This window comes from Scyliorhinus canicula, unplaced genomic scaffold (assembly GCF_902713615.1).
Source record: "Scyliorhinus canicula unplaced genomic scaffold, sScyCan1.1, whole genome shotgun sequence".
NCBI classification, from domain to species: domain Eukaryota; kingdom Metazoa; phylum Chordata; class Chondrichthyes; order Carcharhiniformes; family Scyliorhinidae; genus Scyliorhinus; species Scyliorhinus canicula.
The window spans coordinates 2,963-75,051 of NW_024055987.1; the positions used below are offsets into that span (position 1 = coordinate 2,963).

The 72,089-nt window shown below is 47.2% G+C and overlaps 1 protein-coding gene across 1 annotated transcript; it reads left to right on the plus strand.

Moving 5' to 3' along the window:
- The first annotated feature begins 2,821 nt into the window (after positions 1–2,821).
- On the plus strand, positions 2,822–34,643 carry LOC119961407 (carboxypeptidase inhibitor SmCI-like). The gene is made up of 5 exons (XM_038788796.1): positions 2,822–2,957; positions 7,490–7,666; positions 23,024–23,197; positions 28,257–28,430; positions 34,498–34,643. Exons 1-5 carry the CDS (start codon positions 2,822–2,824, stop codon positions 34,641–34,643), a joined length of 807 nt encoding a protein of 268 aa, XP_038644724.1.
- Positions 34,644–72,089: the final 37,446 nt, after the last annotated feature.

Sequence of the window (72,089 nt, forward strand, 5' to 3'; positions counted from 1 at the left end):
CTTGCACTGGCTATGCTCCCGAACTCTGACTGTCTCAGAGACTGGGTCCCGAGAGAGCGGGAAAACTGGTGCCCTCTGGCTTTATAGTGGTAGTGTCCTGTCTGGTGATTGGCTGCTCTGTTCTGGGTGCTTACTGGTCATCCTGTGTGTCAATCACTGCCTGTCTGCACTCCATGATATACATAGATGTCTATTATGACATCTCACCCCTTTTTTTACATTGTTGTGTTCAGATAATAAATATTAAGGTGCATGTGCGTGTGGATGTGCATATGTGCGTGACTATATACAGAATGTGCTAAAATGAACTTATATCCATAGGAAGGTGTCGCTAGTGCAGATATAGGGCAGGTGAAATTGTAAAAACGATATTTACAGAGGTCAAAACGATGCGGTAACAAAATTATGCAAAGGTTCAGTCTATAAATTTAGTCTTTGTGGCGGGCGACAAATTCTGGTTGACCTCCTCAAGGGTGGATCAGGGCCGCCTGCACTTGAATAGGCAGGACTGCCTCCAATGCGGTGGTCACAGAGGTCAGCAGGATTGCTGGAGATCGGTGGAAGAATGCTTGGTCTGACGCGGATGGTGTCGAGATCGGATTTCGAGAAAAGGTTTGCCTATGCGCCAGTGTCCAATTTGAACCGGATGCGAGTCTTGTTGACTTTGAGGACAGCACACCACTCGTCGTCGGGATCCACGCTGAGGATCGAGAGGTGTTTCACTAGCTTGGAGAAAGGCATTCCATGCTTCAAAATGATGCCCACCCGGTACGGGGATTTGAGGCTCTCAGCGTCAGGATCTGTTGGCTGTCGGGGTCGGAGTCTGGCATGGCCTGCTGTATTGAACAGACACTTCTGCGCCATGGCTGTGATCACTGGATGCTGGGCAGTGGAGCAGATCTGGAAAGGGCTGCGTAGTGGCCAAGCTTACCACACTGTAGACACTGTCGTGATTTTGCCGGACATTGCCGCTTTAAATCGGCGGAGCTACAATTCGGACACGTCATGACGCCACGTCAGCGCGTTCCGTGCGCCAATGCGCATGCGCAGTGCGGCCGAACGATGTACGCACCTGCGCAGGCTGGTCTTCTGCCTTGCCGTCCCCTCGGTCGTGGCGCGCATGCGCAGAGGCCCGGGGAAAGTGTGCAAAATGGCCACTCTTGTCAATACTTAGGCCCTGCATTTGTGCCATGGCCTGCACCCGTTTCGCTTCGTGGGAGGTTAGCTTTGCCATTTCTGCGGCCCTGATATGGGAGTACCGATTGTTAGCATGTTCGTGGAGAACGCACGTTTCGATGGCGATGGTGAGGGTGAGCTGCTTGACTTTCAGGAACTGCTGGCGAAGGGAATCGGAGTGGACCTCGAAAACGATCTGATTCCGGATCATGGATTCTGTTGTCGAGTCATAATTACATGACTGCGCGAGGATGCGGAGATGGGTCAAAAAGGATTGAAGAGGTTCATCCTCACTGAAGCCTCTGCTGGAAAACGTACCGTTCAAAGCTCTCATTCACCTCAATGTCGCAGTGGCTGTCAAACTTCAGCAAGACTGTTTTAAATTTCGTCTTGTCTTCGCCTTCAGCGAATGTAAGGGAGTTGTATGTGTGGATGGCATCCTCCCCGGCTGTGGGGAGGAATAGTGCGATCTTCCTGGCGTCTGATGCGGCCTCGAGGTCGATGGCTTCGAGATAGAGTTGGAACTTTTGTTTGAAGATCTTCCAATTTGCACCGAGGTTGCCGGCGATGCGGAGCTGCGGAGGAGGGCGGACGTTGCCATGTCACCAGATGGCTGTTTGCTGGTCAACCTACCTGATTCATTCAAGGTAGGTCTGTCAATTTTCAGCATCACTACCTGGTACCATGATGTGTTGGGCAGGCTGGGTCGATGTGGACTGCAACACTGATGAGATGCAACACAATTTTATTTAACATCGAAACTATTATACATGTTCAACTGTGGGTTGACACTGTGCTGACTTGACTGGAGACCTGATGCTAGCCTGACCAGACTTACTAGCTACCACATGGTGTGTGCACTGGCTTGCTTACGAACTCTGACTGTCTCAGAGGCTGGGTCACGAGAGAGCGGGAAAACTGGTGCCCTTGACTTTATAGTGGTCGTGTTCTGTCTGGTGATTGGCTGCTCTGTTCTGTGTGCTCACTGGTCATCCTGTGTGTCAATCACTGCCTGTCTGCACTCCATTAATACAGAGATGTATATTATGACAGCACCCAGGTGCCATTAGCAGGGTTCCAGGCTGGAAGTGCCAAGATGCCAAGATAGTCACCTGCAGTTCTAGGATGCGACCCTTCCCAAATGTCAACCACCTGAGGGCCTGCTATTCCTTTGGGAGATCCCACAAGTGCCGTTCCATCTGCTCTACATTTGTGTGGACCAGCATTGAACGGAGCTCGCCCGAGATCTCCGAGGCAAAGCGGTTAGATTCCAGGCCCTCAGGAGATCTGCTAAGTGCATAATAGAGAGACTAGTTGTCTCACTCTGATGTGCAGATTTGCCAGAAAGCAATGGGTGGGATTTAGATTGCGATGCTTCATAAGGTCCTGTTATATCTCGCGGGATGTGGCGAACTGGGTAGACCCAAGAGCCCAGAATAGAGATCTCCCGGCTTCTAGCGACCATGCCTTGCCATCTTGCAGGCACAACACGGCCAATAGATCATGCCCTTCATGTTATTATTTTTGTAATAATGAAGATATCAGTTCATTAAATCAATTATTATGTAATTCTACAGATGTTACATGGGACACTTTGTATTTATCTAGACGATCACGTCTGCTCTCTGCCACGTGAAGTGGGAAGATGTCGGGGAAGTTTTATCCGTTTTATTACAATCAAAACACCCAGGCCTGTGAGCAATTTACATACGGAGGCTGTGGGGGGAATGCAAACAACTTTGTATCTATGTCGGAGTGCCAAACGAATTGCCAACCTGCAGGTAAGTTTCTGTTCCAACATAATTTCCTGGTCAGTAATGTACAGCTTTTTCAACAGGGCATGTTCATTTGAGAAAAAGAACTTGTAACAGGAAGGGTAAGTGTTTCTGCTAAGAGAACAAAATATAAAATTGCCTTTATTCTCGTGCAAAATGGATTTCTGCCAATATGATCTTTTCAGCTTTTAAAAATAATCTTCAAAATATTTTGCCAGATCATTCTGTCGACAAGTTTATATCTAACGATACTGCTTTAATATTTTGTTAAAGCTAACTTTAGATTTTTATTTCTGAATTCACATACCCAAGAGGTTTTAAATTTGTCAAATTCCATCCTTTCATTGGGATTTATTCTAAATGGGAACCTGCTTCCAGCTCCACCTGTATTGATGATGTCCAGATTTTAAAGAGAATATTACATTTGCACAATGGGTGAATGACGTGCTTTTGCTGATAACATTAAGTCTCATGAACCACTCCAGCCCCGACCTGTTTAGTGTCCATGTGAACCATCCTCATTGTACCACACGAATGGGGCCCCAGTCCATAATCTGCAGTCTGGGTGTAGCCCCTTCCAGGAAGACATGATCCTGTACTTGCAAGCATCTCTCCTTGAACCATGAGTTATCATCCCTCTCATTGACTTTGAACTATTTTAAGGTCAACAAATTAAACTAAATCATCAAACTGAGGACAAATTAAAAGTGGCCATTCCTTGAAGGAGCATTGCCCTAAACAAAAACAAGGGCAAATGAAATTTTAAAAAAATTAAATCAAATGGTGATTAAATGGATCAATAAAGCACGGCAGACACTACGGTGCCCATGGAGCATGGAGAGTTTGATTGTTGCTGTGGATACCACAGGTTGTATTCCAGGGGTACCCAGCCACGGCTGAAGCTGCTTAAGAGGGGCAGACAGTCGGGTTCGACGGCCCCCTTAGTCACCCACTGCCTGGACCTGTTCATGACAGGTTTCTCCAGGCCCAGGAGCAGGTTTCACCTTGATCGTGATCTCTTCCGGATTCCAACTAATTAAATCAAATTAAACAAACTGAGGGACAAAATAAAAGGGACTGCCCCTTAAAGGGGTACTTCCCTAAACAAAACAAAGAGCCACTGAAACTTGAAACATCAGGGCGATTCTCCCAAAAGGAAACAAAGTCCCCCTCATGAGCGCTTTAGTGACATGCTTCCCGGCACTCACAGTGCTGAGAAAAACATAGCTATTCATTGTGACTCGCGTTGTACAAGGGGCCTGAAGGGGGAATGAATGTCTAAGGCTGCACAAAGCCCTGTTTTGCACAGTGGGGAGATCTGCTCACCCGAACTCCCAGTGTAACGAGAGCTCAAGACTTCATTTAAAAATCCGCCTGATCTCTGAGGCCCCAAAGCGATCCCCAATCTCTCCTAGCCTGAACACAGTATGGGAAAGTCTCTTTGCCGGGGACCCACCCTCCAGAGCCCCCCAAAACCTACGCTGGAAGTCCCCGGTCCAATCACACGCGCTCAACAAACTAAAGGGTGGCACCTAGGCAGTGCCAACCTGGCACCATTGCAGTGCCAATGCTAACTTGCAGTGCCACCTGGGCATTTTTGCACTGCCAGAGTGCCAGGATGGCAGTGTCCAAGGTGGTACTGTCAGGCTTCCATGCTTGCACCAGCAGTGTCAGGGCAGCACCCCCCAAAGGGTAATGCAGCTGGGACCTCCTTGTAGACCCCCACGAGTGCCGTTCCATCTGGTCCTCATTTGTGGTGACCAATGCTGAACTGCGCTTGCCGAAGGTTGCTGATTCCCAAAGCCTCAGGTACTTTGGCAATCTGCACATTAGAGTGAGGCTGACTGCCTTGCTAATAAAATGCAGATTTGCCAAAAAAGTGACCCCGCCCACAATGATGTGGTTCATAAGAACATAAGAACTAGGAGCAGGAGTAGGCCATCTGGCCCTCGAGCCTGCTCCTCCATTCAATAAGATCATGGCTGATCCTTTGTGGACTCAGCTCCACTTTCCCGCCCGAACACCATAATCCTTTTTTTCTTTTATTCCTCAAAAAACTAGCTATCTTTATCTTGAAAACATTTAATGAAGGAGCCTTAACTGCTTCACTGGGCAGGGAATTCCATAGGTTCACAACACTTTGGGTGAGAAGTTCATCCTAAACTTAGTCCTAAATCTACTTCCCCTTATTTTGAGGCTATGCCCCTAGAGCTGCTTTCGCCTGCCAGTTGAAACAACCTCCCCGTGTATATCCTAGCTATTCCCTTCATAATTTTAGATGTTTCTATAAGATTCCCCCTGCATCCTTCAAAATTCCAACAAGTACAATCCCAGTCTTCTTAACCTCTCCTGGTAATCCAACACCCTCAACTCTGGGATTAACTGAGGTAAATCTCCTCTTGTCATGTGAGAGCACCTTTCAGAATGGTGTTTATCAGTGATGTCAGACTGTGGGTGGAGCTGGACGGTCTGCTTTTACTTTCCCTTTGGGCCATCTGCTACAGGATGTGTTTAGTTTTGTTTTAGATTTGGAGAAGCTGCAGTCACAGCAAGATGTGTATGAATCTCTGCAAGCTAAGAATGTTCATTTAGTGATTTCAAAGTGGTAACTGCTCTCAGTAGCGAAGTTAACCTGATGTCTTTCTGTATAAAAGGTTTTTTTTTCTGTCTTATGGTTGTTGCAACAAACTTATAGAGTACTGTATTCTTTGGAGGATTTATTGATGTTCATAGTTGTGAAGATGTTTACTGTGGGTTTATAAAGTGTTAACTCGTTTCATAAATAAACATTGTTTTAATTTAAAATTACTGTACATCTCTGTTGAATCTCACCCAGAAAGTAGACCCGCTGTGCTCCCCATAACCACAATCTATTAAAAGTTGCGCATCAGGTGAACTCCATGATACACTTTGGGGCTCTCTAAAACCTGGCCCATAACAAATTGGGGGCTCGTCTGAGATAAAAGTCTATTTATTGGATTGGCTTAATGAATGTAAGACAGTTAGGGGTGAGCATATTGGGGTATTCCAGTTTAAATAGGGAGTGTGTTGTGGACAATGGCTCATTCAGAGGCACTGAAGTTTTGGGGGTGGAGATGGTCACGCGCAGTACCTTGCGGACAAGAGACTAAAAACAGGCTTTTAGTTTAGGCAAAAACATTGCAGTTAAACATTACCTGACAGAATGTGAAAAGATGAGGTACTTACGGAGCTCACTGAACATTTAAAATTGCCCGAGATAAAATCTGACTCATTGGAAATGGCAAAGATCCAGTTGCAGATTAAGCAACTTGAACATGAAAAATAATTAAAACAGCTTGAATACACAATGAGAGAAAAAGGAAAGAGAAAGGGAGATACAGATTGGGGAAAAAGAAAAGGAGAGAGAATAAAGAGAAAAAGAAAGAATAGCTCGAGAAGAACAAAAAGAAGAAAATGGAGATAGAGGTCAGGGAAAAGAAAAGGAGAGAGAAGAAAGAGAAAAAGAAAGAATAGGCCGAGCAGAACAAAAAGAAAGAGAAAGGGTAAAAAGAGAGTGAGGAAAGAGAAAAAAAGAGAGCGGAAAGGGAAAAAGAGAGAGAGTTTGAGCTTCAGGCTGGGTCGATGTGGACTGCACTTGATGCAGTGTAACGAGAGACAGACTTCTAACACTTGATGAGATGCAACACAATTTTATTTAACATCGAAACTATTATACATGTTCAACTATGGGTTGACACTATGCTGACTTGTCTGGAGACCTGACACTAGCCTGAGCAGACTTACTGGCTACCACATGGTGTTTGCACTGGCTAGCTTACGGACTCTGACTGTCTCAGAGGCTGGGTCACGAGAGAGCGGGAAAACTGGTGCCCTTGACTTTATAGTAGTCGTGTTCTGTCTGGTGATTGGCTGCTCTGTTCTGTGTGCTCACTGGACATCCTGTGTGTCAATCACTGCCTTTCTGCACTCCATTATATACAGAGATGTATATTATGACAGCACCCAGGTGCCATTAGCAGGGTTCCAGGCTGGAAGTGCCAAGATGCCAAGATTGCACCTGCAGTTCTAGGATGCGACCCTTCCCAAATGTCAACCACCTGAGGGCCTGCTATTCCTTGTGGGAGATCCCAACAAGTGCCGTTCCATCTGCTCTACATTTGTGGGGACCAGCATTGAACGGAGCTCGCCCGAGATCTCCGAGGCAAAGGGGTTAGATTCCAGGCCCTCAGTAGATCTGCTAAGTGCATAATAGAGTGAGACTAGTTGTCTCACTCTGATGTGCAGATTTGCCAGAAAGCAATGGGTGGGATTTAGATTGCGATGCTTCATAAGATCCTGTTATATCTCGCGGGATGTGGCGAACTGGGTAGATCCAAGATCCCAGAATAGCGATCTCCCGGCTTCTACCGACCATGCCGTGCCATCTTGCAGGCACAACACGGCCAATAGATCATGCCCTTCATGTTATTATTTTTGTAATAATGAAGATATCAGTTCATTAAATCAATTATTATGTAATTCTACAGATGTTACATGGACACTTTGTATTTATCTAGACGATCAAGCCTGCTCTCTGCCACGTGTAGTGGGAAGATGTCGGGGAAGTTTTATTATCCGGTTTTATTACAATCAAAACACCCAGGCCTGTGAGCAATTTACATACGGAGGCTGTGGGGGGAATGCAAACAACTTTGAAACTATGACAGCGTGCCAAACGAATTGCCAACCTGCATGTAAGTTTCTGTTCCAACATAATTTCCTGGTCAGTAATGTACAGCTTTTTCAACAGGGCATGTTCATTTGAGAAAAAGAACTTGTAACAGGAAGGGTAAGAGTTCGAGCTGAGAGAACAAAATATAAATTGCCTTTATTCTCGTGCTAAATGGATTTCTGCCAATATGAACTTTTCAGCTTTTAAAAATATCTTCAAATATTTTGCCAGATCATTCTGTCAACAAGTTTATATCTAACGATACTGCTTTAATATTTTGTTAAAGCTAACTTTAGATTTTTATTTCTGAATTCACATACCCAAGAGCTTTTAAATTTGTCAAATTCCATCCTTTCATTGGGATTTATTCTCAATGGGAACCTGCTTCCAGCTCCACCTGTATTGATGATGTCCATATTTTAAAGAGAGAATATTACATTTGCACAATGGGTGAATGATGTTCTATTGCTGCCATACAATTAGGCCTGGCACCATTGAGACAATCTCCAATGTCATCACACTCTACTCAAATATTACAAAAGAGGAGCTGGGCTAAAAGTAGCAGGTGTGTCTGTCTTCAGTATAGGCCTATTATGTATTATAATACTTTGGGCTTGGCCCTGGGTCACTGTCCATGTGGAGTTTGCACATTCTCCACATGTCTGCTTGGGTTTCACCCCCACAACACAAAGGTGTGCAGGTTAGGTGGATTGGCCACGCTAAATTGCCCCTTAATTGGAAAAAAAGTAATTGGGTACTCCAAATTTATTTAAAAAATAATACTTTAGGCTTAATTACTGAACAAGACATAAGACACCAATCTCTCATAAGGGATGTGGTAAACATGTTGTAGATTCAGTTCTTGTGGCTTTGCAATCATGCAGCTATCTCTGAAAGGTGCTTTACAACATTATGAAATAATTGTTGCAATTCAATTGCAAATCCCCATGATTTCTCGCTGTCTGTATGATTTGTGGTCACACAGTCTTCACAAAGGCCAAGATCAAAGAACAATACAGCACAGGAACAGGCCCTTCGGCCCTTCAAGCCTGCGCCGATCACGTGCCCTGTCTAGACAAACCGCCTGTATCCTTCTATCCGTCTTTTCATGTGCCTATCCAGATAAATCTTAAAGGTCACTAACGTATCTGCCTCAACCACTTCACTTGGCAGTGCATTGCTGGCCACCACCACCCTCTGTGTAAAACACTTTCCCCACACATCTCCGCTGAACCTGTCCCCCCTCACCTTGAACTTGTAATTTTCAATTCCGCCCTGGAAAAAAGCCTCCAACTGTTCACCCTATCCATATCCTTAATAATTTATAAACTTCTGTCAGGTTGCCCCTCAGGCCTCGGTCTCTCTACGGAGAACAATCCCAGTTTATTCAATCTCTCCTCATAGCTAATATCCTCCATACCAGGCAACATCCTGGTAAACCTCTTCTGTACTCTCTCCAAAGCCTCCACGTCCTTCTGGCAGTGTGGTGACCAGAATTGGACACAGTATTCCAATGAGGCCGAACTACTTTCTATATAACTGCGACATAATTTTCAAGCTTAATGCTTGACACCCCCGCCCTCTGAAGGCAAAATACCATATGCTTTCTTTACCACTATTTCCAACTGTGCTGCCACTTTTAAGGATCTGTGGACCCAGATGCTTCTCTGTCTCTCTATGCCACTTATTTATAGCTCCCACCTGAATTGGATCTACCAAATGATCACTCACATTTGTCTGGATAAAATTCCCGCTGCCATTTCTCTGCCCAATTTTGCAGCCTATCAAAATCCTGTTGTATTCTGACAATCTTCATCCCTATCCGCAATTCCTGCAATCATAGTATCATCCGCAAATTTGCTAATCAGACCCGCCATGTTTTCTTCCAAGTCGTTTATATGAGCAGAGGTCCCAGTACTGACCCCTGTGTACACCACTAGTTAAAGACCTCCATTCGGTAAAACACCCTTCTACTGCTACCCTCTGTCTTCTATGGCCAAGCCAGTTCTGAATCCATCCAGCTAGTTCATCCCCTGACCCTATGTGATTAAATCTTTTGCACCAGCCTTCCATGAGGTACCTGATCAAATGCTTTACTAAAGTCCATGTCGACAACATCCACAGCCCTTCCCTTGTCAATCATTTTTGTCAACTCCTCAAAAAACTCAATTAAATTAGTGAGACATGACCTCCTCGTACAAACTATGCTGTCTGTCGCTAATAAGACCACTCAGTTCCGAATGTGTATAGATCTGGGCCGGATTTTCTGGTCAGCAAACAGTTAAATTGGGTTCGGCAATCGGCCGGAGAATCAAGTTTCCAACCAAATTGGTGGCGGCGCCACTTTCGCAATGCTCTGTCCCCTCTAATACAGCGTACTCCAGGTAAGTACTTGGCCCCACATCTCGATGACCTCATGACATTGCCTGAGGCCCGCTCTCTGATGCCCCGCCACCGACATTCCGAGTTCCCGATGGCATGAGTCACTCTTGGTCTCACCAACTGGGAACTCGGTTGTGGCGGCTGCGGGCTCAGTCCAGCATCGCCACAGTCATGGGAGGGACAATTGGCAGGCAGGGTGGGACTGTATAAGGGCTGGGGGCACTGTGGGGGGTGGTCCGGGCGCACAAGCAGACTCCACAATGTATCACGCTGCAGCTGCTGCAGGCCGCTGCCATGCTCCATGCGCAGCCATGGATCTGGCAATTCTCTGAAGCGTATCGGCAGCTAAAGCCAGGTGCTCTACGCTGCCAGCATGCTGGCCCCCAGCAAAACGGGGAATCGGTGGCCGTTTGTACCATTTTCTATGCCGTTAAAACACCACTGTTCTCACGCCGGCGTGGGGACGTAGCCCCAGAATCGGAGAATCCAGCCCCCTATCTCTGAGAGTCTTTTCCAACAATTTCACTATCACTGCTGTCAAGCTAACTGGCCTATAATTACTTGGGTTATCCTTGCAACCCTTCTTCAATAATGGTGCGACATTCGCAATCCTCCAATCCTCTGGGATCTCACTAGTGGCCAACAAGGACACAAAGATTTCTGTCATAAGCCCATCAATTTTGTCTCTTGTCTCCCTCAGGAATCTAGGATAGATGCCATCAGGCCCTGGGGATTTGTCTACCTTAATGCTTTTTAACACACCTAATACTTACTTCCTTGTAATAAGGACTGTTCTAAAGTGTTTACACATCCCTCTGATTCACCACCAATCAACGTGTCCTTCTCCTTTGTGAATACCGATGCAAAATACTCATTCAGGTTATCACCTACATCCTTTGGTTCTACCCATAATTTCGCTCCTCTATCCTTGTGTGGACCAACTCTTTCTCAAGCTACCCTCTTGTTCCTAATATATGCATAAAATGCCGTGGATTCTCCTTACTCCTGTCTGCCAAGGACATTTTTGTGACTCCTTTTTGCCCTGCTAACTCCCTGCTTGAAATCTTGCCTACTTTTCTTGTATTCTCAAGTGCTTAATCTGTTTTAGTTGCCTGCAACTCACAGCTGCATTGTTTTTCTTTTTGACTATATTCTCAATTTCCCTGGTCATCCATGGTTCCAGAATCCTGCGTGTCCTGTCCTTCCTTTTTACCGGCACATGTCTGCCCTGCACTCCCATCAATTGCTCCTTGATAGACTCCCACAATGCCAAATGTGGATTTACCCTCAAACAGCCTCTCCCAAACAACAGCTCCAAATTCAGCCTAATCTGGTTGCAGTTGGCTTCCTCCAATTAGCACCTTAACCCTAGGACAACACTTGTCCTTTTCCATGAGTATCCGAAAGCTTACGGAATTGTGGTCAGTGTTCGCCACATGTTCTCCCACAGCAACTTTGATGACCCGACCGGGATCATTCCTTAGCACGAGGTCCAATATAGTCTCTAGTCGGACTATCCACATATTTTTCCAAAAAACCTTCATGGATACACTTAACAAATTCCTCAACATCCAGACCCCTAGCCCCTAAGGAATTTCCAACTAACAGGAGGAAAATTAAAGTCACCCACTACAACAAACCTATTATTTCTACATCGATCCAGAATCTGCTGACATATCTGTTCTTCAACTTCCCGTGGGCTGATGGGAGACCTGTAGTACTCCCCCATTCTTGTGACTGCCCCTTTCCTATTTCTGAGTTCGACCCACAGTGCCCTCGTTATTTGATACTTCCCATGGTGTCCTCCCTCTGTACAACTGTCATATGTTCTCTAACCAGTACTGCAACTCCTCTTTTCTTCCTCCCTGTCTCGTCTAAAACACCTATATCCTGGAATATTTAGCTGCCAGTCCTGTTCCTTTTTTAACCAAGTCTCCGTTACAGCAAGCATATCCAGGTTCCGCACGTGAATCAAGGCACTAAATGAATCTGTTTCACCTGTTATACTCCGTGCATTGAAGCAGGTACACTCCAGGCCCACTGAGTTCGACCTCCCCCAGCCTGCCCATCCTCTTAGCCAGCCTTGCCCTGGTACCACGATCATCCCAGTTTCTACACCTGCTGTGTTCAACTGCACTCTATCCCTGTTGCTAGCCACGCTAACATGTGGCAGTGGAAGTAATTCTGAGATTACTACCCAAGATGTCTTGCTTTTTAATCTTTACCTAACTCCCTAAATTGCCATTGCAGGACCTCGCTACTCTTTCTACCTGTGTCATTCATGCTATTATGGACATGACCTCTGTCTGATTTCCCTCCTGTTTTAGGATGCTTTCAACCCGCTCTGTATCCAGAACCCTGGCACCAGGGAGGCAAACTACCATCCTGGAGTCGTTTTTGTGGCTATAGACGTGCCTATCTGTACCCTTACTATTAATTCCCTTGCCACTATCACTTTCCTATGCTTTGTACCCCCCTCCGTCTGTGCAGGAGGCTGATAGTGGAGCCTTCACTCTGTCCACTGCTGCTGCTGTCCTTGATGCACCTTCCCCCTCATCAATATCCAAACGGCATACTGGTCAGTTTGGGGAGAACTGCACTCTATGCCTATCCTGTCTGGTGGTCACCCATCTATATTCCTGTACCTTGGGTGTGACCACATCTCTGAAGCTATTAGCATTCAGCTAATTGTGGGCTCCTCAGTGCTTTCCAGCTGCTGCTCCAACCGATCATGCTCTCAGTGAGCTTGTGCAACTGAATGCACTTTCCACACATGTAATCCTGGGGCCACTTGAAGTGTCCATGATCCCCCACATTGTGCAGGAGTGGCACACAACCCCACCAATTGACAACTCTCTCCCTCATTTGGTTGTTAAAATAAAAACTAAATACTAAATACAAAGTACAGGTAGAAGACGATCCCGACAGGATCATTGAAGGAGCACAATGGTGGTTTAAATGACAGTATCTGAGTAGCACAATGAGGGGTTGGAGGCTGCAGCTGAGACTGCATGAGGAATGAAGAAATTGTTTCCTCAGCACTCTGAGCAAATCTCTGACATTGAGCCACTGAAGGGTTCAGCTGAAGGGAGGCTTTTGCAAGTGAGGCTTCACACAAGGAGGTTCCGGCAAAGGGAAAACTGAAACAAAAAGTGGTACAGAGATTGTGGAATAGTGCACTCTGGAGGAGGTTCCCCATGTTAGGGTGAGGGAAGGAGAATGAGGGAGTGGAGAACAGCTGATCAGAGGTAACAGCAACCAGCTTGCCAACTGCCATACACAGCCGGCGATGCTGAAGGACCAGGAGGCCTCAGAGAGGAGTGTAAGCAGAGCTGCCCAGGGAGACAATGTTACCCCGAAGGAAGAACAAAGAACAAAGAACAAAGAATATTACAGCACAGGAACAGACCCTTCGGCCCTCCCAGCCTGCGCCGATCCAGATCCTTTATCTAAACCTGTCACCTATTTTCCAGGTCTACTTCCCTCTGTTCCCGCCCGTTCATATACCTGTCTAGATGCTGCTTAAATGATGCTATCGTGCCCGCCTCTACCACCTCCGCTGGTAAAGCGTTCCAGGCACCCACCACCCTCTGTGTAAAAAACTTTCCACGCACATCTCCCTTAAACTTTCCCCTCTCACCTTGAAATCGTGACACCTTGTAACTGACACCCCCACGCTTGGGAAAAGCTTGTTGCTATCCACCCTGTCCATACCTCTCATAATTTTGTCGACCTCAATCAGGTCCCCCCCTCAACCTCCGTCTTTCCAATGAAAACAATCCTAATCTACTCAACCTTTCTTCATAGCTAGCACCCTCCATACCAGGCAACATCCTGGTGAACCTCCTCTGCACCCTCGCCAAGACATCCACATCCTTCTGGTAATGTGGCGACCAGAACTGCATGCAGTATTGCAAATGCCGCCGAACCAAAGTCCTATACAACTGTAACATGACCTGTCAACTGTTGTACTCAATACCCCGTCTGATGAAGGCAAGCATGCTGTATGCCTTCTTGACCACTCTATCAACCTGCGTTGCCACCTTCAGGGTACAATGGACCTGAACGCCCAGATATCTCTGCACATCAATTTTCCCCAAGACCCTTCCATTGACCATATAGTCCGCTCTTGAATTTGATCTTCCAAAATGCATCACCTCGCATTTGCTTGGATTGAACTCCATCTGCCATTTCTCTGCCCAACTCTCCAATCTATCTATATTTCATTGTATTTTCTGACAGTCCTCCTCGCTATCTGCAACTCCACCAATCTTAGTATCATCTGCAAACTTGCTCATCAGACCACCTATACCTTCCTCCAGGTCATTTATGTAGATCACAAACATCAGTGGTCTGAGCACGGATCCCTGTGGAACACCACTAGTCACCCTTCTCCATTTTGAGACACTCCCTTCCACCACTACTCTCTGTCTCCTGTTGCCAAGCCAGTTCTTTATCCATCTAGCTAGTGCACCCTGAACCCCATACGACTTCATTTTTTCCATCAACCTGCCATGGGAAACCCTATCAAGCGCCTTACTAAGTCCATGTATACGACATCTACAGCCCTTCCCTCATCAATTAACTTTGTCACTTCCTCAAAGAATTCTATTAGGTTTGTAGGACATGACCTTTCCTGCACAAAACCATGCTGCCTAACACTGATAAGTCTATTTTCTCCAGGTGTGAATAGATCCTATCCTTCAGTATCTTCTCCAACAGTTTGCCTACCACAGACGTCAAGCTCACAGGTCCATAATTCCCTGGATTATCCCTGCTACCCTTCTTAAACAAAGGGACAACATTAGCAATTCTCCAGTCCTCCGGGACCTCACCCGTGCTCAAGGATGCTGCAAAGATATCTGTTAAGACCACAGTTATTTCGACCCTTGCTTCCCTCAGTAACTGGGATAGATCCCATCCGGTCTTGGGGGACTTGTCCACCTTAATGTCTTTTAGAATACCCAAACTTCCCCTTCTGTATGACAACTTGACCTAGAGTATTTTAAACATCCATCCCTAGCCTCAACAATCCGTCTTGTCCCTCTCCTTTGTGAATACTGATACAAAGTACTCAGTAAGAATCTCACCCATTTCCTCTGAGTCCATGCATAAATTCCCTCTTTTGTCTTTAAGTGGGCCAATCCTTTCTCTAGTTACCCTCTTGCTCCTTATATACGAATAAAATGCTTTGGGATTTTCCTTAACCCTGTTAGCCAAAGATATTTCATGACCCCTTTTAGCCCTCTTTATTGCGCGTTTGAGATTAGTCCTACTTTCCCGATATTCCTCCAAGCTTCATCAGTTTTGAGTTGCCTCGATCCTATGTATGCTTCCTTGTTCATCTTAGCTAGTCTCACAATTTCACCCATCATCCATGGTTCCCTAATCTTGCCATTTCTATCTTTCATTTTCACAGGAACATGTCTGTCCTGCATTCTAATCAACCTTTCCTTAAAAGACTTCCACATTTCAAATGTGGATTTACCCTTAAACAGCTGCTTCCAACCCACATTCCCTAGCTCCTGCCGAATTTTGTTATACTCTGCCTTTCCCCAATTTAGTACTCTTCCTTTCGGACCCCTCTTGTCCTTGTCCATGAGTATTCTAAAACTTACGGAATTGTGATCGCTATTCCCAAATTACCGACTGAAACATCAACCACTTGGCCGGGATCATTCCCCAATACCAGGTCCAGTATGGCCCCTTCCCGAGTTGGACTATTTACATACTGCTCTAAAAAACTCTCCTGGATGCTCCTTACAAACTCTGCTCCATCTATGCCTCCAACACTGCACGAATCCCATTCAATGTTGGGGAAGTTAAAATCTCCCATCACGACTACCCTATTGCTCCTACATTTTTCCATAATCTGTCTGCATATTTGTACCTCTACTTCATGCTCGTTTTTTGGAGGCCTGAGGTAAAGTCCCAACAATGTTACTGCACCCTTCCTATTTCTCTGCTCCACCCATATTGCCTCAGTGCTCGAATCCTCCATCGTGCCCTCCTTAATCACAGCTGTGATATCATCGCTGACGAATAATGCAACTCCTCCACCATTTTACCCCTCTCTATCCCTCTGAAGCATCTATACCCTGGGATATTCAGGTGCCGGTCCTGCCCTTCCCTCAACCAAGTCTCAGTAATACCAATAGCATCATATTCCCAGGTACTGATCCAAGCCCTAAGTTCATCTGCCTTACCCTGCTACACTTCTCGCATTAAAATAAATGCACCTCAGACCACCTTTGCATTCATCATCTCTTCCCTATCTACTCTTCCCCTTAGTCACATTGAGTTTATTGTCTCGTACCTTACTGGCTTAAGTGCTGCTTCTTTACTGACCTCTAACTTTCTAATCTGGTTCCCATCCCCCTGCCACATTAGTTAAAAACTCCCCAACAGTGTTAGCAAAAGCACCCCCTAGGACATTGGTTCCAGTCCTGGCCAGGTGTAGGACCATCCGGTTTGTAATGGTCCCACCACCCCCAGAACGGTTTCCAATGTCCCAACAATCTGAACCCCTCCCTCCTGCACCATCTCTCAAGCCACGTATTCATTCTGACTATTCTTGAATTTCTACTCTGACTGTCTCGTGGCACTGAGATTACTACCTTTGAGGACAGCAGGGTACTTTTGAGGACTTTAGGGCAGCAGGGTAGCATAGTGGTTAGCATAAATGCTTCACAGCTCCAGGGTCCCAGGTTCGACTCCCGGCTGGGTCATTGTCTGTGTGGAGTCTGCACGTCCTCCCCCTGTGTGCATTGGTTTCCTCCGGGTGCTCCAGTTTTCCCCTCCCACAGTCAAAGATGTGCGAGTTAGGTGGATTGGCCATGCTAAATTGCCCGTAGTGTCCTAATAAAAGTAAGGTTAAGGGGGGGTTGTTGGGTTACGGGTATAGGGTGGATACGTGGGTTGAGTAGGGTGATCATGGCTCGGCACAACATTGAGGGCCGAAGGGCCTGTTCTGTGCTGTACTGTTCTATGTTCTATGTTCTATGTTCTATGAGGTCCTCTTTTTAACTTATCTCCTAACTCCCTAAATTCTGATTGTAGGACCTCATCCCTTTTTTTACTCTATCGTTGGTGCCCTATATGCACCACGACAACTGGCTGTTCACCCTCCCCCTTCAGTATGTTCTGCAGCCTGACATCGGAGACATCCCTGACCCGAGCACCCGGGAGGCAAATACCATTCGGGAGTCTCGTTTTCGACCACAGAAACGCCTGTCTACTCCCCTACATTTGAATCCCCTAGCTATAGCCCTGCCAGTCTTTTTCCCGCCCTTCTGTGCAGCAGAGCTAGCCACGGTGCCATGAGCCTGTCTACTACTGCCTTTCCCTGGTGAGTCATCTCCCCCAACAGTATCCAAAACGGCTATACCTGTTTTGGAGGGAGATGACCGCAGGGGACACCTGCACTGCCTTCCTGCTCTTTCTCTGCCTTTTGGTCACCCATTCCTTGTATCCGTCACCAATCCTGATCTGCGGTGTGACCAATTCACTGAACGTGCTATCCACGACCTCCTCAGCATCTCGGATGCTCCAAAGTGAGTCCATCCGCAGCTCCAGAGCCGTCATGCGGTCTAACAGGAGCTGCAGCTGGACACAATCTCGCACATGAAGGTTGTACAAGCAGGGCTCAAATTACCTTCAGATAGCAGAGAGCCAGCGTTGTAGCCTGTGGCACTGAATATCATGATGTTCTTATACTTCTATCCCTCAGGATCCTTCTAAGGATCAACAGGAAATCTTTGTGACAATATCATGATTATCAGCCCAATATCTTACCTCTGCTCTCTCCTTCATCAGCCATGGCACTTGATTCCCATTTCTTTAAAACACTAGTGAGAATCGCCATCGGTATTTCATCCCGGCAAGAGGCGGAAAAGCACAGAGGCTTCGGAGAATACCATCTGGCCCATAATGATATACCAATGTTGTTTACTGTACGTGTGGAGTAGAATGCATTGATGCTGCTGTCGAGGCACCTGAGCATGATATTCTGTTGGGAGCCTGGCCCCGGCCACGATTTTCCCCTCATGCAGGTTCCCCAGCCTTTCGCCTTTCCCAATTCAGCCATCAGCCGACGGGGAATCCCGTTTCGCATTAAATTGCATCTTCCTGTGTGGCTTTCTACAAGGAAACCCCCCAGAAAGAGCTGTCAGCCTATCTTGCAGAGCAGTAGGAGCTCAGTGAGGAGCATGGTATCCGCCTGTGGGGAGGTCACGTGGTCATCTCGTGGCTGGGTCGGTGCACGATCTGACATGATTTACATAGTGGACACCTGGGTTTTTCTAAAATGAATATCCTTGTGAAGAGCTACGTGTGGTGACAAGTACTCAACAGCTACAAGAAAACCCCCAGAAGATCTGTAGGCCTATGCCAGGTCAGCGCACGATCTTCCAAACATTTGCAGAGTGGATACCTGGGTGTTTCTAAAATGAAAATTCTCATGAAGAGCTACGTGTGGTGGTCAGGACTCGACAGCGACATTGAGCGAATGGTGCAACAATGTGTGGATTACCAGGAACACCATAAGCTTCCTCATCAGCCTCTCTCCACCCTTGGGAATGGCCAGGACCACCCCTGGGTGCGCTTGCATGCAAATCTGCTGGCCCCTTTTTGTGTCCAATGCTTCTGCTCCTTATAGATGCCCACTCAAAATGGTATGGACGTTCACGAATACCTTCTTCCTCCCCACGAATCACCATGGGACAATTGCGCCAATTGTTCAGCACTGATGGATTCCAGAAGACAGCTGGCGGCGAGGGTTCTGCATGCCCACAGGACCAGGGAGACACTTATCCTCACTCGCTTCTCACGGGCGTGGCTTTGTCCATTAACTCACCCCCTTACCACCCATTCTCATCCTCACCTAATCTCTCCCTACCCATTTACCCCTCTCCCCATGCTGGTCACCCTGTCCCATGATCTCTGGGTCTGTGTACCTTCATTCCAGGTGCTGACCCTGAGTTGCACTATCAGTGGGTCATTATACAAGCATGATGGGTGATGATAACTCACTGTGAAGTAAGCTCAGATGCTCCTTGATCTGTGTGTAGTCTGACTCCTGTCTTTGTGCTGCCAACCGGCCCTCACCCATAATTTTCCCATGGCATGCCACTGCAGTCAGAGAGCAGGGGCAACGGGTGGGAGGGTGGGGGGGGGGGGGGGGGGGGGGTGGGGGGGGTACAGTCCAGCAAAAATGTAGAATCATGTGAGAAAGCCTTCAGGTGAACAATTAATACTATGGACTATTGCCTGCTACCGATGGTGTCCCCCCCCCTACCCCCCCCCCCACCCCACCCCCCAGTGCCCATTCAGTGATCCTTAACCTTCTTAGTCTTCCGTGCTCTGCCGTTAAGCCGAATTATTTCCCCAGGATGCACATTGGAGCTGGAGGCAGCCTACTGTTTTCCGCACTCTGTGAGCTTTGACGCCCTTGGTGGACATCCTTTGGAGAGCCTGGAGCCGGAGAATCCCAGCCGAGTTACTGGTGTCACAGGCATCGCCTGTCACCCTGTTCTGCTGAAACCCTTGAGATGCCAGGTGTTAGGAGGAGACAAATCAGAAGAACTGGAGACCGCCATAATTTTGTTGGTGGCAGAACTCAGATTGGCCTCCAGCACTTCCTCAAACATTAGGGTGCCCGTAGGGCCCTGAGGGACTCCATGGGAGGGAGCAGCAGCTGGAGTAAGTTTCAGAGGCCTCTGAGTCATCTGGCTGTGTCAGTCCTGGAGGCTCCCCATTTTCTGCTGTATGGTGCTGACACCCTCAGCGATGGTCCTCAGTACTGGGCCACGCTCTGGAGTGCCTCGACAATGTCTACCTGTGTCTGGGGCATGCCCATCATCGACTGGAATATGATGTTGAGGCCCTCAGCAATGGTTGTCATGGATTTAGCCATGGCTTGAACACCACCACCCAAGGTGCGGATGCTGTGCTCCAGGTTTTCCATTGAGTTCACCACACTAGCAGTGTTAGGCTGGGTGCCACGCATTGCCGGCACCATCCTCTGAGCCTGAAGACTCTGGGACTCCTCCAATCAGCCTTACAGTCACTGGAATATTGCTAATACCCCCTTCTCAATCTCACAGCTCTGGCCTCTCATCTGTAGCAGCTCGGGAACTACCTGTCCAAAGGCAAAGCATCTGGTTGTGACCCAGCTGTATGCTGGGATTCCGCAGTCCTCCGACAGCTGTCTCCCTTGGATGTTCCTTCCGCCACCTGATGTGCATCAGCAGCTGTGCGATACTTATCAGATTGTGTTCCCAAAGCCTATAAGCCCTCCAAGATGTGTGAATCTGCACTCCTGGAGGGTGCAGGTGATAGCTGTGACACATCACCGAGGTTCTTCTTGGAGCTCTCCTCTGCGGTGGTCTCTTGGGTCACAGCACATTGGAACGACTCCGGAAGGTCTAGCCTCATCAGATGGCAATCCTTCAACACAATGGACATGTGATCAGTGAAATGGAAGGATATTTGTTGGGACATCAACAACTCTCTTGAGACAGGTCATCTGGGTGAACGGGCAATGGATCCTCACCTCTCTGGTGCAGGCCAATCTTGCTCTTGGTCACTTCTCTCTCCTTGGACAGCCCCGTGATCTCCAGGTCCCATTCCTCAAAGGATGTGAGGACTCAGATCTCTGGGACTCCACGCTCCCCGTCTTCACCCTTTCCCTCTTATTATGGACTAGGTTCTCCTGCGGGTCCAAAGAGGGGACCTTGTGAGCTGCACGTTTGATGGGTCAGGGATGTCTATAGCAGGTGGCATGTGTGGATACTGCACCTGGACATGAAATGGCTGTGCTGGTGGGTACCAGAGGAATCTGAGAAACAAGCTTGAAGATCAGATTTTGGGGTTACAAGGTGTCAGCATGTGGATTGGGGGGAGGGTTTGGGCAATTGAGGGGTACAGGTGGAACTGATGTCAGAAGGGAGGTGGTAACTTACCATTGCAGCTTATTGTAGGTTAATTGTCTTCTTCCTACATTGGACGGCGGTCCCCCTGGTCACACTGCCCACACTCATTGCAGCTGCCACTGCCTCCCTGCCATTGCTGACCCTGCAGCTGGTTTTACAACCACGTCAGGGGAACAGGGTTCCCCATCTCTCATCGACGGCATTGAGAAGTCTGATCAGGTCAGCATCGCCAAAGAGAGAAACAGGTCTGCACGCTGTCATGTCTGTGTACAGACTGGGAGTGAGTGGGAGGGAGTGCTGATAAATAGCTCCCCTTTGTTTGCGACAAGCAGCTGAGATTCAAGTTGGACGAATCAGTCAGCGAGGGAGCCAGGAATGGCAAGATTCATTTTTTAATAAGGACACGGGCAGTCCACACCAAATTAAATAATGAAACATTGTTTTATTTACAAACAATATTTACACTGCCCGGTAGATCTCTCCCGGTTCCTGCTCTGGTCAGTGCCTTACTGGCCGACTATTTATACAGAGGTTAATAGAGATCCCCCACCCCTGGCTTGTACTCCGTAAGGACCACAGGACGATCATCATTCCCACCCCGTGTGATGTGTTTGGCAGGTTGGTTCGACGTTGACTGTAACTGGATGCAGGAAAGCTAGAAACAAACGTCTGACACCGGAGATGATCCAACACTGATTTAACTATGAACTGCTGTACATGTTCAGCTGTAGGTTGACGCTCTACTAATCCTACTGATGACCTCTTACTGGCTCGACCAGACTTATTCGCTACCACATGGCAATAATGTCCACTGACTTGTGCACTCTGACTGTCTCAGTATGTCCCGAAAAGAGCGGGAGTCTTAATGCCCTGTGAGCTTTATAGTGGTGGTGTCCTGTCTGGTGATTGGTTGTTCTGTTTTGTGTGTTCATTGGTCATCCTGTGTGTCTGCATCTCATTATATACATGTGTGGATATTATGACACCGTGTGGAATATTACACATGTCGGGGTGCATTTTTGGCACTAACTACTGGAGGGAGTTTACTCACCAGAAATGGTTCCGATTTCAATTCAGTGCGATCTAACCAATTTGGAATCCTGTGATGAGCACATTTTTCCCGGTATTTCCCGGTGCTCCTAGAGGCAAGCAACACTACGTTATCTTTCGGGACTGTGTTGCAATTTGCAGCCTCAGCGGGGAACTCCCCTTCGAGGCTGCACTTATTCCTGTTTCCTGCACTCAGGAGTTCCACTCGCCAGAACTCCTCAATACAGGAAGAGATTGGGCTGCTATTTTTCGATGTCATCCCTAACACTCAACCCACAACCATCCAAAGACCCAATTCACCTATGAGGGGGTCTCAGGTTCCGCCCCAACCTCCATCCCACACACGCAAGGCACCGCCAGACCAAACTCCACCACAGGAAAAATGTCAGCAAGGCACCACCAGCCAGGCAGTGCCCCTGCCAATGCCACCTGGGCACCTTGGCTGTGCTTGGCTGGCACCAAGATGGCATTAGCAGGGTGCCAGGCTGGCAGTGCAAAGATGCCACAAAGGCATCTACATTTCCAAAATGTCACCCTGCCGAAGAGGTCAACCATCTGGGGGCCTCCGATTCCTTTGGAGTCCCACCAAGTGCCATTCCATCTGCTCTGCTTTTGTGGGGACCAGCACTGAACCGTGCTCGCCCGAGGTCTCCGAGGCAAAGGGGTTAGTTCCAGGCCCTCAGTGGATCTAGCAATTGAGTAATAGAGTGAGACTAGTTATCTCACTCTAATGTGCAGATTTGCCAGATAGTTATCCTGCCTGCAATGGGCGGGATTTAGATTGTGATGCTTCATAAGATCCTGTTATATCTCACGAGACGTGGCGAACTTGGTAGGTCACAGAAGAGGGATCTCCTGGCTTCTACCAGCCATGTCTTGTCATCTTGCAGACGCAACACGGCCAATAGATCAGGCCCCTCCTGTTATTATTTTTGTAGTAACCAAGATCTCTGTTTATTGAATCAATTATTATGTAATTCTACAGATGTTACATGCAACAATTTGTATTTTTCTAGACAATCACGCCTGCTTTCTGCCACGTGTAGTGGGAAGATGTAGGGCAAGATTTATCCGTTTTTATTACAATAACGCCACAACGGCCTGTGAGGAATTTACGTACGGAGGCTGTGGGGGGAATACAAACAATTTTGTATCTATGTCGGAGTGCCAAAGGAATTGCCCAACTGTCGGTAAGTTTCTGACCCAACAGCTTTTTCAAAAGGGCATGTTCATTTGAGAAAAATAACTTGTGACAGGAACGGTAAGAGTTCCTGTTGAGAGTACAAAATATAAAATTGCATTTATTCTCCTGCTAAATGGATTTCTGTCAGTATGATCTTTCCAGCATTTAAAAAAAATCTTCAAAATATTTTGCCAGATCATTCTGTCAACAAGTTTATATCCAACGAGACTGCTTTAATATTTTGTAAAAGCTGACTTTACATTTTTATTTCTGAATTCACATACTGTTGCTCGTTGTGTTCTCTCTTTAATTGGCTCTGTTTAAGGCAGTTAATATGGTCGCCTTCCTTAATTCTAATCACGTTTGCCCAAGAGTCGCCAGGTATCTTTCGATACCGCCACAGGGTTCAAAACCAAATACTGAAGACTCGATACACCAGTTAGTAAGTTCAAAATCAATGCTCATTTATTTACACACACAGTTAATTATACGCATGCACAAACTCTACCAACTAAACAATCACTACTACTAAAGCTTATACTTAGCTTTGTTTGCCCACTCAGTCAGAGGAACAATGGCCGTTGTCCAGTTCTGAGGCTGCGGGGGTCGAGCTGGTACGGAATAGTAGCTAGGAGCGTCTGTCTCGTAGCATTGACTTTGGACTTACTTGTTCTGGTGCAGCTGCTAGGCAGCTCTCTCATCGCTGAGAGCCAAGGCCAAGAAGAACGATTCTCTCTTGGGGGCTTCTTCTTATACCCAAAGAGGCTTTGCGCGCTTTTGGGCATTGCCTTGAACTTGGTCCCAATTAATTGGACCATATCCTGATCATTGGTATTGATTTCCTCTAATAAAGGGGATGGCTGCCCTGATTGCTGGGCAGTGCCCTAGGTGGCCGTTGGCCTGCTTTGTTCTAGTCTCCTCTGGCGCCGGGGTGTCTGCTTTAGTATCATTTACCTAAATGTTTCTCTTTTGTCCCCGGAGATGGCTCATTAGTATGGTAATGGCTTTGCAGTATCGGTCTTGTCTGGGAGCTACAACTCCAATCAACAGACAAACCTTGCACCTGCTTGTTTTCTCAGCATTGTCCATTTTTCCCTTCATACTTTGCAGTGTCCATTTTGTAATCGGCACATGGCCACCCCAGGTGGCTACAATACCCAAGAGATTTAAATTTGTCAAATTCCACCCTTTCATTGAGATTTATTCTAATTGGGAACACTCCACTCCCTGTATTGATGATGTCATATTTTAAAGAGAGAATATTACACTTGCACAATGAAATTAAATGAAATGAAAATCGCTTATTGTCACAAGTAGGCTTCATTGAAGTTACTGTGAAAAGCCACGAGTCGCCACATTCCACCGCCGCCTGTCCAGGGAGGCTGGTACGGGAATTGAACCGTGCTGTTGGCCTGCTCGGTCTGCTTTAAAATCCAGCGATTTAGCCTAGTGAGCTAAACCCGCCTGTGACACTCTATTGCTGCCATACAATCAGGCCAGGCACCATTGAGACAATCTCCAATGTCATCACACCCAACTCAAATATTACAAAAGAGGAGCTGGGCTAAAAGTAGCAGGTCTGTCTTTCAGAATAGGTCTATTATGTGTTGTGTTATTATAATGATATAATACTTTGGGCTTAATTACTGTACAAAACACAAGGCTCCAATCAATCATAAGGGATGTGGTAAACATGTTGTGGATTCATTTCTTGTGGCTCTGCAATCATGCAGCTATCTCTGAAAGGTACTTTACAACATTATAAAATAGTTGTGGCAATTCAATTGCCGATTCCCCGTGATTTCTCGCTGTCTGTATGATTTGTGGCCACACAGTCTTCACAAAGTACAAAGAGCAAAGAACAAAGAAAAATACAGCACAGGAACTAGGCCCTTCGGCCCTCCAAGCCTGCGTCGATCTCCTGTCTGACCTAGACCAACCACCTGTATCCTTCTAAACCCCATCTGTTCATGTTCCTATCCAGATAAGTCTTAAAGGTCGCTAACATATCTGCCTCAACCACTTGACAGTGCATTCCAGGCCACCACCACCCTCCATGTCAAAAACTTTCCCCACACATCTCCACTGAACCTGTCCCCCCTAACCTTGAACTTGTATCTCCTTGTAATTTAAATTCCGCCCTGGGAAAAAGCCTCCAAATGTTCATCCTATCTATACCCCTAATCATTTTATAAACTTCTATCAGGTCGCCCCTGCCTCCGTCTCTCTCGGGAGAACAATCCCAGTTTATTCAATCTCTCCTCATAGCTAATACCCTCCATACTAGGCAACATCCTGGTAAACCTTTTCTGTACTCTCTCCAAAGCCTCCACGTCCTTCTGGCAGTGTGGTGACCAGAATTGGACACAGTATTCCAAATGTGGCCTAACCAACTTTCTATATAACTGCAACATAATTTTCAAGCTTTTATACTCGATCCCCGTCCCATGACGGTCAAGCATGCCAAATGCTTTCTTTACCACCATTTCCACCTTTGCTGCCACTTTTAAGGATCTGTTGACCTGCACGCCCAGATCTCTCTGAGTCTCTAAGCTCCTGATGGTTCTGCCATTTATTTCCTAACTCCCACCTGAATTAGATCTACCAAATTGCATCACCTCGCATTTGTCCAGATTAAATTCCATCTGCCATTTCTCTGCCCAATTTTGCAGCCTATCTATATCCTTTCTCTTCTCTGACAATCTTCATCCCTATCCGCAACTTCCTGCAATCTTAGTATCATCCGCAAACTTGCTAATCAGATCCGTTACATTTTCATCCAAGTCATTTATTATATTACAAAGAGCAGAGGTCCCAGTACTGAATCCTGCGGAACACCCACTAGTTACAGACCTCCATTCTGAAAAGGACCCTTCCACTGCTGTCCTCTGTCTTCTATGACCAAGCCAGTTCTGAATCCATGCAGCTAGTTCACCCCTGACCCCATGTGATGTAATCTTTTGCACCAGCCTTCCATGAGGGACCTTCTCAAACGCTTTACTAAAGTCCATGTAGACAACATCCGCAGCTCTTCTCTCGTCAATCATTTTTGTCACCGCTGCAAAAAATTCAATTAAACTAGTGAGACATGACCTCCCTCATACAAATCCATGCTGTACTGTCGCTAATAAGACTATTCACTTCCAAATGTGTATAGATCCTGGGCTGGATTCTCCGGTCACTGACGCCGAAATCATGTTAGGCAATCGGCCAAAGAATCCAAGTTTCTAACCAAATCGGGGGCCGCGCCGCTTTCATGATGATCCATCCCCTCAAAAGTGGCGTACTCTAGGAGTACTTGGCGCAACGTATCAACTGACTCAGGACATTGCCTGAGGCCCGCTCCATGATGCTCCGCCCCCGACCAGCCGAGTTCCCGAAGGCGTGGGTCACTCATGGTCTCACCAGTCAGGAACTTGGCATGGTGGCTGCGGACTCAGTCCAGCATCACCACAGTTGGGTGAGGGCCAATCCGCAGGCAGGGTGGGACTGTATTCGGGGCTGCGGGCACCATGTGAGGATGGTCCTGGGGCGCTCGAGCCGGCCAAAGGTGGGGGACACTATTTCGCGGGCCAGGTCCACGAGCGGCCTCTGCATATAGCATGGTGCGGCCCGCTGCAGGCCACTGCTGTGTCTATGCTGCAACCACAGACCCGGCAATACTCCGGTGTGTATCAGCATGAATGCCGGGTGCTGTATGCTGCGTCCTGCTAGCCCCGAGCAAAACGGGGAATCGGTGGCCGTTTTGCACCATTTTCTCACTGTTCCCACACCGGTGCGGGGACATAGCCCCGGAATCGGAAAGTCCAACCCCCCTATCTCTGAGAATCTTTTCCAACAATATCACTGTCACTCACATCAAGCTAAATGGCCTATAATTAAGGTTATCCTTGCAATCCTTCTTAAATAACGGTACAACATTGGCTATCTTCCAATCCTCCGGGATCTCACCTGTCGCCAATGAGGACAAAACGATTTCTGTCAGAAACCTACCAATTTCATCTCTTGTCTCCCTCAGGAATCTAGGATAAATGCCATCTGGCCCTGGGGATTTATCTACCTTGAATGCTTTTTAACACACCAACCACTTCCTTTCTCGAATTAACGAACTATTCTAAAATAATTACACATCCCTCTGAGACACCACCAATCAACGTGTCCCTCTCCTTTGTGAATACCGATGCAAAATACTCATTAAGGATCCCACCTACTTCCTTTGGCCCTACACATAATTTTGCTCCTGTATCCTTGAGCGGACCAACTCTTTCTCGAAGCTACCCTCTTGTTCCTAATAAACGTATAAAATTCCAACCTCAAGTGGGTTAGTGCCAAAATTCCAACAGCACATCTCCTGTCCCACCAGGGGCGACAACACTCGTGACCACTGCTACTCCAAAATCAAGGGCGCCTACCGTTCCATCCCCCGACCGCACTTTGGGAAATCAGACCACTAGACGTTTCTTCTTCTCCCGGCATACAAACAGAAACTCAAGCGGCAGAATCCAGCTATGAACGTCATGCAGTGCCCCTCCCAGTGCCACCTGGGCACCTTGACAGTGCTTGGCTGGCACCCTGGTGGCATTAGCAGAATGCCAGGCTGGCAGTGCCAAGGTAGCACCTGCAGTCCCTGGATGCCAGCCTGCCGAAGTGGTTAACCATCTGGGAGCTTCTGTTCCTTTGGGAGACCCAAACAAATGCCGTTCCATCTGCTCTGCATTTGTGGGCAACAGCACTGCACGGCACTCACCCGACGTCTCCGAGGCATAATAGAGTGAGACTAATGTGCAGATTTGCCAGATAGTGATCCTGCCCGCAATGGGTGGGATTTTAGATCGGGATGTTACACGGAACCTGCAATATCTCACGAGACGCGGTGAGCTGGGTAGATCCCAGAAGTGGAATCTCCCGCCTTCTACCGACCATTCCTTGCCACCTTGCAGGCACAACACGGCCTATAAATCATGACCCTCATGTTATTACTTTTGTAGTAACCAAGATCTTTGTTTATTAAATCAATTATTATGTAATTCTACAGATGTTACATGCAACAATTTGTATTTTTCTAGACGATCACATCTGCTCTATGCCACGTGAAGTGGGAAGTTGTAGGGCAAGCATTACCCGTTATTATTACAATAGCGCCACAAATGCCTGTGAGCAATTTACATACGGAGGATGTAGGGGGAATGCAAACAACTTTGAAACTATGTCGGAGTGCCAAACGAATTGCCCACCTGCAGGTACATTTCTGTTCCAACATTATTTCCTTTGCAATAATGTCCAGCTTTTTCTAAAGTGCATGTTCATTTGAGAAAAAGAACTTGTGACAGGAAGGGTAAGAGTTCCTGCTGAAGAGATCAAAATATAAAATTGCAATATTCTGGTGCTAAATGGATTTCCATCAATATGATCTTTCCAGCTCTTAAAAAAATCATTAAAATATTTTGCCAGATCATTCTGTCGACAAGTTTATATCTAACGAATACTGCTTTAATATTTTGTAAAAGCTAACTTTACATTTTTATTTCTGAATTCACAAATCCAAGAGATTTAAAATTTGTAAAATTCCATCCTTTCATTGGGATTTATTCTCAATGGGAACCTGCTTCCAACTACACCTGTATTGATGATGTCATATTTTAAAGAGAGAATATTACATTTGCACAATGGGTGAATTATGTTCTATTGCTGCCATACAATCAGGCCTGGCACCATTGAGACAGTCTCCAATGTCATCACATCCAACTCAAATATTACAAAAGATGAGTTGGGCTAAAAGTAGCAGGTCTGTCTGCCTTTCAGTATAGGCCTATTATGTGCTGTGTTGTTATAATGATATAATATCTTGGACTGAATTAGTGGACAAGACACAAGGCACCAATCGCTCATAAGGAATGTGGTAAAGATATTGTGGACTAATTTCTTGAGGCTCAGCAATCATGCAGCTATCTCTCAAAGGGACGTTATAACATTATGAAATATTTGTGTCGATTCAATCGCCAATTCCCCGTGATTTCTTGCTGCCTGTACGATTTGTGGTCACAATGTCTTTGCAAAGAGCAAAGAACAATACAGCACAGGAACAGGCCCTTCGGCCCTCCAAGCCTGGACCGATTATGATCCTATCTAAACCTATCGCTTGTATCCTTCTATACTCCATCTGATCATGTGCCTATTCAGATAAGTCTTAAAGGTCGCTCGCGCATCTGCCTCAACCACCTAACTTGGCAGTGCATTGCTGCCACCACCACCCTCTGTGTAAAAAACGTTCCCTGCACATCTCCACTGAACCTGTCCCACCTCACCTTGAACTTGTATTCCCTTGTAATTTTAAATTCCGCCCTGGAGAAAAGCATCCAACTGTTCACCCTATCTATACCCCTAATAATTTTCTATACTTCTATCAGGTCGCCGTAAGCCTCCGTGACTCTAGGGAGAGCAATCCCAGTTTATTCAATGTGTCCTCAGAGCTAATACCAGGCAGCCTCCTGGTAAACTCTTTCTGTACTCTCTCCAAAAGCTCCACGTCCTTCTGGTAGTGTGGTGACCTGAATTAGACACAGTATTCTAAATGTGGCATTAACAACGTTCTGTATAACTGTAACATAAAATTTGAGCTTTTATACTCAATACCCCATCCTATGAATGCAAAAATGCCATATGCTTTCTGTCCACCATTTCCACCTGTGCTGCCACTTCAAAGGATCTGTGGACCTGCACACCCAGATCTCTTGTGTCTCTAGGCTCCTGCTGATTCTGCCATATATTTACTCGCTCCTACCTGAATTGGATCGACCAAAATGCATCACCTCACATTTGTCCGGGGTAAATTCTATCTGCCATTTCTCTTCCCAATTTTGCAGCCTATCTATATCCTGTTGTATTCTCTGACAAACTTCATCACTATCCACAATTCCTGCAATCTTAGGTATCATCCGTAAACTTGCTAACCAGGCCTGCTATGTTTTCTTCCAAGTCATTTATATACATTAAAATGGGCAGAGGTCCCAGTACTGATCGTTAAAGAACACCATGAGTTACAGACCTCCATTCGGAAAAACACCCTTCCACTGCTACCCTCTGTCTTCTATGGCCAAGCCAGTTCTGAATCCATCCAGCTAGTTCACCCCTTATAAAATGCTTTACTAAAGTCCATGGAGATAACATCCACAGCACTTCCCTCGAAAATCATTTTTGTCTCCTCAAAAAACTCAATTAAATTAGTGAGACATGGCCTCCCTCATACAAAACCATTCTGCTTGTCATTAATAAGACCATTCACTTCCAAAATTACATAGATCCCGGGCTGGATTCTCGGATTTGGAGACTATGTCTCCACACCGACGTGGGATCGGTGGCGTTTTGTAAAATTGGCGCACAAGTTGTTTTGCTGGGGGCTAGCAGGATGTCAGTGCAGAGCACCTGGCTCTAGCTGCTGATTCAGGCTGGAGAATTGCCAGGTCTGTGGCCACGCATGCACACGGCGGCGGCCTGTAGTGGCCGTGCCGTGCTTTATGGCGGATGCCGCTCGTGGACCCAACCCTCAAAATAGTCCCCACTATCGGCGACAAGCCGTGCCCCAGATTTCCCCACTACTGTGCTCCCAGTCCCGAATAATGGGCCCCCTCTCCACGGATCGGCCCTCCCCCCGACTATGGTGGCGCTGAACTGAGTCCGCAGCTGCCCCGCTGAGTTCCCAACGGGTGAGGCCATGAGAGACCCACGCCTTTGGGGATTCGGCCGGTCGGGGGTGGAAGTATCGAGGTACAGGACTCAGGCAATAGCCTGAAGCCATGGATACGTGGCGTGGCATACTCAGCTTTGAAGGGGGCGGAACATAGCGAAAGCGGTATCGCCCCCGATTCTGCAGGGAATTTGGATTTTCCGGGGGGTCGCCGAAGGCAATTTCAGTGTCTGCAACCGGAAAGTCCAGCCCCCTATTTTTGAGAATCTTTTCCAACAATTTCATTATCACTGACGTCAAGCTCACTGGCCTATAATTACCAGGGTTATCCTTGCAACCCTTCTTAAACAACAGTAAAACATTGGCTATCCTCTAATTCTCTGGGATCTCTACCTGTGGCCAATGAGGACAAATAGATTTCTGTTGTGGACCACCGATTTCATCTCTTGTCTCCCTCACGAATCTAGGATAGATGCCATCTGACCCTGGGGATTTGTCTACCTTTATGCTTTTTAACACACCTAACACTTCCGCCCTTGTAATAACGACCTGTTTGTACATCTCTCTGAGACACCACCAATCAACAGTGTCCTTCTTCTTTGTGAATGCCGATGCAAAATACTCATTAAGTATCTTAAATACTTCCTTCGACACACAATTTCCCTCCTTTGTCCTTGAGTGGACCAACTCTTTCTCTAGCTACCCTCTTATTCCTAATATACGTACAAAATGCCTTAGGATTCTCCTTATTCCTGTCTGCCAAGGACATTTCGTGACCCCTTGTTGCCCTCCTAACTCCCTGCTTGAGCTCTTTTCTACTTTCTTTGTATTCCTCAAATGCTTTATTTGTTTTTAGTTGCCTGTACCTCACATATGCATCTTTTTACTTTTTCACAAGATTCGCACTTTCCCTGGTCATCCCTGGTTTCTGCATCCTGCCTTTCCTGTCCTTCCTTTTTACTGGCACATGCCTGTCCTGCACTCCCATCAACTGCTCCTTAAAAGACTCCCTCATGCCAAATGTGGATTTACTCTCCAACAGTCCTCTCCCAAACAACAGCCTCCAAATCCTGCCGAATCTGGTTGTAGTTAGCCATCCCCCAATTTAGCACCTTAACCCTAGGACAACACTCATCCTTTTCCATAGGTATCCAAAAGCTTACGGAATTGTGGTCAGTGTTCGCCACATGTTCTCCCACTGCAACTTTTGATCTGGCTGGGCTCGTTCCCTAGTCCTAGGTCCAATATAGTCCCCCTCTCTAGCCAGACTATCCACCTATTGTTCCAAAAAACATTCTTGGACACACTTAACAAATTCCTCACCATCCAGATCCCGAGCCTAACTGATTTCGAATCAATTTGAGGAAAATTATAGTCTCCCACGACAACAACCCAATAATTTCTACATCTATCCAGAATCTGCTTACATATCTGTTCTTCAACGTCCCGTGGGCTTATGGGCGGCCTGTAGTACACCTTCACCGTAGTGACTGCCCCCTTCCTATTTCTGAGTTTGACCCACAGTGCCTCGTTACTTGATTCTTCCATGGTGTCCTCCTTCTGTACAGCTGTAATATGTTCTCTAACCAGTATTGCAACTCTTTTACCTCCTTCCCTGCCTCACCTAAAACACCGATATCCTGCAATATCTAGCTGCCAGTCCTGTCCCATTTTTACCCATGTCTCCGTTACAGCAACCACATCCAAGTTCCATGCACAAATCAAGGCATTAAGTTGATCTGCCTGACTTTTTATACTCTGTGCATTCAGTAAAAAGTCTTACAACACAAGGTTAAAGTCCAACATGTTTGTTTCAAACACTAGCTTTCGGAGCACTGCTCCTTCCTCACCTGAGGAAGGAGCAGTGCTCCTGAAAGCTAGTGTTTGAAACAAACCTGTTGGACTTTAACCTGGTGTTGTAAGTCTTCTTACTGTGCTCACCCCAGTCCAACGCAGGCATCTCCACATCTGTGCATTCAAGCAGATACACTCAAGACCTCCAGGACCACTGAGATCGACCCCCCACCAGCCTGTCCTTCCTCTTAGCCAGGCTGGCCCTGGTACCATGCTCATCCTCAAGCTCTACACTAGCTGTCTTATTGTTCTGATTTCAATGCCCCTGCCAAATTGGTTTAAACCCACGCGAACCATGCTAGCAAATTCCCAGCATGGATATTGGTGCCCCTCCAGTTCAGGTATAACCTATCCTCTTGTACAGGCCCCACCTTCCCTGGAAGACATCCCAGTGATCCAAAACTCTGAAGCCCTCCCTCCTGCACCAGTTCTTTGGCCACGTGTTCAACTGCACTATATCCCTGTTGCTATCCTCACTAGCACGTGGCACAGGGAGTAATCCTGAGATTACGACCCTCGAGGTCCTGCTTTTAATCTTCTACCTAACTCCCTAAATTGCCATTGCAGAAACTCCCTACTCTTATTCTATGTCATTCCTGCCGATTTCCCTCCCGTTTTAGGATGTTTTGCACCCGCTCAGAGACATCAGGACCCTGGTACCAGGGAACAAACTACCATCCTGGAATTCTTTTAGCGACTACAGAAGCACTATCTGTGGCCCTGACTATTGAATCCCCTACCACTATCACTTTCTTATGCTTTGTACCCCCCTCTGTCTGTGCAGCAGGGCTAGTCATTGTGCTGCCTCTCTGGCCACTGCTGCTGCTGTCCTCTGATGGACCTTCCCCTCATCAGTACCAAAACAGCATACTTCTTAGATAGGGGGACAGCAAAAGTGGACCCTGGCACTCTGCCCACCCGTCTTTTGGTCACCCATCTATCTTCCTGTACCTTGGGTGTGACCACCTCTCTGAAGCTATTCTCTCGAACAATTTCAGCTCATTTTGTCTCCTCAGTGCTTCCAGCTGCTGCTCTAACTGATCCATGCGTTCGGGGAGCTTTTGCAACTAAATGCACATTCCACACATGTAGTCCTCAGGGGCACTTGAAGTGTCCATGATGCCCCACATTGTGTAGGAGTAGGGAAATACCCACCAATGGACATCTCTCACCCTCTTTTGATTGGTAAATTAAAAGCTAAATACTAAGTACAGGCAGGAGACGATCCCGATAGAATCATTGAAGGAGCACAATGATGGTTTAAGTGACAGTATCTGAGCAGCACAATGAGGGGTTGGAGGCTGCAGCTGAGACTGCATGAGGAATGAAGAATTGTTTCCCTCAGCACTGAGCAAATCTCTGACATTGAGCCACTGAAGGGTTCAGCTGAAGGGAGGGCATTTGGAAGTGAGGCTTCACACAAGAGGTTCCAGCATAGGGACGGCTGAAACAAAAAGTGGTACAGAGACTGTGGGAATAGTGCACTCTGGAGGAGGTTCCTCAAGTGAGGGTGAGGGAAGGAGAATGAGGGAGTGGAGAACAGCTGATCAGAGGTCGCAGCAACCAGCTTGCCAACTGCATACACAGCCGGCGATGCTGAAGGACCAGGAGGGCCGCAGAGAGGAGTGTAAGCAGAGCTGCCCAGGGGGACAATGTTACCCTGAAGGAAGTTGTACAAGCCGAGCTCAAATTACCTTCAAATGGCAGAGAGCCAGCGTTGTAGCCTGTGGCACTGAACATCATGGTATTCTTATACTTCTATCTCTTAGGGTCCTTCGAAGGATCAACAGGAATTTGTGTAGCATATCATGATTATCAGCACAATATGGCATGGAATGCCAAGCCAAACAACCTGAGTTTTACTCGATATATGTGGCAGGGTGGCCCTGGGATTTGTTCGCCCTGCATTATTTAGCTGGCTGAGATTCTGGGAGCCATATTTAATGACACCCACATAACATTCACCCACTGCAGATCTCACATTTACCACTAGAAAGGGCATCAGCATTGATTCTCTCATCACACTTTAACACATTCATCTCTGGTGATATCCCGCAAAAGTCACATTGTCAGCTCTTACATAGATCTGCTCAACACTCACAGTAGACATCATGCTGAAAATCTGATTTGGCGGATGACCTGCTGACAGTCTATTCAATTTCGTTATGCAAGACAGGATTGTCCACAACAAGTGACAGCTCAGGCCAAAGGTGGGGGTGGGGGGAGGAAATGCTGGTGTTCAGACCACTCACCCCACTGTGAAGACCAGGCGGTTGCGCAGAGCCGGCGAGGACAGGGATGACTTCTGTGCCTAAGGCTCACAACAAGCCACTGAGTCATGTCCCACCCCCCAACACTGTGAGAGCTCTTAATATTGTTTCTTCTCCAGCCAGTCTCTAAGTATCTCATCCCTACATTACAGCCACTAGCAAGGAAAGGCCATGAGGCCCAGCCTTTGGTGCATCTTGATGATGTGGTCGAGGATGCACATGAAGAAGACCCATCACTGCGTCCGTCTGCACACTCCCCCAACACAGTGACACACACCTCAGCAGGACCTAGTTTAGGAACCTGCTCGGGGGTTACCATCTGGTGACACAGCACAGAGATGGGTCTACAGCAGGTGGAGGAAGTGACAGTCATGGTCTCTGACAGTCTGAGGACTGCTGGAGGCCAGGCTGCTGCTCAGTGCAAGTCCGATGTGGAGACCTTGAAAATGGCCCTCAGAGATGTTGGCACACCAAAGGCAGTGAGGGGTGTAGCAGGCAGGGTTATCAAAGGCCATCAGCAGATTAGAACAGAGGATGGAGGAGTCCGTACACAATCCGTCTGATGTCATCACTCTAGTATGCAAACCCATTGCGTGACCATTGAAAGGGAGGCATCAGCTGTGGAGAACTTTTATCCAGTTGTTGTGCCAGATGTGCTCTCAGGCCTGTACAATATTGCCCAATCCATGAGTGAGATTCATCACTGGCTAAGCAGTAGTGGGGTGGGGCAACTCAACCTCTCTCCAGAGCCTTTCTCCTGTTGGAATCACGGAGGGTCCCTCAGGCGCCCACAGGGGAGAAGGGGCCTCAGCTGAAAATACTGGGCTAATCAGACAGGACTCTCCAACTGCTCCGCCCCCTCTGCCCGGGACCACAGCAACTCCAGCTGCTCCGGCGAAGGTGGGTGCACTTTCCCAACAGCAGGAGACTCAACCGGCCAGGATTTCTCACCTTGAGCCTCCAGACGGTGCCCTCCAAAGGAACCTCAGGCAACAGGGCATAGCAGTCAACTGGCTGCATCCACCTCAGTTCCGGATATTGGGAATGCACCTCGACGTTCCAGTAGGGTTAGGAATATTAAGAAATGTAGAGAGCACATTGGTGACTTGGACGTCAGTCACTGTAAATAACTGGCTGATTCAATTGTAATGTAAAGGAGTTTGCAAAACAATGTTTCATGTGGGACAGCAGAATAACACTGGAAACTACATGAGATACAGAGCCACATGGTAAGCGATGATAAGGGAACAGGTAGAGGTGAGTAACTATCTAATACGCATAACAGGAGCAACAGGATTCCCTCTTTCCCGCCGCTTGTCAATGGGATTTCCCATTGAAACTCCCACACACATAACTAGGAAACTCGTGTACTGGATGCACTGACAACTCCCTGCAGACAATGGACTTTGGAATTCAACCAGGAATGTTGGCCTTCATCCTAGTCATCGTAGCCATTGGGCATGCACTGAGGATGTAGAGCCGGCCACCCAACAGGCTGAGGATGAGGTTCAAAGTAATCGCCACATGAGGCCGCATGTGTACTGGCAGCATCTGTCCATTCGATGACGTGTTGGGACCGGAAATGCCGACGACGACTCCTGACTGAGCAGGGGGACAGTGCGACATATCTTCCAGATCATGGTCACCTGGCACCACAGGTGTATGGGAGGACACCCGCTGCAGCTGACCAGCAAGATGACAGTCGCCCTGAATTTTTACATCACAGGGCCCTTCCACACGCCGAGCGGGGGACATGTCTGAGAACATCACAGAGCTCGGTGCCCAGGACATCCTTGCCATCACGGACGCCCTGTACACCCAGTCACCACACTATATCAAATTTAATTGGATAATATAGCCCACAAGGATGCCCAGGCAGCGGGATTCGCCGTCATCACCATGAAGCCCCGGGCCTGGGGGATGGATCGACAGGATGCAGGGCACTTGACAAGCACCATCCCATGACAGGCTGTTTCTTCACAAACCACAAGGAATTCCGCTCGATGAAGGTGCAGCTGGGTGTGTGACCATGAGCTGGCATCATGCACCAGTTCAGCCAGAGCTCACCACCCCGGTGCCGCACCCCCAGTCCCTCTCCACCCCATGCCCCTCTGCCTCCCCCACCCACTCCCCCCACCATCCCCACCTCCACTACCCCATAGTTCAGTGGGACCGTGTCATGGAATGGCCAGCTCACATGCAGGGGTCACCCAGGTGGACGGTGGAAGGTGCTACGGGGAGGTGTCAGACGCTGTCATACGATGCAGAGCACCAGAGCTCATCACGTAGCGGGTTGTCAGCAGCTTCCACACCATGGATCAGACCCGCTGTTGCTGCTAACCTAGGCCCACACCCCTTGTGTGGCAGGTATGTATATCGGAGGGGATTGCAAGGGAGGGGGAGGCAGCACAGGCAAGGTGTTCATGGGAGGGGGTTGTCAGCCCGAGGGGGTGTCGGGGTGGGATGGGGTGCCTCTGACCAGGCCTACTAATTGGTGAAAATGGAGGCAATTAGAACGTCCCGTGAGCTTTTATAATAATCTTTATTGTCAAAATATGCTTACATTAACACTGCACTGAGGTTACCGTGAAAAGCCACTAGTCGTCACATTCTGCCGTCTGTTCGGGTACTCAGAGGGAGAATTCAGAATGTCCAAATGACCTAACAGCACGTCTTTCTGGACTTCTGGGAGGGAACTGGAGCACCCGAGGAAACCCACGCAGACATGGGGAGAACGTGCAGACTCCGCACAGGCAGTGGCCCAAGCTGGGAATCGAACCTGGAAGCTTGGCGCAGTGAAGCAACAGTGTTAACCACTGTGTTATTGTGCCACGTGCTTTGGCCCAGGGGCACGCATTGTGTGGCCTCCGGTACCTGCCTGGGCCCCATTCCTGGCATCCTCCCCTCCCACCGGATCCTTTTCGTTTCAAGAGGCCTGAAGTTCATCCTCCTCCAGTGTCGCCCTCTGCTGCACGATGTTGTAGAGGGACACAGCAGGCCACCACGATGTGGGAGACTCTGAGCGCTATACTGAGCCGTAACTTCAGGATGCCGAAGAACTGCTCGATCTCATCTTTCCTCACAGCATGGTTGCAATGATGTACCCATCGTTGCAGCATCGGTATGTGGCCTCCGGATAGGTGTTATCAGACACAACCGCAGCAGATATTCCTGTCGCCCAAGACCCAACCCCTCAGCTGGGGGTGCACCTCGAATTGCCAGGAACCATCGACTGTGCCAGGATAAAGGTTTTGTGCACACTGCCCAGGTATTGATGCAGACATGCATCATGTACATCTAATGGTCACACACCAGCTGCACGTTCAGTTGACTGGAACCCAATTTCAGCCTGGAGCCCTCTTGTCAGGGTTTCCTGTGGGTTTGCCCTGAGTGGCAGCGTGCTGGCCTGCTGGTGGGTAGCAACCAGTTTTGGCGGGGGGGGGGGGGGGGGGGGGGGGGGGTGGTTGGTAGGTTACGGGTGGGGCTGGTGTGGTGGGGGAAACCCAAATGGCCGGTGTCGCTCTGCGCAACCATGGGCCTCAGAGGGCGTGTCAGTGTGGTGTGCTGCAAGATGGCAATGGCAGTCCATGCTGGACTCACTGACCCGGGTGTGTCACCCCGACTGCACGCTCATCCCCTGGACACCCGCCCATTCTCTTGCTGTTCCCCCGGGCTGGGCAGATGCCCCACTCACCCCCCACTGCCCCCCCCCCCCCTGCCCCCCTCCGCAGACAGCAGCAGGACCGGCAGCCCATGGTCACGGCTCTGCATGTCTTACCTCCTCTCTCTTCTTCATCAGCCATTGGTGCCTGATTCCCGATTTTTAAAACCACAAGTGAGACTCGCCATCGGTGATTTATCCTGGCAGAGACGGAGCATCACAGAGGCTGCGAGAATACCATCTAGCCCACTAATGACATGCAACCGGGTTTACTGTATGTGTGGAGGAGAATACATTAATGCCGCTGTTGAGGAACCTGAGCATGATCTTCTGTAGGACACCTGGCATCTGCCACAACGTTCCCATTATGCGCGGGTTCTCCGGCCAATCGCGTTTCTGGATTCTGCATCAGCCAACGGAGAATCCCATGTTTCACATGTGTTTGTGAGATTACGTTGCATCTTCCTGTGTGGCTGGCTACAAGGAAACCCCCCAGAAGAGCTGTCAGCCTATCTTGCAGAGTAGTAGGAGCTCAGTGAGGAGCATGGTATCCTCCTGTGGGGAGGTCACGTGGTCATCTCACGGCCAATTTGCATAGTGGACACCTGGGTGTTTCTAAAATGAAAATTCTCACGAAGAGCTACGTGTGGTGGCCAGGACACGACAGCGACATCGAGCGAATGGTGCAACAATGTGTGGATTACCAGGAACACCAGAGGCTCCCTCATCAGCCTCTCCCCACCCTTGGGAATGGCGAGGACACCCTTGAGTGCGCTTGCATTCCAAATCTGCGGGGCCCTTTAAGCAGTGTTTCTGCTCCTTATAGGTGCCCACTCAAAATGGATGGTCGTTCACCCAATATCTTCTACCACTCCGCAAATCACCGTTGTACAATTGTGGCAATTGTTCAGCACTGATGGGATTCCAGAGGACAGCTGGCGGTGAGGGTTCTGCATGCCCACAGGACCAGGGAGATACTTATCCTCACCCGCGTCTCTGAGGATGCGGCTTTGACCATCATCTCACCCCCTTCCCACCCCCTTCTCACCCTCACTCATTCTCTCCCCACACATTTACTGCTGTCCCACACCGGTTACCCTGTCCCATGCTCTCAGGGTCTGTGTACCTTAATTCCAAGGTGCTGGCCCTGAGTTGGCACTGTCAGTGGGCCATTATACAAAGTAGGAGGGTGATGATAACTCACTGTGAAGTAAGCTCTGGTGCTCCTCGATCTGTCTTTTTGCCGACAACTGGCTCTCATCCATAACTTTCACATGGTTTATCACAGTAGTTGGCGAGCAGGGGCTGGGGAAGAGCAGTAGGGAAACATGGGGCAGAGGTGCAGGCCAGCCCAAAATGCAGATTCACATTACAGAGGCTTCACATTTCTCAGGTGTAACATGTTTAATAGTGAACACTTGAAACCCAAACTCTTGCTAGCTACTGATGGTGCCCCCCCCCCCCCAAACCTCCCCCCCCCCCCTCCCCCGCAATGGGGGGGAAAAGTATGGGGCAACATGGGGTAGGAGTGCAGTCCAGCCAAAATGTAGAATCATGTGACAAAGGCTTCATATTTCTCAGGTGAACAATTGAAACTATAACAGCCGCTAGCTGCCGATGTTGTCCCCCACCCTACCCCAGTGCCCACTCAGTGATCGTTGATCTTCTTAGTCCTCCGTGCTCTACCTCAAAATCTAAGTGTTTCCTCAGGATGCACATCGGAGGTGGAGGCTGACTACTGTTTGCCGCACTCTGTGGCCTTTGATGTCCTTGATGGACATCCTTTGGAGAGCCTGGAGCCGGAGGGCCCCACCCGAGTTACTGGTGTCACAGGCATCGCCTGTCACCCTGTTCTGCTGAAACCCTTGAGAAGCACCGGTGTTAGGAGGCAGGAAATCAGATGAACTGGAGACTGTCATAGGTTCCTTGGTGGCAGGCCTTGGGTTAGTCTCCAGCACTTCCTCCTTCATGAAGGTCCCGTAGTGCCCTGAGGGACACAATAGGAGGGAGCAGAAGCTGGAGCGAGCTTCAGAAGCCTCTGAGTCATCTGGCTCTGTCAGTCCTGGAGGCTCCCCATTGTCTGCAGTATGGTGCTGACACCCTCAGCGATGGTCCTCAGTGACTGGGCCATGCTCTGGAGTGCCTCGACAATGTCTACCTGTGTCTGGGGCATGCCCCCCATCGACTGGAATAAGATGTTGAGGCCCTCAGCAATGGTTGTCGAGGACTGAGTCATGACCTGGACACCACCACTCAAGACATGGATGCCGTGCTCCAGGTTTTCCATTGTGATGGCCACCCGAGCAGTGTTAGCCTGGGTGCCACGCATTGCTAGCACCATCCCCTGTGCCTAAAGACTTTTGGACTCCTCTAATAGGTCTTACAAATACAGGAATTTCGCTGACAGCCCCTTCTCAATCTCACAGCTCTGGGGTATTATCTGTATCAGCTGGGGAAGTACCTTGTCCAAAGGCTGGGCATTTGGTTGTGACCCAGCTGTATGCTGGGATTCCGCAGACCTCCGACAGCTTTCTCCATTGGATGTTTCTTCCTCCACCTGATGTGCATCAGCAGCTGTGTGATGCTCACCAGATTGTGCCCCTGAAGTCTATAAGCCCACCAAGATGTGTGAATCTGCACTTGGAGGGTGCAGGTGATAGATGTGACACATCGCTGATTATCTTCTAGGAGCTCTCCTCCGTGGTAGTCTCTTGGGTGGCAGCGAGGTGGAACGACTCTGGAAACCTGGCCTCATCAGATGGTGATCCTGCAAAACAATGGACATGTGCTCAGTGAAATGGAAGGTTAGTTTGGTGGGACATCAACAGCTCACTTGAGACAGGTTATCTGGGTGAAGGTGTAGTGGATTCTCACCTCTCTGGCGCAGACCAATCGTGCTGTTGGTCACTGCTCTCTCCTTGGACAGCCCCGTGCTCTCCAGGACCCATTCCTCATAGGAGGTGAGGGCTCAGATCTCTGGGACTCCACGAACCCTGTCTTCGGCCTTTCCCTCATACTATGGACTAGATTCTCCTGCGGGGGACAAAGAGAGGATATTGTGAGCTGCACATTTGATGGGCTAGGGAGGTCTAAAACAGGTGCCATGTGTGGATATGAAAGGGCTGTGCTGTTGGGTGCCAGAGGATTCTGAGGACAAGCTTGAAGATCAGATTTTGGCAGTTACAAAGTGTCAGCCAGTGGACTGACTGACAGTCAAACACCAACACATTTCATGTCTCTTCCACCCACCAGGATTTCTTTTTTAATCTGAGGTACACTCTCTTTATTGTCTCCCATCAGATCACCTTTACCTTTACCACTTGAGTATTTCTCATGTCCCCAGTTTCTATCCCTCACAGGCTGAAACTGATATTGGAAACCAAGCTTTGATTTATGAACTAATTCATAATTATCTGCCATTTCTGCTGCCAATCTCGCAGTTTTAATCCCTCTGCTCTTCCACATGAGTTCTCACACATCAGGAATTGAATTTTTAAACTCCTCCAAAAGTATAATTTCTCTGAGAGCTTCATAGGTTTGGTCAATTTTCAAAGCTCTTATCCACCTATCAAAATTACTTTGTTTGAGCCTTTCAAGCTCCATGGGCGCGATTCTCCGCAAATGCGGAGAGTCGTAAAGGCTGCCGTGAAACTGGCCGTGTTTCACGGCAGCCTCCGCGTCCCCTCCCGGGACCCGATTCTCACCCCCGGTCGGGGCTAGCAGCGCGGCCCCGTGAAGAACGGCATCGCGGGCTTAGCGACCGTCGCTAAGCCCGCCCACCAAGAGTCACGGCGGCTGACGCGCACGATGACGTCAGCCGCGCATGCGCGGATTGGACGGCTCCAACCCGTGCATGCGCAGATGACTGTCATCGCGCATATGCGTCAAACCCACGCATGCGCGGTCCGTCATGCCCCTCAGCCGCCCCGCGGACTGATCCTGCGGACGGCGGTGCGACAAAGAGTGCGCGGGTATCTGAACCTCTGCCCGCGATCGGTGCCCACTGATCAGTGGCCCATGCCACCCTTGGCACGGCCGTGATACGGCAGTGCCAATCGGTGCCATGGTTGTCCGGGACAGCACTTTGCGGCCGTTTTCACGAACGGTGAGAGCAGGTGTGCTTGCGTTCGTGAAAACGGCCGTAAAGGCCTGGGAACTCGGCCCATCGGCCAGGGGAGAATCTCTGTTCGCCGTAAATAACGGCGAGCAGCGATTCGTGTCGTGGGGTGGCCGTGGGGGGGGGGGAGAATAGCGGGAGGTCGGGAAAATGTCGGGAAGGCCCTCCCGCTATTCTTCCGACCCGTGTGCTTGATCAAATTATTTCTTTAAATTTCTAAACCTTTGTCTGTAGGCGTCAGGCACTAGTTCATATGCACCTAAGATGGATTTTTTCACACCCTCATACGGCTCAGATACCTCCTCTGGTAGTGATGCAAACACTTCACTAGCCCTACCTACCAGCTTTGTTTGAATCCGTAATACCCACATGCCCTGTGGCCATTTCATTTGTTCAGCGACCTTCTCAAATGAAATGAAAAAGGCTTCTATTTCATTTCATTTCATTTTCATTTTCATTTCTACCTCCTTCTCATCAAACCTTGGCAATGCTTGGACATATTTAAATAGATCCCCACCAAGCCTCTGACTCAGGCAGTCTTTCTCACTATCCTCATCACTATCAACCAACCGTGCGTTTCCCTTTAGTCTGCCAATTTTAACTGACTGTCATGTTTCATGGCCATTTTCTGAAGTTCAAACTCTCTCTCTTTATCTTTTTTCCCTGATCAATATCTCCCTTTCTCTTTCTTTTTCCTCTCTATCTCTTTCGTATTCGAGCTGCTTTAATTATTTCTCATGTTCCATTTGTTTAATTTGCAACTGAATATTTGCTATTTACAATGAGTCAAACTGTATCTCAGGCAACTTTAAATGCTTTGCCACCGCCATAATTACCTCATCTTTTAGCATTTTGCAGATAATGTTAACTGCAATGTTTTCGGCATGTCTAACAGCCTGCTTTTACTCTCTATCCGTAAGGTCCAGCATGTGACCATCTCCACCCCCAGAAACTTCAGAGCCTCTGAAAGAGTCATTGTCCACAACGCACTCCCCACTTAAACTAGAATACCACACCTAAAAAGCAACCAAAATATGCTCACCCCTCACTGTCTTTAATTTCACTAAGCCAATCCAATAGATAGACGTTTAACCCCCTCGAGGCCGCAATTTGTTATGGGCCAGGGTTTAGAGAACCCCAAAGTGTATCATGGAGTTCACCTGACCCACAACTTTTCATACTTTGTGGTATGGGGAGCACACGGTCCACTCTACAGGTATGGTGCAAACAGAGCTTTACATGTACCTTTAAATTAAAACAATGTTTATTCTATGAACCAAGTTAACCTTTTTAAAACATACAGTGAACATCAGTAGCAACCATTAATTCAAATACAACCCCCAAAGAATACAACACTAAGTAATCCTTTAATCTTTCCTTTTAACATCCATAAGACTTAAAACACCTTTTACCAGAAGCACATCAGGTTGAATTTACTACTGTTATTAGTTTTAAATCACCTGGATTGATTTACAGTCTTGAGATTACAGAGTGAGATTCATACACCTTCTGGCTGTGACTGCAGCTATTCCAGATCTGAAAACAAAACTAAAACACATCCTGCAACCTGCTCAAAAACAAAAGTAAAAAGCTGACAGACAGCCCAGCTCCACCCACTCTCTTGCATCACTGCAGTAATAAACACTCATTCCTTAAAGGTGCTCTCAATACAGATATTTATATACATGCACATTTATAAACAACCATTTCTTAAAAGTACTCTCACATGACACAAGCACGTTTATCCGGGTGCTTCTCAGAGCTCCCAGCGCCAAGGAACATCCCGCTCTCTATCGGGACTGTGTTGCAATTTGCGGCCTCAGTGGGGAACGCCCCTTCGAGGCCGCACTTATTCCCATTTCCTGCACTGAGGAGCTTCGCTCACCAGAGCTCCTCAGCGCAGGAAGAGATTGGGACGCTATTTCTGATGGCATTCCTAAAAATCAACCCACAACCACCCAACCCTCCAATTCACCTCTGAGGGGGTCCTCAGCTCCGCTCCCACCCCCAACAGCATGCCACACATGTAGGGCATCCACGGACCCAATCCCCACAACGGAGAAAATGTCCGCCAGGCACCACCAGCCTGGCAGTGCCCCTGCCAGTGCCATCTGGGCACCGTGACAATGTTGTATTCTGGTTGACCGCCTCATGGGTGGATCAGGGACCGCCTGCACTTGGATAGGCAGGAGCTGCCTCCAATGCGGTGGTCACAGAGGTCGGCAGGATTGCTGGAGATCGGTGGAAGAATGCTTGGTCTGACGCGGATGGTATCGAGATCGGATTTCGAGAAAAGGTTTGCCGATGCACCAGTGTCCAATTTGAACCGGATGCGAGTCTTGTTGACTGTGAGGACAGCACACTCGTCGTCGGGATCCACGCTGAGGATCGAGATGTGCTTCACTATCTTGGAGAAAGGATTTCGCATGCTTCGTAATGATGCCCACCCGGTATGGGGATTTGAGGCATCTCAGCAGTCAGGACCTTTTGGGCTGTCGGAGGTCGGAGTCTGGCATGGCATGCTGTATTGACGGACGCTACTGCGCCATGGCTGGGATCGCTGGATGCTGGGCAGTGGAGCAGATCTGGAAAGGGCTGCGTAGTGACCAAGCTTGCCACACTGTAGACACCGTCGTGATTTTGCCGGACATTGCCGCATTGAAATGGACAGGAGCCACAATTCGGACACGTCATGACGCCAATGTCAGCGCGTTCCGTGCGCCGATGCACATGCGCAGTGCGGTCGAATGATGTACGCACCTGCGCAGGCTGGTCATCAGTCTCTCCGTCCCATCGGTCGTGGCGCGCATGCGCAGAGGCCCGGGGAAAGTGTGCAAAATGGCCACTCTTGTCAATACTTAGGCCCTGCATTTGTGCCATGGCCTGCACCCGTTTCGCTTCGTGGGAGGTTAGCTTTGCCATTTCTGCGGCCCTGATATGGGAGTACCGATTGTTAGCATGTTCATGGAGAACGCACGTTTCGATGGCGATGGTGAGGGTGAGCTGCTTGACTTTCAGGAGCTGCTGGCGAAGGGAATCGGAGTGGACCCCGAAAACGATCTGATCCTGGATCATGGAATCAGTTGTCGAGCCATAATTACATGACTGCGCGAGGATGTGGAGATGGGCCAAAAAGGATTGAAAGGTTCATCCTTACCCTGAAGCCTCTGCTGGAAAACGTACCGTTCAAAGCTCTCATTCACCTCAATGTCGCAGTGGCTGTCGAACATCAGCAGGAACTGTTTTAAATATTTTGATTTTGCCTTCAGCGAATGTAAGAGAGTTGTAGATGTGGATGGAGTGGTCACTGGCTGTGGAGAGGAATAGTGCGATCTTCCTGGCGTCCTGATGCGGCCTCGAGGTCTAGGTGGCTTCGAGATAGAGTTGGAACTTTTGTTTGAAGATCTTCCAATTTGCACCGAGGTTGCCGGCCGATGCGGAGCTGCGGAGGAGGGCACGACGTTCTCCATGTCACCGGATGGCTGTTTGCTGGTCAACGCTGATTCATTCAAGGTAGGTCCGTCAATTTTCAGCATCACTACCTGGTACCATGATGTGCTGGGCAGGCTGGGTCGATGTGGACTGCACTTGATGCAGTGTAGCTGAGAGACAGACTTCTAACACTTGATGAGATGCAACACAATTTTATTTAACATCGAAACCATTATACATGTTCAACTATGGGTTGATACTATGCTGACTTGTCTGGAGATCTGACACTAGCCTGAGCAGACTTACTGGCTACCACATGGTGCTTGCACTGGCTATGCTCCCGAACTCTGACTGTCTCAGAGGCTGGGTCCCGAGAGAGCGGGAAAACTGGTGCCCTCTGGCTTTATAGTGGTAGTGTCCTGTCTGGTGATTGGCTGCTCTGTTCTGTGTGCTTACTGGTCATCCTGTGTGTCAATCACTGCCTGTCCGCACTCCATTATATACATAGATGTCTATTATGACATCTCACCCCTTTTTTTACATTGTTTGTATTCAGATAATAAATATTAATGTGCATGTGCGTGTGGATGTGCATATGTGCGTGACTATATACATAATGTGCTAAAATGAACTTTTATACATAGGAAGGTGTCGCTAGTGCAGATATAGGGCAGATGAAATAGTAAAAACAATATTTACAGAGGTCAAAACGATGAGGTAACAAAATTGTGCAAAGGTTCAGTCTATATATTTAGTCTTTGTGGCGGGCGACAAATTCTGGTTGACCGCCTCAAGGGTGGATCAGGGGCCGCCTGCACTTGGATAGGCAGGACTGCCTCCAATGCGGTGGTCACAGAGGTCGGCAGGATTGCTGGAGATCGGTGGAAGAATGCTTGGTCTGACGCGGATGGTGTCGAGATCGGATTTCGAGAAAAGGTTTGCCTATGCACCAGTGTCCAATTTGAACCGGATGCGAGTCTTGTTGACTTTGAGGACAGCTCACCACTCGTCATCGGGATCCACGCTGAGGATCGAGAGGTGCTTCACTATCTTGGAGAAAGGCATTCCATGCTTCATAATGATGCCCACCCGGTACGGGGATTTGAGGCTCTCAGCGTCAGGATCTGTTGGATTGTCGGGGTCGGAGTCTGGCATGGCCTGCTGTATTGAACGACGCTACTGCGCCATGGCTGGGATCACTGGATGCTGGGCAGTGGAGCAGATCTGGAAAGGGCTGCGTAGTGGCCAAGCTTGCCACACTGTAGACACCGTCGTGATTTTGCCGGATATTGCCGCTTTAAATGGGCGGAGCCACAATTCGGACACGTCATGACGCCAATGTCAGCGCGTTCCGTGCGCCAATGCACATGCGCAGTGCAGTGGAACGATGTACGCACCTGCGCAGGCTGGTCATCAGTCTCGCCGTCCCATTGGTCGAGGTGCGCATGCGCAGAGGCCCGGGGAAAGCGCGCAAAATGGCCACTCTTGTCAATACTTAGGCCCTGCATTTGTGCCATGGCCTGCACCCGTTTCGCTTCGTGGGAGGTTAGCTTTGCCATTTCTGCCGCCCTGATATGGGAGTACCGATTGTTAGCATGTTCGTGGAGAACGCACGTTTCGATGGCGATGGTGAGGGTGAGCTGCTTGATTTTCAGGAACTGCTGGCGAAGGGAATGGGAGTGGACCTCGAAAACAATCTGATCCCGGATCATGGATTCTGTTGTCGAGTCATAATTACATGACGGCGCGAGGATGCGGAGATGGGTCAAAAAGGATTGAAGAGGTTCATCCTCACACTGAAGCCTCTGCTGGAAAACGTACCGTTCAAAGCTCTCATTCACCTCAATGTCGCAGTGGCTGTCAAACTTCAGCAAGACTGTTTTAAATTTCGTCTTGTCTTCGCCTTCAGCGAATGTAAGGGAGTTGTATGTGTGGATGGCATCCTCCCCGGCTGTGGGGAGGAATAGTGCGATCTTCCTGGCGTCTGATGCGGCCTCGAGGTCGATGGCTTCGAGATAGAGTTGGAACTTTTGTTTGAAGATCTTCCAATTTGCACCGAGGTTGCCGGCGATGCGGAGCTGCGGAGGAGGCGGACGTTGCCATGTCACCAGATGGCTGTTTGCTGGTCAACGCTGATTCATTCAAGGTAGGTCTGTCAATTTTCAGCATCACTACCTGGTACCATGATGTGTTGGGCAGGCTGGGTCGATGTGGACTGCAACACTTGATGAGATGCAACACAATTTTATTTAACATCGAAACTATTATACATGTTCAACTGTGGGTTGACACTTGTGCTGACTTGACTGGAGACCTGATGCTAGCCTGACCAGACTTACTGACTACCATCATGGTGTGTGCACTGGCTTGCTTACGAACTCTGACTGTCTCAGAGGCTGGGTCACGAGAGAGCGGGAAAACTGGTGCCCTTGACTTTATAGTGGTCGTGTTCTGTCTGGTGATTGGCTGCTCTGTTCTGTGTGCTCACTGGTCATCCTGTGTGTCAATCACTGCCTGTCTGCACTCCATTATATACATAGATGTATATTATGACAGCACCCAGGTGCCATTAGCAGGTTTCCAGGCTGGAAGTGCCAAGATGCCAAAATAGTCACCTGCAGTTCGAGGATGCGACCCTTCCCAAATGTCAACCACCTGAGGGCCTGCTATTCCTTTGGGAGATCCCAACAAGTGCCGTTCCATCTGCTCTACATTTGTGGGGACCAGCATTGAACGGAGCTCGCCCGAGATCTCCGAGGCAAAGCGGGTTAGATTCCAGGCCCTCAGTAGATCTGCTAAGTGCATAATAGAGTGAGACTAGTTGTCTCACTCTGATGTGCAGATTTGCCAGAAAGCAATGGGTGGGATTTAGATTGCGATGCTTCATAAGGATCCTGTTATATCTCGCGGGATGTGGCGAACTGGGTAGATCCCAAGATCCCAGAATAGAGATCGCCCGGCTTCTACCGACCATGCCTTGCCATCTTGCAGGCACAACACAGCCAATAGATCATGCCCTTCATGTTATTATTTTTGTAATAATCAAGATATCAGTTCATTAAATCAATTATTATGTAATTCTAAAGATGTTACATGGGACACTTTGTATTTATCTAGACGATCAAGTCTGCTCTCTGCCACGTGAAGTGGGAAGATGTCGGGGAAGTTTTATTCCGTTTTTCATTACAATCAAAACACCCTGGCCTGTGAGCAATTTACATACGGAGGCTGTGGGGGGAATGCAAACAACTTTGTATCTAGTGTCGGAGTGCCAAACGAATGCCCAACTACAGGTAAGTTTCTGTTCCAACATAATTTCCTGGTCAGTAATGTACAGCTTTTTCAACAGGGCATGTTCATTTGAGAAAAATAACTTGTGACAGGAAGGGTAAGTGTTCCTGCTAAGAGAACAAAATATAAAATTGCCTTTATTCTCATGCTAAATGGATTTCTGCCAATATGATCTTTTCAGCTTTTAAAAATAATCTTCAAAATATTTTGCCAGATCATTCTGTCGACAAGTTTATATCTACTGATACTGCTTTAATATTTTGTTAAAGCTAACTTTAGATTTTTATTTCTGAATTCACATACCCAAGAGGTTTTAAATTTGTCAAATTCCATCCTTTCATTGGGATTTATTCTAAATGGGAACCTGCTTCCAGCTCCACCTGTATGATGATGTCCAGATTTTAAGAGAGAATATAACATTTGCACAATGGGTGAATGACGTGCTTTTGCTGATAACATTAAGTCTCATGAACCACTCCAGCCCCGACCTGTTTAGTGTCCATGTGAACCATCCTCATTGTACCACACTAATGGGGCCCCAGTCCATAATCTGCAGTCTGGGTGGAGCCCCTTCCAGGAAGACATGATCCTGTACTTGCAAGCATCTCTCCTTGAACCATGAGTTATCATCCCTCTCATTGACTTTGAACTATTTTAAGGTCAACAAATTAAACTAAATCATCAAACTGAGGGACAAATTAAAAGTGGCCGTTCCTTGAAGGAGCATTGCCCTCAACAAAAACAAAGGGCAAATGAAACTTAAAAACATTAAATCAAATGGTGATTAAAGGATCAATAAAGCACGGCAGACACTATGGTGCCCATGGAGCATGGAGAGTTTGATTGTTGCTGTGGATACCACAGGTTGCATTCCAGGGATACCCAGCCACGGCTGAAGCTGCTTAAGAGGGGCAGACAGTCGGGTTGGACGGACCCCCTCAGTCACCCACTGCCTGGACCTGTTCATGACAGGTTTCTCCAGGCCCAGGAGCAGGTTTCACCTTGATCGTGATCTCTTCCGGATTCCAACTAATTAAATCAAATTAAACAAACTGAGGGACAAAATAAAAGGGACTGCCCCTTAAAGGGGTACTTCCCTAAACAAAAACAAAGAGCCACTGAAACTTGAAAACATCGGGGCGATTCTCCCCAAAAGGAAACAAAGTCCCCTCATGAGCACTTTAGTGACATGCTTCCCGGCACTCACAGTGCCGAGGAAAAACATAGCTATTCATTGTGACTCGCGTTGTACAAGGGGCCTGAAGGGGGAATGAATGTCTAAGGCTGCACAAAGCCCTGTTTTGCACAGTGGGGAGCTCTGCTCACCCGAACTCCCCAGTGTAACAAGAGATCAAGACTTCCATTTAAAAATCCGCCTGATCTCTGAGGCCCCAAAGCGATCCCCCAATCTCTCCTAGCCTGAACACAGTATGGGAAAGTCTCTTTGCCCGGGGGACCCTCACGCCAGAGCCCCCCAACACCTACGCTGGAAATCCCCGGTCCAATCACACGCGCTCAACAAACTAAAGGGTGGCACCTTGGCAGTGCCAACCTGGCACCATGGCAGTGCCAATGCTCACTTGCAGTGCCACCTGGGCATTTTTGCACTGCCAGAGTGCCAGGATGGCAGTGTCAAGGTGGTACTGTCAGGCTTCCATGCTTGCACCAGCAGTGTCAGGGCAGCACCCCCCAAGGTAATGCAGCTGGGGCTTATGACTTCCTTGTAGACCCCCACGAGGCGCCGTTCCATCTGGTCCTCATTTGTGGGGACCAATGCTGAACTGCGCTTGCCGGAAGGTTGCTGATTCCCAAAGCCTCAGCTTTGGGAATCTGCACATTAGAGTGAGGCTGACTGCCTTGCTATAAAATGCAGATTTGCCAAAAAGTGACCCCGCCCACAATGATGTGGTTCATAAGAACATAAGAACTAGGAGCAGGAGTAGGCCATCTGGCCCCTCGAGCCTGCTCCTCCATTCAATAAATTCATGGCTGATCCTTTGTGGACTCAGCTCCACTTTCCCGCCGAACACCATAATCCTTTTTTCTTTATTCCTCAAAAAACTATCTATCTTTATCTTGAAAACATTTAATGAAGGAGCCTTAACTGCTTCACTGGGCAGGGAATTCCATAGGTTCACAACACTTTGGGTGAAGAAGTTCATCCTAAACTTAGTCCTAAATCTACTTCCCCTTATTTTGAGGCTATGCCCCCTAGAGCTGCTTTCGCCTGCCAGTTGAAACAACCTCCCCGTGTATATCCTAGCTATTCCCTTCATAATTTTAGATGTTTCTATAAGATTCCCCTGCATCCTTCTAAATTCCAACGAGTACAAACCCAGTCTTCTCAACCTCTCCTAGTAATCCAACACCCTCAACTCTGGGATTAACTGAGTAAATCTCCTCTTGTCATGTGAGAGCACCTTTCAGAAATGGGTGTTTATCAGTGATGTCAGACTGTGGGTGGAGCTGGACTGTCTGCTTTTACTTTCCCTTTGGGCCATCTGCTACAGGATGTGTTTAGTTTTGTTTTAGATTTGGAGAAGCTGCAGTCACAGCAAGATGTGTATGAATCTCTGCAAGCTAAAGAATGTTCATTTAGTGATTTCAAAGTGGTAACTGCTCTCAGTAGCGAAGTTAAACCTGATGTCTTTCTGTATAAAAGGTTTTTTTTCTGTCTTATGGTTGTTGCAACAAACTTATAGAGTACTGTATTCTTTGGAGGATTTATTGATGTTCATAGTTGTGAAGATGTTTACTGTGGGTTTATAAAGTGTTAACTCGTTTCATAAATAAACATTGTTTTAATTTAAAATTACTGTACATCTCTGTTGCATCTCACCCAGAAAGTAGGCCCGTTGTGCTCCCCATAACCACAATCTATTAAAAGTTGCGCATCAGGTGAACTCCATGATACACTTTAGGGGCTCTCTAAACCCTGGCCCATAACAAATTGGGGGGCTGTCTGAGATAAAAGTATATCTATTGGATTGGCTTAATGAATGTAAGACAGTGAGGGGTGAGCATATTGGGGTATTCCAGTTTAAATAGGGAGTGTGTTGTTGGACAATGGCTCGTTCAGAGGCTCTGACGTTTTGGGGGGTGGAGATGGTCACGCGCAGTACCTTACAGACAGAGACTAAAAACAGGCTTTTAGATTTGGCAAAAACATTGCAGTTAACATTACCTGACAGAATGTGAAAAGATGAGGTACTTACGGAGCTCACTGAGCATTTAAAATTGCCTGAGATAAAATCTGACTCATTGGAAATGGCAAAGATCCAGTTGCAGATTAAGCAACTTGAACATGAAAAATAATTAAAGCAGCTTGAATACACAATGAGAGAAAAAGGAAGAGAAAGGGAGATACAGATCGGGGAAAAACAAAGGAGAGAGAATAAAGAGAAAAGAAAGAATAGCTCGAGAAGAACAAAAAGAAAGAAAAAGTGGAGATAAGGTCTGGGAAAAAGAAAAGGAGAGAGAAGAAAGAGAAAAAGAAAGAATAGGCCGAGCAGAACAAAAAGAAAGAGAAAGGGAAAAAGAGAGTGAGGAAAGAGAAAAAAAGAGAGAGGAAATGTAAAAAGAGAGAGAGTTTGAACTTCAGGCTGGGTCGATGTGGACTGCACTTGATGCAGTGTAGCGAGAGACAGACTTCTAACACTTGATGAGATGCAGCACAATTTTATTTAACATCGAAACCATTATACATGTTCAACTATGGGGTTGATACTATGCTGACTTGTCTGGCGACCTGACACTAGCCTGAGCAGACTTACTGGCTACCACATGGTGCTTGCACTGGCTATGCTCCCGAACTCTGACTGTCTCAGAGCTGGGTCCCGAGAGTGCGGGAAAACTGGTGCCCTCTGGCTTTATAGTGGTAGTGTCCTGTCTGGTGATTGGCTGCTCTGTTCTGGGTGCTTACTGGTCATTCTGTGTATCAATCACTGCCTGTCTGCACTCCATGATATACATAGATGTCTATTATGACATCTCACCCCTTTTTTTTACATTGTTTGTGTTCAGATAATAAATATTAAGGTGCATGTGCGTGTGGATGTGCATATGTGCGTGACTATATACAGAATGTGCTAAAATGAACTTATGTACATAGGAAGGTGTCGCTAGTGCAGATATAGGGCAGATGAAATGGTAAAAACGATATTTACAGAGGTCAAAACGATGAGGTAACAAAATTGTGCAAAGGTTCAGTCTATACATTTAGTCTTTGTGGCGGGCGACAAATTCTGGTTGACCGCCTCAAGGGTGGATCAGGGGCCGTCTGCACTTGGATAGGTAGGACTGCCTCCAATGCGGTGGTCACAGAGGTCAGCAGGATTGCTGGAGATCGGTGGAAGAATGCTTGGTCTGACGCGGATGGTGTCGAGATCGGATTTCGAGAAAAGGTTTGCCTATGCGCCAGTGTCCAATTTGAACCGATGCGAGTCTTGTTGACTTTGAGGACAGCACACCACTCGTCGTCGGGATCCACGCTGAGGATCGAGAGGTGTTTCACTAGCTTGGAGAAAGGCATTCCATGCTTCATAATGATGCCCACCCGGTACGGGGATTTGAGGCTCTCAGCGTCGGGATCTGTTGGGCTGTCGGGGTCGGAGTCTGGCATGGCCTGCTGTATTGAACGGACACTTCTGCGCCATGGCTGGGATCTCTGGATACTGGGGAGTGGAGCAGATCTGGAAAGGGCTGCGTAGTGGCCAAGCTTGCCTCACTGTAAACACCGTCGTGATTTTGCCGGACATTGCTCCTTTAAATGGGCAGAGCCACAATTCGGACACGTCATGACGCCAATGTCAGCGCGTTCCGTGCGCCAATGCACATGCGCAGTGCAGTGGAACGATGTACGCACCTGCGCAGGCTGGTCATCAGTCTCGCCGTCCCATCGGTCGTGGCGCGCATGCGCAGCGGCCCGGGGAAAGCGCGCAAAATGGCCACTCTTGTCAATACTTAGGCCCTGCATTTGTGCCATGGCCTGCACCCGTTTCGCTTCGTGGGAGGTTAGCTTTGCCATTTCTGCCGCCCTGATATGGGAGTACCGATTGTTAGCATGTTCGTGGAGAACGCACGTTTCGATGGCGATGGTGAGGGTGAGCTGCTTGACTTTCAGGAACTGCTGGCGAAGGGAATCGGAGTGGACCTCGAAAACGATCTGATCCCGGATCATGGATTCTGTTGTCGAGTCATAATTACATGACTGCGCGAGGATGCGGAGATGGGTCAAAAAGGATTGAAGAGGTTCATCCTTACACTGAAGCCTCTGCTGGAAAACATACCGTTCAAAGCTCTCATTCACCTCAATGTCGCAGTGGCTGTCAAACTTCAGCAGGACTGTTTTAAATTACATCTTGTCTTCGCCTTCAGCGAATGTAAGGGAGCTGTAGGTGTGGATGGCATCCTCCCCGTCTGTGGAGAGGAATAGTGCGATCTTCCTGGCATCTGATGCGGCCTCGAGGTAGGTGGCTTCGAGATAGAGTTGGAATTTTGTTTGAAGATCTTCCAATTTGCCCCAAGGTTGCCGGAAAATACGGAGCTGCGGAGGAGGGCAGATGCATTAGCAGGGTTCCAGGCTGGAAGTGCCAAGATGACAAGATTGCACCTGCAGTTCTAGGATGCAACCCTTCCCAGAGGTCAACCACCTGAGGGGCCTGCTATTCTTTGGGAGATCCCTACAAGTGCCGTTCCATCTGCTCTACATTTGTGGGGACCAGCATTGAACGGAGCTCGCCCGAGATCTCCGAGGCAAAGGGGTTAGATTCCAGGCCCTCAGTAGATCTGCTAAGCTGCATAATAGAGTGAGACTAGTTGTCTCACTCTGATGTGCAGATTTGCCAGAAAGCAATGGGTGGGATTTAGATTGCGATGCTTCATAAGATCCTGTTATATCTCGCGGGATGTGGCGAACTGGGTAGATCCAAGATCCCAGAATAGAGATCTCCCGGCTTCTAACGACCATGCCTTGCCATCTTGCAGGCACAACACGGCCAATAGATCATGCCCTTCATGTTATTATTTTTGTAATAATCAAGATATCAGTTCATTAAATCAATTATTATGTAATTCTACAGATGTTACATGGACACTTTGTATTTATCTAGACGGTCAAGCTTGCTCTCTGCCACGTGTCGTGGGAAGATGTCGGGGAAGTTTTATCCGTTTTTATTACAATCAAAACACCCAGCCTGTGAGCAATTTACATATGGTAGGCTGTGGGGGGAATGCAAACAACTTTGAAACTATGTCGGAGTGCCAAACGAATTGCCAACCTGCAGGTAAGTTTCTGTTCCAACATAATTTCCTGGTCAGTAATGTACAGAAATGGGTGTTTATCGGTGATGTCAGACTGTGGGTGGAGCTGGACTGTCTGCTTTTACTTTCTCTTTGGGCCATCTGCTACAGGATGTGTTTAGTTTTGTTTTAGATTTGGAGAAGCTGCAGTCACAGCAAGATGTGTATGAATCTCTGCAAGCTAAAGAATGTTCATTTAGTGATTTCAAAGTGGTAACTGCTCTCAGTAGCGAAGTTAAACCTGATGTCTTTCTGTAAAAAGGGTTTTGTTTTGTCTTATGGATGTTACAAGGAACTTATAGAGTACTGTATTCTTTGGAGGATTTATTGATGTTCATAGTTGTGAAGATGTTTACTGTGGGTTTATAAAGTGTTAACTCGTTTCATAAATAAACATTGTTTTAATTTAAAATTACTGTACATCTCTGTTGCATCTCACCCAGAAAGTAGGCCCGTGTGCTCCCCATAACCACAATCTATTAAAAGTTGCGCATCAGGTGAACTCCATGATACACTTTAGGGCTCTCTAAACCCTGGCCCATAACAAAATTGGGGGGCTGTCTGAGATAAAAGTATATCTATTGATTGGCTTAATGAATTAAGACAGTGAGGGGTGAGCATATTGGGGTATTCCAGTTTAAATAGGGAGTGTGTTGTGGACAATGGCTCGTTCAGAGGCTCTGACGTTTTGGGGGGTGAGATGGTCACGCGCAGTACCTTACGGACAGAGACTAAAAACAGGCTTTTAGATTTGGCAAAAACATTGCAGTTAACATTACCTGACAGAATGTGAAAAGATGAGGTACTTACGGAGCTCACTGAGCATTTAAAATTGCCCGAGATAAAATCTGACTCATTGGAAATGGCAAAGATCCATTGCAGATTAAGCAACTTGAACATGAAAAATAATTAAAGCAGCTTGAATACACAATGAGAGAAAAAGGAAAGAGAAAGGGAGATACAGATCGGGGAAAAACAAAGGAGAGAGAATAAAGAGAAAAAGAAAGAATAGCTCGAGAAGAACAAAAAGAAAGAAAAGTGGAGATAAAGGTCTGGGAAAAAGAAAAGGAGAGAGAAGAAGAGAAAAAGAAAGAATAGGCGAGCAGAACAAAAAGAAAGAGAAAGGGAAAAAGAGAGGGAGGAAAGGGAAAACAAGAGAGAGGAAAGGGGGGAAAGAGAGAGGGGAAAGGGGAAAAAGTGAGAGAGTTTGGACTTCAGAAAATGGCCATGAACATGACAGTCAGTTAAATTGGTGGATGGAACGAAAAACGTACGGTATGAGGAGATTGATCAGGATAATGAGCTTGAGCGTCATAGTCGAAGGCTTGCTGGGGATTTATTTAAATATGTCCACGCAGTGCCAAGGTTTGATGAGAAGGAGGTAGAAGCCTTTTTCATTTCATTTGAGAAGGTAGCTAAACAAATGAAATGGCCACAGGACATGTGGCTATTACTGATTCAAATAAAGTTGGTAGGTAGAGCTTGTGAAGTGTTTGCATCACTTACTGGAGGAGGTATCTGGGACATATGAGGAGGTGAAAAGCAATCTTGGGTGCATATGAACTAGTGCCTGAAGCCTACAAACAAAGGTTTAGACATTTAAGGAAAGAACCTGATCAAACATGCATGGAGTTTGAAAGTATCAACACGGTAATTTAGATAGGTGGATAAGAGCTTTGAAAATAGACCAAATGTATGAAACTCACAGAGAAATTATACTTTTGGAGGAGTTTAAAAAATCAATTCCTGATGTAGTGAGAATCATGTGGAAGAGGGTTAAAACTGTGAGGTTAGCAGCAGAAATGGCAGATGGCTATGAATTGGTGATGGAAAGGATGCTAGATGGGGACTCTTCTTGAAATGAAATGAAATGAAAATCGCTTATTGTCACGAGTAGGCTTCAATGAAGTTACTGTGAAAAGCCCCTAGTCGCCACATTCCGGCGCCTGTCCGGGGAGGCTGGTACGGGAATCGAACCGTGCTGCTGGCCTGCTTGGTCTACTTTAAAAGCCAGCGATTTAGCTGAGTGAGCTAAACCAGCCCCATACTACCAGCTACCGAGGTAGTATGGGCTGAGGTTAGAAACAGGAAAGGAGGTCACCCTGTGGGAGTTTTCTATAGGCCACCTAATAGTTCTAGGGATGTAGAGGAAAGGATGGCGAAGATGATTCTGGAAAAGAGCGAAAGTAACAGGGTAGTTGTTATGGGAGACTTTAACTTTCCAAATATTGACTGGAAAATATATAGTTCGAGTATATCGGATGGGTCGTTCTTTGTACAATGTGTGCAGGAGGGTTTCCTGACACAATAGGTGGACAGGCCATCAAGAGGCGAGGCCACATTGGATTGGGTTTTGGGTAATGAACCAGGCCAGGTGTTAGATCTGGAGGTAGGTGAGCACTTTGGAGACAGTGACCCCCAATTCGGTGACCTTTACATTAGTGATGAAAGGGATAAGTATACCCACAGGAAAGAGTTATAGCTGGGGGAAGGGCAATTATGATGCCATTAGACATGACTTAGGATGTGTAGGTTGGAGAAGTAGGCTGCAAGGGTTGGGCACACTGGATATGTGGAGCTTGTTCAAGGAACAGCTATTGCGTGTTCTTGATAAGTACGTACCAATCAGGCAGGGAGGAAGGGGTTAGAGCGAGGGAACCGTGGTTTACCAAAGAAGTGGAATCTCTTGTTAAGAGGAAGATGGAGGCCTATGTGAAGATGAGGCGTGAAGTTTCAGTTGGGTCGCTTGATATTTACAAGGAAGCAAGGAAGGATATAAAGAGAGCGCTAAGACGAGCAAGGAGGGGACATGAGAAGCCTTTGGCAGGTAGGATCAAGGAAAACCCAAAAGCTTTCTATAGGTATGTCAGGAATAAAAGAATGACTAGGATAAGAGTAGGGTCAGTCAAGGACAGTGGTGGGAAGTTGTGTGTGGAGGCTGAGGAGATAAGCGAGATACTAAATGAATACTTTTCGTCAGTATTCACTCAGGAAAAGATAATGCTGTGGAGGAGAATGCTCAGACCCAGGCTATTAGAATAGATTACAACACCAGGTTAAAGTCCAACAGGTTTGTTTCAAACACGAGCTTTCGGAGCACGGCTCCTTCTTCAGGTGAAGAAGGAGCCGTGCTCCGAAAGCTCGTGTTTGAAACAAACCTGTTGGACTTTAACCTGGTGTTGTAAGACTTCTTACTGTGCTCACCCCAGTCCAACGCCGGCATCTCCACATCATGATTAGAATAGATGGCATTGAGGTGCGTAGGGAAGAAGTGTTGGCAATTCTGGACAAGGTGAAAATAGATAAGTCCCCGGAGCCTGATGGGATTTATCCTAGGATTCTCTGGGAAGCCAGGGAAGAGATTGCTGAGCCTTTGGCTCATGATTTATATGTCATCATTGGCTACAGGAATAGTGCCAGAGGACTGGAGGATAGCAAATGTGGTCCCTTTGTTCAAGAAGGGGAGTAGAGATAACCCTGGTAACTATATAGGCTGGTGAGCCTCACGTCTGTTGTGGGTAAAGTCTTGGAGGGGATTATAAGAGATACGATTTATAATCATCTAGATAGGAATAATATGATTAGGGATAGTCAGCATGGTTTTGTGAAGGGTAGGTCATGCCTCACAAACCTTATCGAGTTCTTTGAGAAGGTGACTGAACAGGTAGACGAGGGTAGAGCAGTTGATGTGGTGTATATGGATTTCAGTAAAGCATTTGATAAGGTCCCACACGGTCGGCTATTGCAGAAAATACGGAGGCTGGGGATTGAGGGTGATTTAGAGATGTGGATCAGAAATTGGCTAGTTGAAAGAAGATAGAGGGTGGTGGTTGATGGCAAATGTTCAGAATGGAGTTCAGTTGCGAGTGGCGTACACAAGGATCTGTTCTGGGGCCGTTGCTGTTTGTCATTTTTATAAATGACCTCGAGGAGGGCACAGAAGGTTGGGTGAGTAAATTTGCAGACGACACTGAAGTTGGTGGAGTTGTAGACAGTGTGGAAGGATTTTGCAGGTTACAGAGGGACATAGATAAGCTGCAGAGCTGGGCTGAGAGGTGGCAAATGGAGTTTAATGTAGAGAAGTGTGAGGTGATTCACTTTGGAAAGAATAACAGGAATGCGGACTATTTGGCTAATGGTAAAATTCTTGGTAGTGTGGATGAGCAGAAGGATCTCGGTGTCCATGTACATAGATCCCTGAAAGTTGCCACCCAGGTTGATAGGGTTGTGAAGAAGGCCTATGTTGTGTTGGCCTTTATTGGTAGAGGGATTGAGTTCCGGAGCCACGAGGTCATGTTGCAGCTGTACAAATATCTGGTACGGCCGCATTTGGAGTATTGCGTACAGTTCTGGTCGCCTGATTATAGGAAGGACGTGGAAGCTTTGGAATGGGTGCAGAGGAGATTTACCAGGACGTTGCCTGGTATGGAGGGAAAATCTTATGAGGAAAGGCTGATGGACTTGAGGTTGTTTTCGTTAGAGAGAAGAAGGTTAAGAGGTGACTTAATAGAGGCATACAAATGATCAGAGGGTTAGATAGGGTGGACAGTGAGAGCCTTCTCCCGCGGATGGAGGTGGCTAGCATGAGGGGACATAGACTTAAATTGAGGGTAATAGATATAGGACAGAGGTCAGAGGTAGGTTTTTTACGCAAAGAGTGGTGAGGCCGTGGAATGCCCTACCTGCAACAGTAGTGCACTCGCCAACATTGAGGGCATCTAAAAGTTTATGGATAAGCATATGGATGATAATGGCATAGTGTAGGTTGGATGGCCTTTAGTTTTTGACTTCCCATGTCAGTGCAACATCGTGGGCCGAAGGGCCTGTACTGCGCTGTATCGTTCTGTGTTCTATGTTCTATGAATTAGTTCATATTTCAAAGCTTGGTTTCCAACATCAGTTTCAGCCTGTGAGGGATCGAAACTGGGGACATGAGAAATACTCTCAAGTGGTAGAGGTAAAGGAGATCTGATGGGTGATAATAAGGAGAGTGTACCTCAGATTAAAAAGAAATCCAGGAGGCTGGAAAAGAAATGAAAAGTTTCAAATGTTTTCACTGTAATAATCTAGGCCATGTAAAGTCACAGTGTTGGTGGTTAAAGAAAAGCACTGAGAAGGCTGATGTGGTAAAACGGGATAAGAGTGGGGTTTGTTAAAGTTGTAAAGGAAAGCCCAAGTGAAGCGAAGGAGTTGCAAAAGATTGTACAGCCTGAACAAGAGGTGATTGATAACAAGGTGTCAGATCGGTTTGAAGAATTTACTTGTGTGGGTAAGTTTACTCATGTGTATCAGAAGGAGCAGGTATAGAAGTCACAATTTTAAGAGATACGGGAGCTAGTCAATCTTTAATGGTAAGAAATGAGGAGTTATGTAGTTTGGGAAGAATATTGGCAGAAAGGGTGGTAATATGTGGAATTCAGGGTGAGAGGAGCAGTGTTCCATTTTATAAGGTAAGGTTGGAAAGTCCAGTGAAGAGTGGTAAAGCGATAGTAGGAGTAATAGAGTAATAGAACCATCCAGGAATATGGTTTATCTTGGGTAATGATATAGCTGGATAGCAGGTGGGAGTGATGCCTACTGTGGTTGATAAGTCAGTGGAAAACCAGATAACTGAAGTGTTGAAGGATGAATATAACATAGAACATAGAACATAGAACATAGAACGATACAGCGCAGTACAGGCCCTTCGGCCCTCGATGTTGCACCGACATGGAAAAAATCTAAAGGCCATCTAACTACACTATGCCCTTATCATCCATATGCTTATCCAATAAATTTTTAAATGCCCTCAATGTTGGCATGTTCACTACTGTTGCAGGTAGGGCATTCCACGGCCTCACCACTCTTTGCGTAAAAAACCCACCTCTGACCTCTGTCCTATATCTATTACCCCTCAATTTAAGGCTATGTCCCCTCGTGCTAGCCACCTCCATCCGCGGGAGAAGGCTCTCGCTGTTCACCCTATCTAACCCTCTGATCATTTTGTATGCCTCTATTAAGTCACCTCTTAACCTTCTTCTCTCTAACGAAAACAACCTCAAGTCCATCAGCCTTTCCTCATAAGATTTTCCCTCCATACCAGGCAACATCCTGGTAAATCTCCTCTGCACCCGTTCCAAAGCTTCCACGTCCCTTCCTATAATGAGGCGACCAGAACTGTACGCAATACTCCAAATGCGGCCGTACTAGAGTTTTGTACAACTGCAACATGACCTCATGGCTCCGGAACTCAATCCCTCTACCAATAAAGGCCAACACACCATAGGCCTTCTTCACAACCCTATCAACCTGGGTGGGCAACTTTCAGGGATCTATGTACATGGACACCGAGATCCCTCTGCTCATCCACACTACCAAGAATTTTACCATTAGCCAAATATTCCGCATTTCTGTTATTCTTTCCAAAGTGAATCACCTCACACTTCTCCACATTAAACTCCATTTGCCACCTCTCAGCCCAGCTCTGCAGCTTATCTATGTCCCTCTGTAACCTGCAACATCCTTCCGCACTGTCTACAACTCCACCGACTTTAGTGTCGTCTGCAAATTTACTCACCCATCCTTCTGCGCCCTCCTCTAGGTCATTTATAAAAATGACAAACAGCAACGGCCCCAGAACAGATCCTTGTGGTACGCCACTCGTACCTGAACTCCATTCTGAACATTTCCCATCAACTACCACTCTCTGTCTTCTTTCAACTAGCCAATTTCTGATCCACATCTCTAAATCACCCTCAATCCCCAGCCTCCGTATTTTCTGCAATAGACGACCGTGGGGAACCTTATCTACGCTTTACTGAAATCCATATACACCACATCAACTGCTCTACCCTCGTCTACCTGTTCAGTCACCTTCTCAAAGAACTCTATAAGGTTTGTGAGGCATGACCTACCCTTCACAAACCATGCTGACTGTCCCTAATCATATTATTCCTATCTAGATGATTATAAATCGTATCTTTTATAATCCTCTCCAAGACTTTACCCACCACAGACGTTAGGCTCACCGGCCTATAGTTACCGGGGTTATCTCTACTCCCCTTCTTGAACAAAGGGACCACATTTGCTATCCTCCAGTCCTCTGGCACTATTCCTGTAGCCAATGATGACCTAAAATCAAAGCCAAAGGCTCAGCAATCTCTTCCCTGGCTTCCCAGAGAATCCTAGGATAAATCCCATCCGGCCCCGGGGACTTATCTATTTTCACCTTGTCCAGAATTGCCAACACTTCTTCCCTACGCACCTCAATGCCATCTATTCTAATAGCCTGGGTCTCAGCATTCTCCTCCACAATATTATCTTTTTCTTGAGTGAATACTGACGAAAAGTATTCCTTTAGTATCTCGCTTATCTCCTCAGCCTCCACACACAACTTCCCACCACTGTCCTTGACTGGCCCTACTCTTACCCTAGTCATTCTTTTATTCCTGACATACCTATAGAAAGCTTTTGGGTTTTCCTTGATCCTACCTGCCAAAGACTTCTCATGTCCCCTCCTTGCTCGTCTCAGCTCTCTCTTTAGATCCTTCCTCGCTTCCTTGTAAATATCAAGCGCCCCAACTGAAACTTCACGCCTCATCTTCACATAGGCCTCCTTCTTCCTCTTAACAAGAGATTCCACTTCTTTGGTAAACCACGGTTCCCTCGCTCGACCCCTTCCTCCCTGCCTGACTGGTACGTACTTATCAAGAACATGCAATAGCTGTTCCTTGAACAAGCTCCACATATCCAGTGTGCCCAACCCTTGCAGCCTACTTCTCCAACCAACACATCCTAAGTCATGTCTCATGGCATCATAATTGCCCTTCCCCCAGCTATAACTCTTGCCCTGCGGGGTATACTTATCCCTTTCCATCACTAACGTAAAGGTCACCGAATTGTGGTCACTGTCTCCAAAGTGCTCACCTACCTCCAGATCTAACACCTGGCCTGGTTCATTACCCAAAACCAAATCCAATGTGGCCTCGCCTCTTGTTGGCCTGTCAACATATTGTGTCCGGAAACTCTCCTGCACACATTGTACAAAGAATGACCCATCTAATGTACTCGAACTATATCTTTTCCAGTCAATATTTGGAAAGTTAAAGTCTCCCATAACAACTACCCTGTTACTTTCGCTCTTTTCCAGAATCATCTTCGCCATCCTTTCCTCTACATCCCTAGAACTATTAGGTGGCCTATAGAAAACTCCCAACAGGGTGACCTCTCCTTTCCTGTTTCTAACCTCAGCCCATACTACCTCAGAAGAAGAGTCCCCATCTAGCATCCTTTCCGCCACCGTAATACTGTCCTTGACTAGCAGCGCCACACCTCCCCCTCTTTTGCCCCCTTCTCTGAGCTTACTAAAACACCTAAACCCCGGAACCTGCAACAACCATTCCTGTCCCTGCTCTATCCATGTCTCTGAAATGGCCACAACATCGAAGTTCCAGGTACCAACCCATGCTGCCAGTTCCCCTACCTTATTTTGTATACTCCTGGCATTGAAGTAGACACACTTCAAACCACCTACCTGAACACTGGCACCCTCCTGCGATGTCAAATCTGTGCTCCTGACCTCTATACTCTCAATCTCCCGTACCCTAAAACTACAATCCAGGTTCCCATGCCCCTGCTGAATTAGTTTATCCTGTTATTTTTTACGGATTGTGTAGTAACAAGGTCGCAAATTCACAAGTTAAGACAAGAGGAGAAATCAAAGAGTGAAGATGAAGTGGAAGTTCAATTATAAGACATGATTTTTGATCAGGTGGTCGAAAAAGAACAAGAACAGGTGGAGGATGAGGCAGATATTTTTAGTTCAGGAAAATTGGCGGAGTTACAGCAGAAAGACTTAGAAATAAAACGGATATTTAAGAAAGCATATACGGAAGAGGGATGAGTGTATTACCGTAAAAATGATGTCTTGATGAGGAAATGGAGACCATTACATATGCAGGCAGAAGACAAGTGGGCAGATGTTCATCAAGTTGTATTGCCCGTAAGGTATAGAAAGGAGGTGTTACGAGTAGCACACGAGGCACCAGTGGGAGGTCATTTGGGAGTAAGAAAAACTCAAGCTCAAAGTTATTCAGAGATGTTATGGATAGCTGAGGAATAAAACAATTTAAATCAACTGCGTACCATCCAGAATCACAGGGAGCGTTAGCAAGGTGGCATCAGACAGTAAAGACGATGTTGAGGGCATATTGTCAAGATTATCCAGAAGATTTAGATAAAGGAATTCCATTCGTACTGTTTGCAATTAGGGATGCACCTAATGAGTCAACTAAATTCAGTCCTTTTGAACTAAATTTTGGTCATGAGGTAAGAGAACCCCTTAAATAGATTAAGGAAAAATTGGTGAGTGAGAAATCGGAACTGACATTGGATTACGTATCAAATTTTAGGGAACGATTAAATAGAGCAGGTGAATTGGCTAGACAACATTTAAAAGTTGCAGAAAATGTGATGAAACAGATAGCGGACAAAAAATCCAAAGTTCGTAGTTTTGCCAGTGGAGTTAAAAATTTTGTATTGTTACCAGTGGTAGGTGAACCTTTAAAAGCTAGGTTTTGTGGACCTTCTGAGATTGAAAGAAAATTCAGTGAGGTGAATTATGTAGTACGAATGCCAGATAGAAGGACCATAAGACCATAAGACATAGGAGCGGAAGTAAGGCCATTCGGCCCATCGAGTCCACTCCACCATTCAATCATGGTTGATTTCAAATCCATTTACCCGCTCTCTCCCCATAGTCCTTAATTCCTCGAGAAATCAAGAATTTATCAATTTCTGTCTTAAAGACACTCAATGTCCCGGCCTCCACCGCCCTCTGTGGCAATGAATTCCACAGGAAAACTCACCGTGTGTGCCATGTGAATATGCTTAAAAGGTACTTTGAAAGGGAAGGAGAGAAAAAGGAGGAGGTTTTAATGATTCTAACTCAAAGTGACAAACTAAATCCAGATGACTTTGAATTGAACATACCTCAAATTAAATTTGAAAAAGAGGATGTTCTTAAAAATTGGAATAAATTGTTGAGTTACCTTCCAAAGGAAAAACAAACTGACCTGAAAGAGTTATTGATATCACAGGGCAAGTTTGTGGAGATAAGTTGGGAAGTACTAAAATGGCTATACATGATGTAGATGTGGTAAATGCTGTTACAATCAACAACATCCATATTGACTTAATGCTTTAAAATTGGCACAGTTTAACAAAGAGATTGAAAGCATGCTTAAAAATAGCATAATTGAAGTGGGCTGCACCAATGGAGCTCACCCATAATGATGGTTCCTAAACCAGACGGTACCCGATGGTTCTGTGCGGACTATAGAAAGGTTCATGCAGTTGCAAGAGCGGACTTTTATCCTATCCCACATTTGAAGGATTGTATTGAGAAAGTGGGACAATCATCTTTTATTTTCAAATTGGATTTACTTAAAGGTTACTGGCAGGTACCTTTATCCGAAAGGGCGAAGGAGATTTCAGCTTTTGTGACTCCAGATGGTATATACCTATTTAAAGTTATGCCATTAGGCATGAAAAACACCCCAGCCACATTTCAATGGTTAACTCACAAAGTTGTTTCAGGATTACCCAATTGTGCGGTATACATCGACGATCTAGTCAGTTTCAGCCAGATATAGGAAGAACATTTAAAACATCTGATGGAGTTATTCAATCAACTTCAAAAGGCGGGTTTGGTGGTACGCCTCACAAATAGTGAATTTGGAGAATCCCAAGTCACTTTCTTTGGCCATAAAATCAGACAGGGTCGAATGGTCCAACGGGATGTGTAAACAAATGTTATTGGGGAGTTTCCAATACCTTCGACACAAAGGGAAATAATGCGATTACTTGGCAAGAGTGGATTTGATCGAACATTTGTGCCAAATATTTGTAGCGTGGTTGCTCCACTGATGGACTTGCTGAAGAAACATCGAACATTTCAGTGGACAGTGGAGTTTCAACAAACATTTGACTGCCTGAAAGCTGTGATAACCAATGCTCCAGCGTTGGAGAACTGCAAGGGGCTCTGTGATCAGATTGAACTAAAGCATCTTACTTTAAAGAGAAAGCCAAGGCATAGAGAAATGGATGGATCATGCAGAGACCTTCTTGTTCAAGGAGACTGTCAATTGAGAACGATTCCAGTTGGAGGAAGAAGAAGAAAAAAGACATCTAGCATGTCTGCAGCATGTTTTAATATTTTATAATTTGAATAATAACCCCTTTTGCTGTTATTCCCACCAAAATAGATAACCTCACATTTGTCAACATTGTATTCCATCTGCCAGACCAATCCTCCATCCATGCTAATACTTTACCCATAATAGCATGCATCATTATCTTATGCAGCAGTTGTGCCGCACCTTGTCAAAAGCTTTCTGTAAATCCAGATATACTATATCCATTAGCTCCCCGTTGTCTACCGCACTGATAATGTCCTCTAAAAATTCCACCGAATTAGTTAGGCATGACCTGCCCTTTATGAACCCATGCTGCATCTGTCCAATGGGACAATTTCCATCCAGATGCCTCGCTATTTCTTCCTTGATGATAGATTCCAGCATCTTCCCTACTACCGAAGTTAAACTAACTGGCCTATAATTACCCGCTTTATGCCTACCTCCTTTTTTAAACAGTGGTGTCATGTTTGCTAATTTCCAATCCGCCGGGACCACCCCAGAGTCCAGTGAATTTTGATAAATTATCACGAGTGCATTTGTAATTTCCCTAGCCATCCCTTTTAGCACTCTGGGATGCATTCCATCAGGGCCAAGAAACTTGTCTACCTTTAGCCCCATTAGCTTGCCCATCACTACCTCCTTAGTGATGACAATTCTCTTAAGGTCCTCAGCTGTCATAGTCTCATTTCTATCAGTCACTGGCATGTTATTTGTGTCTTCCACTGTGAAGACCGACCCAAAAACCTGTTCAGCTCTTCAGCCATTTCCTCATCTCCCATTATTAAATCTCCCTTCTCAACTTCTAAAGGACAAATATTTATCCTAGCCACTCTTTTTTGTTTTATATATTTGTAGAAACTTTTATGATCTGTTTTTATATTCTGAGCAAGTTTACACTCATAATCTATCTTACTTTTCTTTAAAGCATTTTTAGTAGCTTTCTGTTGCCCCCTAAAGATTTCCCAATCCTCTAGTCTCCCACTAACCTTTGCCACTTTGTATGTTTTTTCCCGAAATTTGATACTCTCCCTTATTTTCTTAGATATCCACGGTCTATTTTCCCTCTTTCTACCGTCCTTCGTTTTTGTTGGTATAAACATTTGTTGAGCACTGTGAAAAATCGTTTGGAAGGTTCTCCACTGTTCCTCAGCTGTTTCACAATAAAGTCTTTGCTCGTAGTCTACCTTAGCCAGCTCTTCTCTCAACCCATTGTAATCTCCTTTGTTTAAGCATAAAACTCGAGTGTTTGATTTCACCTTCTCACCCTCCATCTGTATTTTAAATTCCACCATAGTGTGATCGCTCCTTCCGAGAGGGTCCCTAACTATGAAATCATTAATCAATCCTGTCTCATCGCACAGGGCCAGATCTAGGATCGCTTGTTCCCTCGTAGGTTCCATTACATACTGTTCTAGGAAACTATCGCGGATACATTCTATAAACCCCTCCTCAAGGCTGCCTTGACCGACCTGGTTAAACCAATCGACGTGTAGATTAAAATCCCCACATCACAATGTCTCGCGAGATCGCATTGGATCTTGTGTGGCATGGCAAGCTGGGAAAATTCCGGGAAGCAGGGTCTCCTGGTTTTCATCGGCCATGCTGCGCCACGATGAGCTGCTTTTCTGACACTGCGTGGCTGTTGGATCACGCCTATCAAATTAAAAGATGATTAAAGGGAGATGATAAAGCATCCCAGACTCTGCGGTCTCCACCAGGCATGGAAGATCTTAATTGTGCCTGTGGACACCGCATGGTCACCCTTCAGGGACACCCAGCTGCAATTGAAGCTGTGGAAGAGGGGCAGACAGTCAGAAGGGATGGCCCCCTCAATCGCTTGCTACCTGGACCTGTTAATAACGGGGTTTGCCAGGCCCAAGAGCAGGATACTCCTCGATTTTGAGAATGTGGGCAGCTGACATTGTTAAGGTTTAACTCCCTACTTACCAGCACTTACAACGAGGCCGAGAAGCCGCGCATGGGTAATTGTGAAAACGGCTCCCAGTACAGGAACAGCGATATGCGCATGCGCAAACGCTTCCTACGGCTGACGTCACATGCGGCATGACGTCAGAGGCCCCGTACCATGCCCACTTAAAAGGGAAATGTCCCAAATCACAAAAGAAATCTCTTAAAGCCGTAAAACAAACTTCTTTCACCTGGAATGACAGCACAATGCCTGAGATTCAATCCGGAACCCTGCAACCAGCAGTTAGCACCGCCCAAAGAGATGAACCAGTCCTTGAATACTACGACACCGACCTTTATTTCTTCCCTGGACATCGCGAGCCCCATGCCAGCTCTGACACAAACAGTGCTGCTATGGTTCTAGAAGACTATGACTCACACAAAGGTTTTTTCATTAGAAATGGCGTCCACCATACTGAATCCGACACAGACGCGGATTCGTTCTTCGGATTTGAGGATCTTCAGCCCAGCATATATGACATCCTGACTCGTGAGTGCAGGATTATGCTGAGGCCTGACACCAAGAGACAGAGAGCGGTACAAGCCCACAGAGAGCGGCCTGCTGCCACACAGAGAGTGGTCCACGCACCGCAAAGGGTTCCCGACTCCACACAGAGAGTGGTCTACGCACCACAGTGGGTTCCAGCCTTTACACAGGAAGCAATGAAAGACTCCACAGTGAGATAATTGCACGTCTCCACACAGAACGTGATGCCAGTGTCACAAGCCTCCACAGCGAGCTCGTGGACAGACTCCATGATAGAAGAACGCAAGACTCCAGAGCGCAGTCCTTGCATGAACAGGAAGTGACTCGAGTGTCACAAGCCTCCACAGCGAGCTCGTGGACAGCCTCAAAGATAGAAACAACGCAAGACTCCAAAGCGCAGTCCTTGCAGGAACAAGACCATGAGGGTCCAGCAACCTCCTCTGAGCAACTAGCAGCAGATGATGCAAGTCTACCATGCTCCAGTGAACAGCAGGACGACTATGACAGTCTATCATGCTCCAGTGAAGAACAAAGTGACTATGACAGTCCACCCACATTGTTTGAGTCACAAGAAGAAGATTCTGACAGTCTACCCAGCTCAAGTGAACAACAAGGCAACTATGACAGTCCACCCACATTGTTCGAGCCACCAGAAGAAGACTCTGACTGTCTACCCAGCCCAAGTGAACAACAAGAAGCTACTGAGGCTCTATCCACTGTATGTGAGACGAGTGATGACAGCATCCCACTTCCCATACAAGATGTGTAGTGTGATAGACCTCAGCTAGTGTGTACAGAGGCACTCAACGATCACAGCGAGACCACTGGTGATTCCGGTGACACCACGTTACTTCCAACCTCATTTGCTCGAGCCTCTCCACAAGCAAATGCATTCCTGAATGTTTTGACTTCAGACGTGGAGTTTCAAGAAATCTTAGCTGACTCCAGTGAACCTGCTAAGACTCCAGACGGGGAGCATCAACAAACCAACACTGACTCAGGTGAAACAGATCAGACTCCAGATGGGGAGCAACCAAACACCAACTCTGATTCAAGTAGGCCGGACTTTACTCCAGACAGGGAGTGCCGCAAACTCAGTGACGGCACGCTCAGGGTGACAGCAGATGCCACGACGCACACTGGCACGAGTAACTGTGTGAAGGACTTGTATAATCCGTAGCGTGTGGTCCTTGAGTGCAGCGAACACAACAACAGAACCATCAAACACATCACAACCTATAAACACCATCTCAAAGACAGCGACACGATGCGTACCAACAACAAAGGCTACACCAATGGAACTGCGACTGATACGACATGGTACGACTCTGCCCATGAGGGAACTGTTACTGCTCAGCTCAGTACATACCATGGCAGGACGATGCATTTTCCCAACTCACATGTGCTGCACTACCAAGAGGCAACCTGGCTTTCAGGACAGATGCCATCCAACATCGCTATCACAAACATCGAAAAAAAAAAGACTCCAAATCAGACAGCGAAGTGATTTGACCACTTCTTGGTTCCTGATGCACAGGGACACCGATGGCGTTCACAAGGACAGACACCATCAAACTCACCAACCCACCAAGAGAGACATTTGACCCCGATGATTGATTGGTTTTGGACTCACACATATGATTTGGACTTATTGTTTAATCACTGTTCTCATGACTTGTACATAGCATCATTTATCTTCCTGTTTTTGTTCAATTTTCTTAAGTGTACAGAAAATATGTAACATGGCAAAAGGGGGGATGTGGTGATGTGCATCACTGTAAATACACAAGGGGTTAATGTAAATACATGTAGACTAGCTAGACACTACAGGGAGCACCAGAGACATGACACACAGGCACTCAACCAATAGATCAGTTAGATAGGACATGACCAATCGGCATTCACGATACACACAGAGGTGACACTACCACAGGGGGGCATTACACCAAGCCATATATAAAGGACAGGATCATTCGGGAGGTGGAGGAGGTTATTGAGAGGAGTTATAGGGAGGTAGTCACACCTCAGGTAAAAGAAGAAGGTAGATGGGTTACCGTCAGGGGAGGGAGAGGGAACCGGCAGGCAGTGCAGGGATCCCCTGTGGTCGTTCCCCTCTATAACAAGTACACCGTTTTGGATACTGTTGCAGGGGACGACTTACCAGGGGTAAGCAATAAGGCACAGGTCTCTGGCACAGAGTCTGTCCCTGTTGCTCAGAAGGGAAGGGAGAAGAGGAACAGACCACTTGTCATTGGGGACTCCATAGTTAGAGGAACAGACAGGAGGTTCTGTGGGAACGAAAGAGACTCACGGTTGGTGTGTTGCCTCCCAGGTGCCAGGGTTCGTGATGTCTCTGATCGTGTTTTTGGGATCCTTAAGGGGGAGGGGGGGCAGCCCCAAGTCGTGGTCCACATAGGTACCAACGACATAGGTAGGAAGAGAGATGGGGATTTGAGACAGAAATTCAGGGAGCTAGGGTGGAAGCTGAGAGCTAGAACAAACAGAGTTGTTATCTCTGGGTTGTTACCCGTGCCACGTGCTAGCGAAGTGAGAAATAAGGAGAGAGAGGAGTTGAACACGTGGCTACAGGGATGGTGCAGGAGGGAGGATTTTGGTTTCCTGGATAATTGGGGCTCATTCTGGGGTAGGTGGGACCTCTAC

What these genes read in the sequence shown, in the direction of transcription:
- LOC119961407 (XM_038788796.1), top strand. Translation starts at nt 2,822, where the DNA reads ATGTCGGGGAAGTTTTATCCGTTTTATTACAATCAAAACACCCAGGCC. An exon ending in AACGAATTGCCAACCTGCAG is followed by an intron (nt 2,958 to 7,489) that starts GTAAGTTTCTGT and finishes GTATTTATCTAG; the next exon opens with ACGATCAAGCCTGCTCTCTG. An exon ending in AACGAATTGCCAACCTGCAT is followed by an intron (nt 7,667 to 23,023) that starts GTAAGTTTCTGT and finishes GTATTTTTCTAG; the next exon opens with ACAATCACGCCTGCTTTCTG.